Source organism: Lampetra fluviatilis, chromosome 57 (assembly GCF_964198595.1).
Source record: "Lampetra fluviatilis chromosome 57, kcLamFluv1.1, whole genome shotgun sequence".
In the NCBI taxonomy this organism is placed as follows: domain Eukaryota; kingdom Metazoa; phylum Chordata; class Hyperoartia; order Petromyzontiformes; family Petromyzontidae; genus Lampetra; species Lampetra fluviatilis.
Window position 1 is genome coordinate 8,049,181 of NC_136331.1, and position 72,089 is coordinate 8,121,269.

Sequence of the window (72,089 nt, forward strand, 5' to 3'; positions counted from 1 at the left end):
TTTTTTATTTTCACCTACATGACTTTACCGAACGAACCAAAGAGTATCGGACTCAAGCCTTTTAGTTTCACACACGGGGCACAAACATGCGTGTAACATGTTGTGTAAAGCGCACGCGGCCTCTGTGCGTTTTGCAACAACAAAAAACCACATCAGCATTTCCTGAACAAGTGAATTGTGACCTTCTTGCGACGTCTAAGCTCGCCGCTCTTGTGACCACACCGGCGGATTGTGAGCCACACGACGACACAGCCAGGATCGTCCCATGGCATTGTCCAAGCGCGCACAGCGGCACGTGGCCGACTACCACGGGCCGAGGAGAGGTCACGAATTGAAGGCGTGCGCACCGCGTTACGATAACGGTGACCCCCCCCCCCCACAACCACAACTCCCCCCCATGTGCGCGTGCGTGGACTTCCCAATTAGCGTGCACGGTATCCGCTCGCAATCCGTATCTCTGTAATTAATGAGTCTCCTGCAGTGGGGACGGCCCTGAGGGCCGAGCTTAGTCCAAGGGTCGGAGCAGAATTGATACTGTTAAAAAAATATATATATATTTAGCTATTTTTTTTGTTTAACACGTAGGCTTTCGCGACCAATATCAACAAAAATATAGGGTTTTATTTTTTGGGGGGGTTAGATCGCGTAAATATAAATGTGTCATTAAACCCGCCACCACCCGACACAGCCAATTAGTAAACCGGCACACCGGTGTGCTGTACTAGTAATTACAGAGTACGGTGTTGCTGTACTCGTAACGAATTGGCATGTTGTGTTTACGTGACAAACGTTATTAATTTTGGATTTGCTCTCCAACACACCGGTGTGCTGTACTAGTGCAGTGGGTGCCAAGGAGGCATACACTTGAACTTGGAGGTAACACGTTTATTGTCACACCCCAACAGGATAACTACGTAAACGTAACACTGGTTAACTAGACCACAACGGGGTAACTACATATCCGGGTCAGTCAGTAACATACTGCCTGACCCACGATGCCAAGCTTAAGACTGAAGACCGAGGACCGATGTAGCCCCGACGGGTTGATTCCAGAAGACAGCCGCGATTGCTCTCGGGACCTCCCTTTTATGCTCCCGAGCGTGGCCTCGCTCCGGCCACGCCCCCTTCTGGATGTCACCAGAAGGTTCTCGACCGAGCACCACGTGTCCCTCAAGCCACCCTTTGGGCCCCCTCGCTACCCTGTCCCGGTCACGTGCCCTCTCGGGTTCAAACAGACTGTCACGTCCTTGCATCCCACTGGGATTTTGGCACACAGTTGGTGTACGGTGTTTTTTCTGCAATAGTTTGCTGTCTTTTCTTGGATTTTCTGTTTGCACTTAGTCACATAGTCACTTTAAGATGTTTTCTTGTTCATGTTTTTGTTTTTTGTTTGTTGCGGTTGCACCCGATTCAAGAGCCGAATGGCTCACAGGGCCCTATACCTAATAAATGAACTTGAACTTGCCCTCTCTCTGACCGTCACCAGAACCATGCCGCCTATGGCTGCTTCCATGCCATAGCTACTCTGGTGCCAGGGAGAGCCTCAAGACGCGCAGTTCCACTGCCGTGAGAGTAGCTGGCGCTAAACGCCATAGTGACTCCATTTACGTCACTGCACTCGTAACGAATTGGCACGTTCTGTTTACGTGACAAACCGTACTAATTGGCTGTGTCGGGTGGTGGCGGGTTTAATGACACATTTATATTTACGCTATGAAATCCCCAAAATATATATATTATGGATAACTATTTTTTTATAGCATCAAGTAAGCCCCACTGAGCTGTCTAGCTCTTTTTCAGAAGCGAGCTGGCCATCAACAATGATAACTCAACAAAGTGGCCTATCATCACGTGGCAATGTATAGCAGCCAAAATACTCTCAATGCGTGACATTGAATCTAAATGTTGAGGGAAAATCCGGAGGACCCAGAAAAAATAAATCCACACGACCACGGGGAGAGACAGAGAGAGACGCAAACTCCAAATATACTGCAGGCGTCAGAGTCGGGATCGAATCCCCACCTCCCTGTATACCAGGCGAGGTAGTTAACATCTAGCCACCGTGGCGCCGATGGGTGATTATGCCTCATGAACAACATCCAATGCGGCTGCACTACCTTTAGTTGGAACTAATCGTCCCAACTCAAATAAAAGATTCTAGATTTCAAGCTTTCATGACTGCAAGGATTAATACGCTGGTATTTTCGGTAAAGTCACGTAGGTTAAAAAAATATTTAAATAAAATAAATTAAAACTAAATTAAATCACGACGTTTCGGGCGCAACACAAGCGTCCTTCTTCAGGTGGGGACAACGTAGCGAAAGCACAACCGCTTAAGTGTGTCTAAGAGATGGCTGTGACGAGGAGTTATATAGTCGCGGGGGATGGAGGGAGGGGAGGGGCCATGGTGAGTGTGTGCAGACTGTGGACTGGCAGGCGACGTTGTGAGGCACGGGGGGAGGGGGGAGCGCTGGGAGGCAACGCATGGAGTTCAAACTGAAGCTTTGTGATGCAGTGGGTGGAAATAGATAAGAAAGCTAAGATTAAGCAGCCTTTAGTTATGCTCCAATAAAAGACTTCGGGTTTTGAGTTAAGCACTCCAACTAACCACATACACTATGAAAAAGACCCATCGCCTGAAACGTCACCGATTGTACATTTATGTTTTTATTTTAAGGCCACAACAGTGCTGTCGATGAACGCATTGAGGTTTTTAGTTGGGGCAGTGTTCGTCACACCGATGGACCAGCTCCTGTCACTGCAACATGCAATTCCTTCTACATCACGTGCCCTTCGACTCACAACATGTAAGCATCCAGTGCTCAAGTTAAGCGGTGGAGGATACCTTGACTTTTCAGACTTTTTAGTCAACCAACGCACGTTTGTTGTTGACCTCCTTCGATCATTCAGACGTGGAAAGCAGCCGAATGCGGCCACACGTAAAATATCCGAGCGTAATGAATTACTCAAGAGTGAGCAGCCATCTCAAGAATAAGAAATGTTGCGGGTCGTTAGGCACGGTTTGCAGGAAACGCAACAAAACGATCTAATTATAAATGCATTTTTCGGGGTGTATTTGATTTTTTTCAAATATGATTTTGGTTTTATTCAAGTAGGTCGTGCGTCTCCGCAATGCCACACTTCGGGGACACGCTGCGAATTCCAATGAGGCCGGAGTCGGTGTATGGACACGTCACGCGCTGCCTTACGGCCACCCCGCTGAACATCCGCGACCACGTGACAAGCCTCCCTCGTTATCCACGGTGATACTCCCCCCTTGCCCTTGCCATCCAACGACCCTCCTCACCAGCCGCAGGATGTCAGCGGCGCGTCGTCTCCTAAACGGGACTGACTTCGCGCGAGCTAGCGTCCAGCCCCCACGAAAGGTTAAGTCATCGGTTGAATGTCCTGGGTCACCTCTGGTCGGCTCACACGCCACCACACGGGTCTCAGGATGCAGGCATTCTTCTGCTGTTCGGCTGGGGGGCTCGCTGGTTGGGTGAGGAGCAGGACGAGGGGAGGAGGTCCCTATACCTCTGCCCTCAAAGCTCCCTGCAGACTCGTAGCGAAGGGGTTTAGGGACTTTACACCCACCCTGGTGTTATTCGTATCTGACCACGTGGAAATGCGGTTAGAGCGATCGACTCGCAATCGGAATGTGGAGTAGAACTGGGATGATTTGAAGTCAATTGATCAATAGTAAATTGTAATTGCCTACTTAAAAACAAAAATCAATTCATCAGCCTCCATTAAAAACGATGGCCGCCCTGCCTCGCGAAGGCAGGAAACTCCCTACACACCGAACCCAGCGTGACGTGGATGATGACGTCACAAAGCCTCACCCGCCACCTCCCATCCAGCAGTAATGCGTGGGGACAGAAGCGAGACGTTCGCCCCCATTTCTTGGTTGTGAGTTTAAATCACCTTTTGGAAGGGAGGCAAAGGTAAGGCAGTGCTATTGAAGAAGGTGGTGAGATGTTTTTGTTACGCATCGTTACCCGGCAAAGAATCGAAGTGCAAATTGCTTTAAAAACGTGGGGCAGATGCTTCGCTGCGCTTTTAGAAACGGGGGGAATGCACGCGAATGTGAAGACGACCGTACGTTTTAATACATGGAGAAAAAAATATATATTTTAAACTCATGTATAGAGAAGGGTTAGGGAACGCTTAAAGTAACCACCACCGGTACTTCTCACTGCAACGCTCACTTCCTGTTTGGAATGTCACGCACAACCACAAACGTTTGTGACAGGTCATGTATTCACGGGGTGGATTTCTTTTTTACTGTAGCCAGTCATAACATAAACATGACGGCACAAATTCTTCGCAGAAATCGATGCTTATACGTCCACAAAATGCAAGAGCAGTCGATACATTTACATTTACAAAAAAATGTTAATCCCTCCCAATCAACACGATCTTCCTCTAACATTGCATGCGGCGAGAAATGTTCTTCTGACTTCGTTCCAGGGCCTCGGGTTTAAACGTTTGCCAAATTACTAACGCACAGATAATTTTCAATCTCCCGCATTGAGATGAAGCCATTCCGAAGATGCCATCAGTTTCATTGTATAACTACAGTGGTGAATTCTGTCCCAGAGTCAAAACACGCATGACAGTCTGCAGAGGTGTGGACTCGAGTCATGTGACTTGGACTCGAGTCAGACTCAAGTCATGAATTTGATGACTTGCGACTCGACTTGGACTTGCATAACAATGACTTTGTCCCACCTATGAGATGTGGACTCGAGTCATGTGACTTGGACTCGAGTCAGACTCGAGTCATGAATTTGATGACTTGCGACTCGACTTGGACTTGCATAACAATGACTTTGTCCCACCTCTGACAGTCTGTGCGAACAGAATTGATTAGTGAGGTGCAGCGACTTTTGGCTGGCCATCGAACAAAGATGGTCACCGCATCACGTGGCGCTTTCAGATGCGCTTCTGTGGACGTCTGGAATGCTCTTCCTTCCGATATTAGAAGCTACTAAAGCTATGCACTTTTTAATACTCTAGATTGAAAACTAATTTCTTTAGAAATTGCTTTTTGTGTTTTGTTTGTTGTCCTTCCCTCACACTTTTGATTTTGCCCTACCACCGCACCTCAAGATTAACGCGGTTGACAATGTACGGTTCAACGTACATACAAAATGTCATGGGTCCTGGTTCAAATGGACGCAATGGGCCTGCCCCCTCTCTCCATGTTTCCACTCTTCTTAGAAGCTTCGGCACCTGTGCACCCCCCCCCCCCCCCCTTCAGCTCATGGGTCCCCAGTGCAGTTGCACCGCCTGCACACCAGACAGCTACGTCACTGCGTGTACACGAGTCCCACGTGATGCAGAGTGCCGATTCTAAATGAAGGGCTCTCTTGCATCAAATGGCTCATGTATGCGCACCGCCTGGTGTGTTGTTGGGTATATCATTGGTGGCATAATTAGAAAACTGACACATCCGTGTGTACATCACAGCCACTCCTCGTTGTGAGAACATTGGTCTGGATTATTTCGTGTTTGTTCAGAGCCAAGTTGATAACACGAGAAGACGTCCGCCTGCGATAGACGCACAGATGCCCATGCTATGAATGACACCGCCTGCCAACTGGCCATACGCCACTGGAGCGACGCAGACACAAGTGTCAGTCCAACGGGATGGATTGCGAAGTCTCCTTAAAAGGATGAATTGAAATGTCCTGCAAGAGAAGGCTGAGCCCAATGTTACGCAGACGCGCCGGTCAGTGCACATGAGACTCCCTACCAAGCAGTATGCTCCACTCACGCTGGCTATAGTCCAAGTGAATTTTGAAAGTTAACGTAAACCCACAACGTGTTAAACTTAAAATGTAAACGAAAACTGTCATGTCCACGGTGTCCGAGCGCAAATAAAAACGATCACATTTCTGCTCATGTTTACCGCCTTGAAAACAAAACAGAGGGGTCCGGTGTTTGGGGCGATAACCCAAACTCAGCAACAAAAACAAATTAAGAACAAAAATTAAAAAAAACATCGACTGACTTCTCGCTGGAGAGTGCACTCTTAAATGCCTTTAAAACACCAGGGTCCATTTCGCCTCGTTAAGTAAATCGCAAAGCCGTTTCATACTTCCATCCTGTTAATCCTCTGGAAGATGAGGACCCCCCTCCAAGTCCATGCCTGATGGTGGGTGTTATATTACCATACTTCCCCACGCTGGTCTGTTGCACGTTCAAGGTGGGAAGGATAGAATGGGGAGGAGGGGGGGGGGCATTGATGTACTGCATTCTGGATAACCGACCATCTAACCCCCGACAGCAGCCGGTGACAACAATGCATTGTGGTCACCCATCCAGGCACGACGATCCAGGCTCAAAAAGCCTGCTGAGCTTCTGGGAGCTACTAGGAAACGGGTGCAATCCGGGGTGATTTGCCCATAAAGGATTTTGTTTTACCTTACCAATGCCGCCGTTAAATTGAAATTTATATTTTTTTGTCAGACATTTGCTTTTACTGGCACCACAGAGTCCATTTCCTCAACTCGGGAGAGCGGTGTGTGAGAGAGAGGGGGGAGGGGGGGTGAGAGAGTCTGCGACCCACGCGTTCGGGTCTCTGTTAACAGATATATTTAGGCTCCCCGCCTGAACAGGATTATTTAACACGAAAATCTTCTTTTCATCAGCACGACGAGCCCCACAGGGCATGCCACCCTCCTGGTTGCTGCCCGGCAGTGCTCCCTCGGAACGAAAACGCCGTGGGGCAATCCGAGCCGCTAATCTCGGCACGCGACGAAAGCCAACGGGCGCCGGTGGTTGTCATTTTCAATCCGATTATAAAGTGGAGCCTCACTCGGCCACAAGCTTTACCTGCACAATCAGGCCTTCGAGAACTCGGCGTGCCAAGCCCTCGCCAAGAGTTCACATCTCGTCACACGCGCTCGCCCAGTCTTATTCCTTCGAATAGAAGCCATGCCCCGCGCATTACGCGCGCGCACCCACGTGATGGCCGGTGGCAGAACAGCGCAGCGGTGACACAAGTGGGTCTCTCACAGGCAAGAAGCCACTGGGTTCGATTCCCGGCCTGGGCGCGCCTTTTCTGTATGAAGTTTGAATGCCATCCCCCCTGTTCTGAGTGGGCTTTCTCCGGGTTCCGCAACGTAATACAAGCTAAAAAAACTAATATACGTCTAATGTATTTGCTATTGTCGAAAGATCCCAATGATACAAATTCGATGCAAGAAACTCAACTGGTATTAGATTGACTCAGTGAATATTTTCCTGGGTAAACATGCACAATAATAACCCAAACTACCCTAAACTATTTAAACTATTTTTGATTTACCAGCATCAGCGACCTGGCCACTAATGACAGCTCAACGCAGCGACTCATGACGTGGAAATGTATATCCGCCAAATACTCCAAACGCACGTTTCGAAATGTGGAGGAAAAACCTGGAGGACCCGGAGAAAACAATCCACGCGACCATAGAGAGAGAGAGAACACGCAAACTCCAAATATACAGCAGCAGGCATCAGGGTCGGGATCGAACCCATGACACTCCTACATACCAGGCGAGTGAGTTAATATCTCATAGCCACCGTGATGATGATGAGAGAGAGAACACGCAAACTCCAAATATACAACAGGCGTCAAGGGTCGAGATCGAACCCATGACACTCCTACATACCAGGCGAGTGAGTTAACATCTCCTCGCCACCGTGGCATGCCGTAAAGCTGATTAAACATGCCAAACTTGCAGCCATTAAACCAGCACCAATCAGAAAGACACATTAACGCAAGCCAAATCATTCGTCATCAAGTGTGCGCATGTTCCTGCTGCGGTTGTTTCTTGCAGTTGTGCTGCGGTTCGGGGATGTAGAGAACCTGGCATTGTTCGACGCGATATGTCCGACGTTACGCTCCAACACGCTTCGAGCTTTGGAATTGGAAATCCAGGAAGCGAGTTGAAGCACAACGCCAGGCAATGTGCAGAGCAGCACGCGGTTACAACAAGAACACACGAGCGGAGAGTCCCGTGAATTAATATGTTACCACTTCAGAGTTGGCGATGTATGCATAGATGTTGAACTTCTTCGCGCCGTCGTAGCCAACCCTGCGAAGCGGCAGGTGCCATCACCGGAAGACAAGTTCATCATCTCATAAAAATGTGTTTGTTTAATGGGAATGATTTTAATTACGGAGCACGCTTGCTTAACAACTCCGGGGACTGCAATCAAAGCAGTGCGCAATCGCTCCTTAAATCGCACTCGGGGACGCGCACACACGCACACACACACGCGTGTATGCACGCGCACGCGCACACACACACACGTGTATGCACGCGCATGCACACACACACGTGTATGCACGCGCACGACAGTGCGCCCACCACACTGTGTGACGCAGTCAACTTATCCTCGGTGATTTGGGGGGGGGGGGGCAGATAAAACTAAAACACGAGTGTGATACAAAATGTGTACAGATTAAGCTATTAGAATAAAACCCCATTCAATGTTAACCTTCGTAGAGTGTGGGGTGGTGAAGCTGCAGAATGTGTCGGCTGTTTTTTTACCGCTTATTGGACCCGATCACTGACTCACGAGTGAGATTTCAGTAAAAAAACAATGTTTTTAAACCAGGTGAGAACTACTCGAGACGCTAAGAATATCGTCATTTGTGAGAGTGATCTTGGGGGAGGGAGGTGTATTAAGTCGAGCCGATGTATGTGGGAGGGGGGGATGACTGCTGCCGCCCGCCTAATCCCCACCGGGAAGATTGGCAGGTACATTCAAATTAATATGCTTGGTTCTTTCGGTAAAGTCACGTAGAAGGGAAATAATAATAAAATTAAAACAATAAAATTCTCACGACGTTTCGATTGCAACGCAAGCGATCATCATCAGGTGTGATGATTGCTATTTTATTATTTCCCTTCTACTTGACTTTACCAAAAGAACCAAGAATATGAATCCCTGCAGTCACGAAAGCTTTAAATCGAAAAATACTTTCAAATTATTTAAGACCGCAACGGGAGGAAGATTTCTCCACATAATCTGAACGTTTTGCCTGATGAGGCCGGTTGCTGTAATTACCGGCGAAACGTCACGGTACTCGAATCGTAAATATCGTGGTGGTGGGTTCACTCTCCAACACACACACACAGCGGTGTGCTGAACTAGTAACAATTTGGCACGTTTCGTCTATGTGACAAACCTCACTAATTGGCCGTGTCGGGCGGTGGCGGGTTTAACGATATATTTACGTGATCTAAACAATTTATCGAATTTGGACCCCCGACGCAGGCACGCGATGACCTACTCTTGCGAATAACGTGAGATGATCTTTAGCGTCCGATGTGAGCTTAGCAAACTGTGAGGCGTATCATTAAGATTACAGCATTAATCAAGGCGGCCGCCAGATTTGAACCGTGAACCTCCGAAGCAGGCGGCGAGCGCTCTGTCGATCGCTGGGCCGCGTCACCGCACCACAGAGACGGCTAATAATAGAACGAGCGCCTGCCTTGACTGGCGCACAACACCAGATATTAAATTTTTTTTCTTCGCAAAGCGCAGTTAATCCGCAATCTGGATTATCCACCCGCAGGATAATCGAGAGTTTGCAGCAGTTCTCGTGAAAACACAAACTTATTTTTAAGGATAAATTAGCTAAACGGATAGCGCTGCATTCCGCATACAGGCCTATTCAAAGCCTAATAAATGTACCTATAGAGATATAAATAAATTAGTACATGAACACAGAGCAGATATCTCACTTGTCGGTACCCCCCCGAGGTGGAATAACTTTAGCAGCTCCAATTTCTTTATGTTGCCAATATCGATTAATCATGTGATGACCATTTGACATGAACGGGAGTTTTAAGTAATCTCCCCTCTCATTTGCCGTGTAAATATACGGTTAATATCTTTAGTGTAAATATATGGTAAATATTTTTAGCGTACACGTGTGGTTATTATCTCTGTGTAAATATATGGTTAAAACGAAAGGCTTTGCTCCCATTGATGGTACCGATTTCGGCTCTGGATAATGGACCAATTCTGTCCTCACGATTTATAGCCATAAAACAAATGGTTAAAAAGCCTGAAAGTTTCAGATTAATACCGCATTGGCCAATTTATTCAAATCACTCTTTTAATATTTAATGCTGCGGAGTGCATACGTCTTGCGGGCCTAAATTGTTTAAGTTTGTATGAATTATAACTATCACTTTGGAGAAGACTGCCCCGGTGCAAAACAGCTTAAACAAAAAGTTTACACGTATGTCGAATTGCATTTTCTCACGAGGCATTATTTACATTGTAATTTTAGATATTGTCTCTAGTTTTATTTTTAGCAGCCAGTGGAGGAAGTTCTGAGTCAAGGCAATAATGAAGTCTAAACTCTCATAAACAAAGACCGAAGTAAACATAATTAACCTTTTCCCGTTCCGAGACGTCTGCAAGGTGCAGGGTGGGTCCCGTTCACCGCTGAAGCTCCGAATGTGCAAGCGGTTCGTTGTTATTTTATATAAAAAGGCGTAGCGCCGTTGTTTTTCAAGACACGACCGCCGCACTGTATGATAGCTGGCACCAAACTGTGCCACGCACCCTCCCGCATGGCATTGTGGGAGCCCTCGGTAGCGATAAAGTTATTTTATTAAAGTTTTTCTCCCGATTCCGTTACGATGACGTACACATATATCATCGGAACAGAATTCTGGAAAAAAACGACGTCGTACGTCATCAGAATGGGAAAGGATTAAACACAGTTAATGAAACCAATTGTCTAAAATCTAATTGCAGCACTGAGATTTCACACCCAAGTAGCAAATGAAATACGAGAATGTGGAGCCAGACGAGGAGACACGCTTTCGCTACATTTTATTCACAGCGACGTTTGACGATGTTTTCAGGAATGGGAGAAAACAAGGACATTATATGGAGGCCGTAACATTGCCAAACTGCATTCCCCGCTCCTCACCGTCACAAACATTTGACCGAAGGGGGGGGGGGGGGGTGATTCGCGTCGACCTGTGCGTGGAGGGGGCGGTGCCCCACTAAATCTTTCTGAACCCGTGCCCCTTATCAGACACATCTGTGAAAAAGAGCTTAATAAGCTCATCGGATTTGTCCAGTATGAATAAATATTCTGATTCCGATTCTGAATAGGGGTACCGCGGGCGGGAGGGCGATCGTAACATGGGTGTGAACCCTGCAGCGATGGCCCGCTGGTTTTTGCAGCGAGCACCCCCCCCCTCCTCCTTTCCCCCCCGGCCACATCTCGTGCCGCCGAGTCCCACCGAAGCACGGCCGCTCGTCCTCTGCTCCGCACCCCGCTCGCCCCGCGGTGGAGAGCCCGTCGCCGCTCCTCAGTCGTACATATCCTGAAACATCTCCTGGCCCGTCCGGATGTACGCCTCCTTCTCCTCGGCCGTCATTTGGGCCACCAGCTGCGGGTTCTGGCTCACCTCGCTGTAGGGGTACGGCCGCCCGGCCACCATCACCGTCACGGTGGTCACCTCCTCAAACTCGTCATCGTCGTCGTCATCGTCATCTTCGTAGTCCACCTGCCCGTCACGCCGCCGCTGCTGCTGCTGCTGCTGCGAGTGCTGGGGCAAGTGCCGCTGGTGCTGATGATGCTGCTTCTGCTGGTGCCGGTGCTGCAGAGCCGCGTGCGCCGACGAGGCCTGGGGCCGCCGCTTTGCCGGCGGGGAGTCGTCGCCCGACTCGCTCGTGTCGCTCTCCGAGTCGCTGGCCCCGCCGGCGCCTCCCCCAACCCCTCCGCCCCCCCCGCCGCCGCCCCCCCCGACGGTGGCGATGGCGGCGGCGGCGGCGCGGGTATCGGCCAGCGAGGAGGAGGAGGAGGAGGCGGCGGCGGTGGCGCCCGTCGCTAGGCTGCTCTTCTTCTCGTGCACCAGCAGCGCCCGCATCACCTCCTCGCTGTCCAGCTTGTGGCCGCCCGCACCGCCGCCGCGCTGGTCGGAGCCGTCCGGGCCCGTCTCGGAGCCCACGCCTGCGAAACGCACGCAGTGTCAAGAGTGCACGCGGTGTGCATTGTCGCACGCGTGTCGCACGCATGTCGCAAGCATGTCACACGCATGTCACATGCATGTCACACGCATGTCGCAAGCAGTGTCAATAATCACGGTAATTATTTGTTTTCGATCGAGCGCCCTTCTTTTACACCTGGGCCATCTCAGAGCGCTGTTACACACGACAAACGACTTGCACCACATCTCATCTCAACACATTTAAAAGGGGCTCCCCCAGCGGCAGCTGTCCCTCTTGTGGCAGAAGGTGACCTACTCGGCACCGGGCCTGCAAGCGGGTGGCACTCGCCCGCCAGTAGTGGGCAACGATTGCCTACGTCTAACTCCCAATTCAGTAATTTATGGGTACTTTTATTTTTAATTCCTCAAATTTGAACAATGATCATCAATATTATTACTACGAGTCTCGCGACTCTTTTTCAGGGGTGGGGGGGGGGGGCCTGAATTTTTGTCGTGCAAGCGTGCCAACGCAGCGTCACACGCGGAGCATACCAACGTCGGCCTCGCGAGCCAAACGCCCCCCCCCCCCACTCCCTCCCTCCCCTCCCCTTGCACCAGTCTTTTGAACAAAAAACCCCGTGTTCCACCCCCCCCCCCCCACCTGGACTCTGTTATTTAACGCATTTGCATATTTTGCATCAACCTTTTACCATTTCTTTTTACAAAGAGAACCGCTGACAAAAGCTGACGAGAAGGGTCAAAGAGAATCGGGGTCCAGAGAAGCCAAACGGTAACCTCCCCCCCCCCTCCCTTTATCACCGCCTATAACCGCGTGTGCCGTGCGTGTGCCGCGCGCGTGCCGTGCGTGTGCCCTGCGTGTGCCGTGCGTGTGCCGTGCGTGTGCCGTGCGTGTGCCGTGCGTGTGCCCTGCGTGTGCTCGCGTGCGCCCGTGCAGCCGCGCGCGTACATTCAATTAATGGGGCGGAAACGGCATGGAGAAGGGACTGCATTTTCCTTCCTTTGACATTGCAATGGCCAGATCAACTGGAATCACGTCCGCTATCGTAACATCTTGGAAGCCAAGCAGGTCGGAGCCTGGATAGCGGGAGTAGGCAGCAGCCGGTGCTGCTACTGCGAGGCTACGTTGCCAGCAGAGGGCTGGGTAGGAAAATGTGTAGTTGCACTGTACTACGCAGCAACTACTACACTCCCCGCCTTCACGAACCAGCACTGCGTGGGAGACCCTAGCCTTTTCGCGGCCCACATTTCCATTGTTACCTTGAACACAACAAATACGGTTGTCTGGAAATGGACGTCGTTCATTTTAATACAGATACGATGAGGAGAGATGAATGTTGAACAAAAGGCCCTTTTGAATGTAGCTGATGCTGACGATGGTTTAGCAGATGGTGAAGATGGTGGTAGTGGTGGTAGCGAAGCCGGTGATGGAAGTCAAGGGCGGCGGTGGTGGTGCTGGTGGTGATGGAGAAACCGATCGAACGAGGTCTTTGAGTGTAACCAGCTAAAAATATAGAAGGACTCGCAAAGCCTGAAGCCCTCTTGTCGTCACTAGCAGACCTCGACATGGGAATTTAGCTCCTGAAAACATTGCCATCATCGTGCGCACGAACAGAAAGAAACCAACCCACACCGACCGGCGTGGTGAAGTACAATCAAGCAAATCCCACCCCAATCCAAATGTCACGTCCACGCGACATTTAAACACGCGTCAAAAAGAGCACTGCAGGCCAACTCCAGATGTCCGTTATCCTCAAGAGATATTCCCGAAAAGCAGGTGACACATTAATTCGCAAAGTTTAAGAGTCCTCGCAGAAGCAGCAGATGTGTGAAATCCATACAATCGCCGCACGGGCGCCGAGGACACACAACGGCTCCAGGAAGCACGCCAAGGTTTTACTGCTGTGCTATTTCTGGGCAGTGCGATGGTATTCACAACGGCGCTTTTTTGGCTTGTTGTTTTAACTTATCATCTTCACAGTGAGCAGCTTCCATATGCTGCGGAATTGATAGAAGGCTCCAGCTGTATTTATTTATTTATTTCCCAACCCCGCCCCCCCCCGTGTAGTGATTTCGACACGGACGCTAGCAATCCCATTAGGGGTTAAAAGCTGTTTTGTTTAACAAGATAAAAATCTCATTGGGTTTTTTCATTCAACTTATTCGTCCGCTGGTGCATCCATTAAACTTGACCGCGTACGCACGCCTTACAAGGCAGCACCATGAAGCGTGATTTATTACAGGTGGATATTTCATCCCACTGCCATGTAACCCACAGCCTTACAATGGCCTAATCTCACTCACATCTGTCAGAGGACACTTATTTTCCGCTGTACAACCGAAAGGGGTCAGGAGTATTATTGTCGATTAAAGAACACCATCATTGCACCCCTCCCCCTGAGCTCCCTTGTATGCACGCACGTGCGTTGGACTTCTTTACCACCGTACGTAGCCAACCTCCTCTTGCAAATATGCTACTACTGATCGTTGCCTTTACTGTGGTAGGGCGGTGAGCCCGAGGTGCCTCCAACCGGTCCCTCGTTTGAGGGTTTATCGCCCCGGGTTCGTTACGCGATCATGACCTGCGCTTCAATCTTTAACGTCTGTGTTTTGGGTTCTTGAATTTTTAAAAAACGGCCATAATTTCTTGGCACTGCACGTTGGGCTAATCAGAATCTTGATTTATACTGGAGGAATCCGATGAGCTATAAAGCTCTTTTTCACAGATGAATAAAGAAGAGAGCCCAGAGGGTGCGTCGGCTACCTGCCGACTAGGACAAAAAAACGATTTGGGAGCAGTGGGTTCAGACTCATAAACCCTCCCCCCCCCCTCTCTGGCGTGAATCCCAAATGCCCATTCTCCTGCAATGCGATTTTAAAAATGGCAACAACAAAAAATACACACATGGGCACTGCCGCAGACGGCTCGTATAACTGAACGGCCCCTTCTCTTGGATGCCGCCGGAATGTTTAAGCGGGAGATTTTGCAAGCCCGCTTCTCAATTATATAAAATAGAATACCCTCTCAGACACACACACACACACAACAACAAAAACCCCACAATGACGACGTAAATGAACGCTATTAAATTATGTTTTCCATTGCAGTGCCTTTGAACTGTTTATGTTAACGGACAAGTAAATAATACACTGACTGATGCGTCGATTTCAACACGGGGACATTCAGGCGTGCCACATTTTTCTTTAATTAAAATAATGTGTTGACTTAACATTCTGCCAAAGGCTGGTCAACAATGAATGTCAAAGCCTACGACCATATTTACACATTAGGGGAGACTTTAAGGGGTTAATTAAGGTGCCACAGACCCGTACAGGATTTCAGTTTAATCTCTTATCTGCCGAGCTAAGCCCGATTGCCATTCCAGATACGTTTGCATTTTCTTTAATGCCACACAGGACTCCCTATACTATATTTCCCCCCCCACCCCCGCCAAACACAAACTGTCAGCAGTCAGGAATCCATTCAGGGCAAATATAATTTCGCTCAATATTACTCAATACACTGCAGCATGTCCTTATGCAGTCTAAATTTACACATAAATCCTCGCACCAAATGCCAACGTCATAAGCAGATTTGAAATGAGTGCAACAGTGGTTTTGTCATTCATAGTTAGTATTCAATAACAGCAAAAACTTTTTTTTTACTTTATTATTTAATCTATAAATTAACAGCTTCACGTGCAAATCTGTCAGTCGGTCATGGCATGTATTTGTGGAAGCATCACCATACAGAGTCAAGCGAGACCTATATTTTTTTTTACCACACAACGAAACGGGCACCTTCTATGGTACTGACAATGAGTTACGTGTGGACCCCACCACCTTTGAAATATTGCAAAGAAAACGTGGCCCAGGTGGAGGATGTTGCTGCTGAATGGTACAGAGGGGGCAGGGCGGCGGAGGTCAGCCAGAGGCCCCCAAGGTGGAAGTGACAGGGCCAAAGGTCGACTTAGACTGCAGCCAATAAATGAGCGGGACATTGGTAATCTGAATAAGTTGTGTGCCCCCTGCCTGCTAAAGCGCGCTATTGCACTTTCTGACACTTTCTGACACCGTCCACATACCCGAGGTGCAAGACATTGGCCACGTAGCTTGAGTAAATGATGCCGCCTATTCTGGCCGCCTGCCTGTCCGCTTAAGAACCGCGGGAACCTGCCAACTGGCGTGTCGCGGATGGCACGGTGACGACCCTGGCTGTAAGGAATACAACGATGCCTCCTGTCCAACATCCCCCCGCCCCGCCCCCGAGTCTTCCTCGCCCGGCGCCAGCCAGAGGTCCGTCCTCACTGGCACCGTTTGCGCCGCCTGCACCCTTGCCGCAGAGGTCGCAACCGGGTACCCGATACCCGTACCCTACCCGATACCCGGCTACCTGTACCCGGCCGGGTACGGGTACCCGTTTGCGACCCTGGTGCGGCCGGGTACGGGTATGGGTAGGCCGTGAGTCACTGGTGAGTAACTGTTTGTCACTCATTTCCCAACGTCTTGTCTGTTCTCACAATTCAAATTCCTAGAATAAACCCACACACGCCTGCAATATGGCTTCATCCCAGAGGTCGCAATCGAGTACCCGATACCCGGCCGGGTACGGGTAGCCGGGTATCGGGTAGGGTACGGGTACCCGTTTGCGACCCTGGTGCGGCCGGGTACGGGTACGGGTAAGGAATCAAAACCCGTTTGCGACCTCTGCCTTGCCGGCTCAGACCCCACCGGCGGTCACCTGCGTAGACTGCGGCGGCCGAGTCGCGGTAGGCACCCTGCACGGTGCTCTCCGTCATCCACACGGGCCGCTCCTTTGCCGGGCGGCGGTCTTCGGAGGCGGCGGCGGCCGTGGCGGAGGAGGAGCCGCCGCGTCGCTCCGGGTCGCCCTGCTCCAGGCTGATGGTGACGTTCTGCGTGTAGAGGTCGTCGTACGTGGGGGCCCTCGCCGACCAGGCCTCGCGGGCCGGCACGAGGCCAGCGCCCACCGCCTGCCCGCGCAACCTGCGAGGTTTGGCGAGGAGGGCGGCAACGGTCAGGAGAGGGGAGGGGGGGCGGGGGGGGGCTCAGAGGGCGGAGAGCCGAGCTGGCGCCGTTGAGATTCTTATCTTGACAATGTATGTAGCGCCTTGTTTCAAGGCGCTTTACAAAAATGAACAACGGTACAACGTGTGTGAATGTAATGTTGGAGATGAGTGAAATAGATGAGAGGAAGCTGTGGTTCAGCAACGGCGGTGGAAATGAAGGGGAGATGAAGGGGCTGTGGGGTGAGCTAGGGGAAAAGAAAGTGAGTTTTGAGTGGGTTCGCGAAGGTCAGCAGCACACCTGTGATCAAACCTGGTCTTGGGCCTGGTCACCAAAAAGACCAAAATGCCCATCATTTAATTTGGCTGAAATCCGGCTGTTGAGAATGGAAGATCTGTTCCAACTATCCCCGCTATGAATGTCGCTCGTGTGCAGAGCGGGTGGCCAAGTGTTGTTGTTCGCTATGTACGGTGTGAAATAAGTTCAACACAAACAAACATATACGTGTGTGTGGCCTCGGTGTTACTCGAAGGCATCCCAGAGGTAGCTGTGATAATCGCTTCTGTCGGCCATTATCTAAGGGTTGCACTGCCCAGCTCCACGAGTAAAAGTGCATGCAAGTCCGTTCTCCGTATACAGCAAGTCTGCAGATCTCTACGTAAGGATAGCGGATCTAACGAGAAAGAGGCATGGAATAGAGGCAGGAGGAAAATAATCTTCCGAGGGAGGGAGGGGACCACTGGAGTGTATGTATGTTGAACTTCTTTCCCACCATACGTAGCCAACCGTGCCCATCGGAGGTGCGGGGAAGGACAACAAAACTAAACACAAAAAAAATGTGAGCGTGACCCACAGGTGCTTGAGAGCAGGGATGTCGCTGGGCTCGGGCTCCAGCACCTCGTGGGACAGGTTGATGTCCTCGGTCTCACGCAGCAGGGCGTAGATGGGCTCGATCTGCTCGTTGAAGCGAGCCACCAGCGTGCGCGCGTCCTTCTTGGGCACCGCCGACTCGTCCTCCTCCACCTCCCTCCGGCAGAACGTGCACATGAACAGGCCTGCGGGAAGACGTCGACGTTTGCGGTTTGGACGGGTGGGCACGGGCGACTAACTACATCGCCTGGTATGCAGCAGGAGTCAGGGTCGGGATCGAACTCACAACCTCCTGTATGCCAGGCGAGGTAGTTAACATCTCCTAGCCACCGTGATGATGATGAGAGAGACGCAAACCTCCAAATATACAGCAGGTGTCAGGGACGGGATCGAACCCACGACCTCCTGCATACCAGGCGAGGTAGTTATCATCTCCTAGCCACCGTGATGATGATGATTAGAGAGAGAGACACTTGGTTGACCAATCATTTGTGGTCATGTGACTTCTGAAAAAGAGCTATTTAGCTCAGTGGGCCTTACCTGGTAAAATAACAAATAGTTTAAAATAGTTTTTGGTTTTATTCGGTGCACCGCTCGTGTTAATGTTGTGTTAAATGTAATAGCCATGTCCACTGTCGTCGTCATCATCATCGTCGTCGTCACACAACAAGAACCAGATCACTGGATCCTACGCAAGAACCTCCGGGAGTTGACCTGCCTCAAAAACATTGGCACCCGTTAAATCAAATCTGCACGCTGCGCAGCAGATGGGTCCACAACGTTAACAAGTCGGAATTCCACGAGAGAGATTGGCGGGTACCACTCAACAGCCCATCGACCACATTGTGTTGGACCACTGTGAACTCTGAACATTCAATTGATTCATTATAGAGCAATCCAGCCATAAACAACAAGACAGGCCTGATCAAATACAATGATCCCCCCCCACCCACACAGCCTTGAACAGACTGTTGGGGCAAGTACTGTTAGCATGTAGCACCAATAAAACGCCAGCATGGCATATGATGAGGGGAGTGAGTTGCCAACATCATGCCCGGCCGCCTTTGTCTCCCCACTGCTGATGTTTACACACAGCAGCAGGTCATCATTTCAGGCTCAGTCGACCTAGGTGAGTGCCCAGGATCAGTTCAAATATTCGCCACCATTCTTGGTCGTGAGCGGGCATCGAACTCGGGTCGCCTCGGTTTCACAGCGCAGTGCGCTGACCGCCGCACCGCCGCTACACGCCGGCTGTTAAAGCAGTAACGTACGATTTGTGAAGCTACCAATTAACAGCCATGCTTCCAACACTGGTGCAGCAGCTCACCATTAAATATTTAAAGCTGGGCCACACGTACAGGCCTAAGACCCACACACGCGCGCAGGGGGAGGTCAGGCCACCGCCACGTCCCGACCGATTTGAGACGGACCCGCCGGGGGGGTAATTGGCGTCGAGTTTCAAGGGGCGGGCAAAGCGGATCTTTCGCAACGCGCCGGTCGCCGCCACCTTTTGACGCCGGCCGTAGCCGCGGCGGTAATGCGACGCAAACCCGCAGCGATGGCCTGCGGACTCCAAACGCCGGCCACGCAGACGGACCGCAATCTCTACTCGAGGATGCGTAACCAAGGGGTGGGTGGGGCTGGGGGGGCGGGCGGCTTTACAGACGCGACGTGCCCACGGCGCGGGAACGGACATTGTCGCCTCGTCACGTTTCAATTAGCGGCGGTGGCACAGGAGGGCATTCACGCGGCGGAGCGAGAGGCGATGCGCAAATCATCGATCGCGCCCGCCGCCGGGACGGACCGAGCGGCGCGCGGAGCAGACAAATCCGCTAAATCCCACGGTCGGCCAAGGGCCAGGCTTCAAGGGCCATGTCCGATTCATAAGCCACGGCACAGCCGGCGCACGCGAGATGGGGCGGGGGTGGGTTTTTTTTTTGGTAACGAAGGAAAAATGGGAATGATTGATAGCTGGCGGTGATGATAATGATGGCGATGATAATGCTGACTGTGCAGCCGGTAGGTTTGAGTACGTACACAATGCGAGTCGTTCCCATTAAGAGGAGCGCCAGACCATTTTGTGAAACGGTAAGTTACTCGACAACTACGAATAAATATTGATTTGTAATGAGTTTTCTCCGACTTGTTATTGCAAACCCAGTCCATGTCATATATCTGCATCTGTCTCTCAGTGACTGTGCTCTTCTGACTCATATCTCTCTGCGTTTCCGTCTCCGATTACATATCCCTGTATCCATCCCTGTGTCTTTGTCTCTCGGTGTAGCTCTGTTTCTGTCTCCATGCATCAATGCATCTCCCTCTGTATCTGCATTTGTCATCCATATCAAATCTCCGCTTCTCTACGCATTGACAAAATATCATAAAAAGTTACGATTCGGCTTAAAAATTCTCCTGTGCAGGATCAATAGATGCTGTATTTGGTAATCGGCGGGATAGTCACAATTTTCGCGGGATAATGTTAACGTCGTAAACGTTGCGTTGTATGTAATTTACAAATCCACCAGCTGTAGCTGTGTATGGTTAAACGGAAGTTTAGTGATGTGGGACTTTAAGAGTTGCGTTGAAAGAAGCTGCAGTAGGCCGTCCAGGACCCAAACCAAATCCGGCAAGGACACGAAAACAATCCTTGAAGAAGGAAATTACATTTTGTGGTCTCCTTGCTCAATCGAGCACGGGACGGGCACTAACCAATTCCTTAAACGACCGAAGGCCTATACCAGAAGTTCCACACAACAGAGGGTGTGGGTGACTCCAAAGCCACTGTTTGCCGTGGTGCAATGGGGTTACTCAACTTAACCCCCGCGTGTAGCGTTGAACCCTTATCGCCCGCATCCATTCTCGTCAGATCTCAGAAGCTAAGCAGGCCTGAGACTGGATGAGTGCTTGGAAGTGTGATGCGTAAAGCAGTTTGTGACGGGGGGGGCTGCTGCGGTGCTACGTGGTGGCCAGCAAACAGCAGCGCAGCAAATTCCATTGGCGCACTGCACTACTGCTACCACATGCAAGGCTAAGCCTTCCGCCTTCACACACCTGCACTGACCCGCCACGGGGAAGTATGGCCGGGCAACCCGCACGAAATGCTCGGCACGGGGAGGAGCCCTCGTTCAGTGGTTGATTGACGAGAAGGGGGGCGCGTGCACGTCCCATTTCACACCTACGATTAGCGCGGTTGGCAACGCACGGTGCCAAAGAAGTTCAAAATACATATGTACATGTGAAGGGATGGTGGGCTTAAGTCGACCTTTGAATCGAAACGGGGTGGTGGTGGGCAGGGGGGAGCGGGTGGCACTTAAGGAAACCAAATTGAAAATGCCGGTGCCGAGTAGCGACCGGGAGATGCGGCGCTGGCGTTGTGGTGGAGTGATCTGCCGCGCAGCGCCAATAGTTCCCGATCTTCCCCGAGCAGTAACGGTGGGTGATAAATCACGGCAACCGCCGCCAGGAGAGGTTTAAGCGCCAATTCGGCGTCAATCCTTCAAAAGCCGCTCACTCGTATCGCCGAGACCTTTAAAACAATAATAAATAATACAAATCGATAGGTGCGGTGTTACGGGCTTGTCGTGCTCGCTCTATCACTCCCTTTTTCTCTCTCCTTCTGCGAAACAAAAGTGGTTCCCGCACGCGGAGAGCGAGACGGTCCCCGCTACGGAATTCTACGCTACTCGGCCACAACCGTGAAAAGGGCAATGCGGGCATTGACGCACGTCGACACAGCAAATCCACGGGGCACGATCGCATGCCTTGTGTAAGACATTTTGCCACTGCAAGGTAAGGCGATGGCAAAAAGGTGCTGCTCATCGTAAATGTTACATGAGATCGCCCGTGAGCAAATAGCCCAGAATGCACCAGAATGTCGCCAGACCTAAGAGGCTCAAGCCAGGGCTGAGCCTGGATAGTTGCCTGGATGGGTGACCGACATTCGCAGAAAACGGGTTGTCATAACAACTGGAGGTCACAGGAGCTTCCGTTCAATATTAACCTTCCCTTTTAGGTAACGTGTGGACTAAGATTAAAGGGACACACACGTGTATATATATAACCCTCAAACGAACACCTCTCTCCCTGGATATCAAAGCGAACTCGTGCGTAACTATTCGGTCATCATCATCACCCAGACCACTGCTTAATATCTAAATCAAAACTCAATGAAGTTTGCTAAATTCAAAGAAATCACACCGAAAAATTATTCGATCATCATCCCCGACTGGCAGACCGATGCCCTCTGGTCACATTTGCAAATTAGGCTCCTCCTGGTCTCGTGATGTCTCACCTGGTTAAACACAACACACTAAACACTTCATAATAAACGTTTTTGGGTTAGATCGCGTTCTTTATAAATGTGCCGTAACCCTCCAGCACCCGACACGGCCGATCAGTAAAAAAGTGTCCCGTTAACAAAAGACAAATAGTTCACTGCTTTAGCCCACCGGTGTGTTGAAGAGTGAATCCACAACATTTACAATGTTTGAGTTGTACGACGTTTCGCTGTTAATTACATCCAGCATCATCGGGCAATTTGCCAGAATGGTGAAGCCCTCACTTGCTCCCGGTCTTAAATAAAGCAGCAGGGTGACATCATCATTTAAATTATATTCATATTCTTGGTTCTTTCGGTAAAGTCACGTAGAAGGGAAATAATAAAATAATATAAAACAATACAAATTCTCACGACGTTTCGACTGCAACACAAGCAATCATCATCAGGTGTGAAATCCACAGCAAGAAAATTTGAAAAAAGTGGCGGTTTTTCCTAACGTCATCATTTAACTCATTCAGGTGCAGTGATTTGAGGGGGGGGGATTAGTAATCAGTCAATTGCTTTGATTAGTAATGAGTTGTAGATTAGTAATTAGTTGTAATGTGTATTATTTAATAACTGAACCCAGTTACGATAACCACTCAAGTCCCACAAAAGTGGGACGTCCCGTCAGATCTTGGCTCTAAATGTATCGCTTGTTTCGTTACGTGTGTACACATATATATGAGCACAGCGTATTCCACTTACATAACTTTTGGGGAGGGAATCTAACAATTGAAAAAATACAATTTTTTAAATCAATATCCTAAAGCTCGAAAAGTGTAGAGCGTGCGCAGCGATGCTGATTTCTCATCAGCGGTGTCTCCACGCGTGGTACAGAAACGTCACGCACGTCCAGCGTAGTCCCAGTTCAGTACGCGGCAGGAAACTACTGCAGCATGAGATTACGAGTACCGGAATCGGCTTGCCATTTCTTTTTCCACAGTGCACAGCGGTGGTTGTTCAATCATCTCTTTTGAGATTGCTTTCATAAAATAAAGAAATAACAAATGCTGGATACACAACATTACAAGCCGTATATATACGTAACAAATTGGACATTCGTGACACTTACAGAGTTTGTTAAGAAAACGGATACAGCAGAGCACCCCACTCCTGAATAAGCCGCCCGGGCATGAGTGGGACCACTGTGTACAGACATGCAAAGTCACCGTACACACACGCACAAACCGCATGATCGAATTGTGCTCAAGCAGCCAGAGGTTCCGGACAGCCAAAGGAACCTTCAACATCCTCAGGGTTAAAGGTTCAAGCACAACACTTTAAACGCCAGCTCCCTATATCAAGGGTGGGCCAGTCATAGGAAACGTTGGACTAAAGTAACGAGCGTGAGTAGAAGCAATGGAGCACAACGCCGAATGAGTGAACGGTCGGCGTTTAATGAAGAGTCAAAAAGCAAACATCCGAGAGACCAAAAGTAAACTCTCTCAGCCCTGCCGGCAGTCGGCGGGTGGTGACCAGTGATGAAGCCTCAGAGAACCCTTTCAGTGGCAGCCATCCATCCGGGAAGGTGACGGTGCAATTTTTCATAACCCGTGCGGGCGTACGGGGATGGGGAGAGCAATTTCATGGCGAACGCGAGGCTGAGAAGCAACGCAATTCCTGAACGCCTTGAGAGAAGTGGGGGTGGGGGGGGACATTGATAAGACTTGGCTAGGACATTGCTTTTGAACCCCCTCCCCCACCCGAATTGGGAGTTTGTCAGCGGGCTCGGCGGCATCTCACCCGCCTCTTGAGTTCATAGCACGGCGCGCATTCCGCGTTCTAGCGGCAGCGCGTTCACCGCGTTATAACGGCAGCGCGGTCACCGCGTGATAAGGGAAGCGCATTCCCGCGTTATAACGACAGCGTGTTTCCATGTTATAACGACAGCGCGTTCCCGCGTTATAACGACAGCGCGTTTCCATGTTATAACGACAGCACGTTTCCATGTTATAACAACAGCGCGTTCCGCATTATAATGGCAGCGTGTTTCCACGTTATAACGGCAGCGTGTTCTGCGTTATGACAGCGCGTTTCCATGTTATAACAACAGCGCGTTCTACATTATAACGACAGCGCGTTCCGCATTATAATGACAGCGTGTTTCCACGTTATAACGGCAGCGCGTTCCCACGTCGTGCGAAAATCCTTCCCCAATGGAAGCACCGCGTTATAGCAAAAAACGTGTCGTAGTGTCAAAACGTGTTAAACGAGGGGGTCACCGTATGTTAAATTCGATTAGTTACAAATGAGGGCAAACCACATACTGTATACGACGCAAAAATAATGGACCTGAGTTACTGCATTCACAATCACAGCAGAGGTACCATTTACCATTCACACTCGTAAGGCCTAGAAGAGTTAATGTGCAAAACAAAGATTTTTCTCTGCAGCTTGCCGCAGATGCATAGCTCATGCGGTCCAACGCAGGTTAATTGCTGGGGTCATGCTCCGCAGTCAATTAGATCCTGCACGTGAAAACTACTTTCATGATTAGGAGACCTAGCATGAAAGAATAAAAAAGTTCGTACTTGTACAAAAGCAAAGCAAAAAGAAATGCATTCCAAATGATACTCTTGCAAACTATAAAGGAAACCAAATGCAGTTGCATTTCATTCATGCTGTGCTCCGTTGCAGATCTATTTTGGAATCTGCTCCCATTTATTTGATTTATTTCAAGATATTAGATTTCATCCCGCTGTGTCGATGTGTTGACATTTTGTGCCATCGAAAGCATGATGAAACACACTTCATGATAATCCCTTGCAGCTATTCTCATGCCACAGAGGCAAATTTCATTCTTTCCCCCACACCTCGGTATTTTTATTTCCTCCCTTGGCCTTCCGTTGTTCCCTAACCGCAGCCGGTACAAAGCCAGATGCAAGACAGAAGAAGCAACATCCCCCTGAGAGAAATACAATCAACCGCATGCAACCACGCGGTCGATAAAACGAGCCTTTGCTAAATGTGCACACTCCCACCATGACTGCTTCGATATCCACACAAACCCTGGAACACGGAAACAGCGGGGAGCACCCAGTATCTGGGTGGCACGTTCATGCCGCATGCTTCGGGTGCAGCCGTTTTAAAATGTTTATTTCACGACCGGGGAATTGTTCACCGAAAGCCCAGCAATGATGTAATACCTTTCGGCATTACATCATCACCGGGTCTGCGAAAGAGGCTCGGCTTACGCTTCGTCACGCTCCGAGCACCTGGCTGGCCATCAAGCCTGGCGCGTCATAAACACGCCCACAGCGGAGGCAGGAACGGGCGTCAAGTTGATTTTGTGCAAAACAGGTAGAGAAGTCATAGAAGGAACCAGGATAGTCTCATTCAAAGAATGAGAAACCAAATATGTAAACGTGCAGGCCAAGTGAGCGCGTGGCGGCAGCGCTCAAATTCACAACGTCGCGTTCGTTTACGCGAATTGTGAAAGTATCCCACTGCACCCAATGCACGACAGAGTGTGCCAGCGGTAATGTTCCGAGAGATTATCATCGGCAAACGCTGGCGGAATTCATCATCGTTAACACGGCAGCTAGTAATCACCTCCCGCGCCTCGGCGATGATAATTTATATCCAAGGGAAGAGGGGGGCCTCCGGGATTAAAATTGCGCTCCCCCGAAAATTGTTCCCACGCCAAAGCGTTCTGGCGGAGGAAAGCGCAGAGGGGGGAGGGGGGCTCCATTGTGTGCGCTCGCTCGCTAACTTGCAGTCGAGATCGGAGGGAGCGATTTCATCGGATAATTTAGGCTCTCTTCGCAATAATACGAGATGCCTCGCTGGGGCTGGCGGTGTTGAGGCTGGCGTGGCTGGCCGAGTGATCGAGTGTGTGTGTGTGCGCGAGCACAATGCGTGAAACTCCGAGAAGAACAAAAAAATACATATTTTTCCCACAGCAGCTGCCTCCGAGACCACACTATGGTCACGGCTGGTCGAATCGTGTTTCGTGAAAAGCAAACATCACGCTGTGCACGAAGAGCATTTATTTAGATTTTCATTTGAGAACCAAAACTAGTTGGATAAGGTTTTATTGTTAAAGCATTAACGTGTAATATTCCATCCACGAAAATAAGTTCACTTGAACATATAAACAAACTGGTGAATTTTAACTGATCTCCAACATTTTCGTTGGATGATAAACTTTCTTGAGTAATAACTTTTCACTTCAAAGCATCAACTCTTTCCACTCCAAGAGCTGTCAGATGGCACTGCTCATCAAAGTTGGTGACAGTTTATAAAAATAAGATTATCTTCTTAGATTAAAATGTGTAATATTCCACCCCATATATTCACGTCTGATACTTTGATAATGATTGCCATGTAAGCGCAATACTCCTTCAAAAAGAACCAAATGTCCCAAATCTGAAAGGCAGTCTTGAGACTCAATGAGGCGCTCTCCAGCATACACAATTGCATACATTGGTAGTATTAGGTTTTCACCAACTAACTTTACTTTTCAACAAAATACTTTATCTGGGTATTCTGCAAAAGGTAGCATTTATGTCAAAAAAAATTATTACCCAGAAATCTCCCCATCTCCCAACGTTTATATCGGACTGTGTGTGTGTCTTGCCTTGTGGGGAGCGGTAGTGTAGCGGTAAGCGCGCTGCACTACGAACCCGGCGACCTGAGTTACATTCCCGCTCACGGCCACCAACACCAGTGACGATTATCTGAACCAGACCTGGGCCTCTCCCAGCCTCAAATGATACCTGGTGCGATACGTAAACATAGCCACTGGCGTGACAAAGGGGGGACACAACAGGACATGGTGCTGGCCACCCGACCACTTGCATGCCATGTGGGGCGTTCATAGGTGCTCGCTAACAGCGCTGGCCCCAAGAGTCTGTGAAGGCTATATGGGGGATCTTTGTGTCTTGTCTATCTTCATCTCTGTGCGTACCCCTCTCTCGTGCGTTCAAGGTGGGGTGGGGGGGGGGCTCTGCTCGCTGTCACGGCTCCCATGCCCTACGCTAACCTTCCTCCCCTTCACTGGCCGACTCCGCACTGCGGGCAGTTATAGTTACAAGGCTGCAATAGCCCCGTGGTGTTCAAAACTAATACTTGTAATCAACTTTGCTGGTTTTTGTTTCATTCTCCAGCCTCAACTCTGCCAAATAAAAACATTAAAAAACAGCTGGCGTTCAGCAAGAATTCAGAGGCATAGCAAATATCCAGTGCTCCCCTATAGTTTTTTTTAATAGCAACATCACCGCAAGCACTCTGACATCCCCAGGAATCCCGCGGTCACAATTTTTACACATTCCTTTGCAATATAACCCCATAATAAGCTCGAGAAGGTGCCTGCAGCCCCACTCTCGGGTCCATGACGAATCATGCCCAGGGATTTTTTTAAACCACGGCTCTCGCGGAGATGGAAACTCCGCATGTGGCGATGCGAAGGGTTGCCAAATACGTGCCACGTCACAGACGCCGACTACCGCCAAGCACACCAACAACAGTGATCAGACCATGAGCACACACACACACCACACACACACCACACACACACACCACACACACACACCACCCACCACACACACACCACACACACACACCACACACACACACACACACACACAGCTGCCACCGCACGACGCAGGCCTGTGGAGGCAGTGTACCACCCCCCTGCCGTAATTTCACCGCAGCAGATCGCCATCGTAAACACCGCCGGTCACGATCTATCCACCGCTGCGCACCTCGGATTAGTACAAGTGAGAGCCCCAACAGGATGACAGCCTGTACCAGGTGAGCCACGAGCTGCTGCCTGACGGTGGGGTTGATGGTGACTGGATGCCGTGCGTGTGAAGCAGTGGGACACAGAGTTCTCGACGGCTTCCCGGTGCAGCTATTGAGAAACGCCGCACAGACCGGGCGGCCCTGGTTCTGGGTTGGATGAGCGGATTATACGTGGAACTGTTCCATCCATATGAGATTCCTTTTATAATTTCATTTGGGTTTTGTTTTTATTCACACCTGGACTCATTTTTATCATCAAAAAAGCATGGACTGGCAATTGGAACAAACGTTAAAAGGACCAATTTTATGGAATTAAATTAAACACCTCAATCGTGGCATGATACCTCAATGATTCTTATTTTAATCTTGATTTGAAGCTTTCATGACTGCAGGAATCCCTACTCTTTGGTTCTTTCGGTAAAGTCACAGATGGGAAAGCATGCTTTCCCAGCTGATGACGGACGCTTGTGTTGCGCCCGAAACGTTGCAGACGCAACGGAGAAGGGGGTTATTAAAATGGGACGAGAATTACTCGTCGGTTCGATGCGTAATTCGGGACCCCCCTCCCCCCGTTGCCCTCCAATGTGGGCTGGAAGGCAAAACGTGCGGACATCGTTCAGTCTCCTTCCAAATTAGCGATTGGGACGACGGCCGCTGGCCGCCAAAGAGGATGACCGAGTGCCAGCTTCCAATGCCACTAGGCCACGACGAACGGCAAACTTACCCGAGGCGCCGGCCCGGGAGGGTCAAGCAAGCACACGGGCCAACAAAATCCCACGCTGCGCGTCGCCCACGGCTTTGGCCAAAAATATCCCGCCGGCTCGATTGCCAAGTTTCGTCCATTTCCATCTGCCCCCAAGTCCATCACGCAGTCATTTAACAAAAAAAATGGGCCGAAGCATCGACGGGATGCCGCTGCGCACGCAGCGTTAGACCGAGGTGGGCGGACAGCGGGTGGCTCGGTATAGCGGGAGTGGACTAATCTCACGCGCATCTGGCGGGTTAGGGGGGCGGGGACTTGATTTGCTGTGTTGCAGCTTGTGATGGCGAGTAGTACATCGGGCTCAAAAAAGCAGCCGAGAATTTCCTGCAGGAGCGTTCCGAGCGTTGACATCAACGTTCCGGAGACAAGACCGCCGTGTTAATGCTGTGGTGATTGTGGCATCGCATTGACATCAGAAAAGGTTGCGCACGTCACGCATTGCAATTCGCTCTCAATTATCAGCGGGAATTATATCCGGGTGGGCTGAAGATTAACCGTGAATGGGGGAGGAGGGGGGGGCAATCCCCTAGATTCAAGTATTATTTTTCACGAGCGCTGGTTACTTTATTAATTAGCTGCTACTCACTCACCGAGGGTCAGTAAAGTCACCGCAAACACGTCGCCAATTACACCGATTATTTTGAGAAACAAATTAAAGCAGTTGACGCATGCTCGCTGGACCACGCATTTTAACAAGATAAAAGCATGAAACTTTTCAAATATAATTCACGTATTTGGCATCATCCCCATGATATTGCCTTATCTGGGCGTGACCTACTCCCTCCCGCCTCATTACCCCGGGTAACGGAGAGATGGCTCAAAATTTAATCTCCCTTCATTACCCCGGATAATCAAGAGATGACTCCAAAAATCTCAACTCCCTTCATTACCCTGGGTAGTCGAGAGATGACTCCAAAAATCTCAACTCCCTTCATTACCCCCACAAGCAGACGACCCAGTAAATGAAGTTCACAAAGCAGATATGACCTTCTGCGAGTACATTGCTTAAGCACACACAAGGACCATTGGTCATTTGTCACAATCTACAAATGCCACCACAATGGGCTAGGTGCTGTACTGATAATTAATTAGTAGATCACCCACTGCCGATGTCCTACATGCTGCATTATCGACCACCGGCGTGGAGGGAATCGGCAGTGTTTAGGTTTTGGCAAACCCTACCCATGCCACAGTAATGTGGAATTTCCACCACGAGCTAAGCCACTGGCAGAGATGAGCACGGCCCCGGTGCTTCTTAGAGCAAGGGAGACATTCACATGGGCAGCCCCTTTTCTCAATCCACTGCTGGATGAGGGCTTCCCAACGCCGTGTGGAATCGTGAAGGTTATTTAGCCGTACTTCACCACTACTGTTCAGCGCGGGCTGATGGAGGGGAGCATAGACACTGGATCATTGTGCAGTACAACAACGGATTTTGGCTGGACGGCGCTCTGCTGACGATGTAAAACACGTACATATAAGCGCGTATAACAAAACGTGCGCGTGTGTAACGCACGAGCAGAGGAAGACACCGACTTCATTCACGTGACTTTCCCGTCGGGCGGTCGGTCGGTCTCACAAAGTCGCTTGAACACTGGCCGCCCCATATACTCGTCAGGCTCGTTATATAAGAGAGAATAAAAACGCGGTGTTGTGTCTTCACTTGTTTTGACAGCGTGTCGCGTAATTACTTTCGACAGCTGCGCCGGAAGGTGGCCGGCACGGAGGGTGAGCGCGCGCAGCCTGCACATGAGCTCCCCCCCGGCCGTTGATTTTGCGCTTCTGGGTAATAAGACTGCCGCGGAGCACGGCGCGGACAGCGGCCGCGCGTAATGGGAAGCCGGCAAGTGTCCAAGCGAGCCATCAAGCAACCCCAAAGCATTCAACTGGGCGCAGGTGTGCACAGCCCTGCGCGCCACAGCGACGACGGCTGGATGATGTAAACACCAGCGCCCAGCTGTGGTCAAAATAACTAAAAAATATATTTTACTTGAAGCCTCTGCATGGGTGGATTGTTATAAATCATAAACGCTCTTCATAATAAAGTGAGTAGGCGTAGCCGGATGGGTTCACACTGCGTCCTATGAACTGCACGAGCCAACACGTCACGTGGGTTTGAATCCCAGCCTCTGACCTCTCCAATACGCCGTCGAGTCGCAAGGATGAATGCACGTATGTTGAACTTCTTTCGCACCGTACATAGCCGACCGTGCTAATCGTGTGCTGGATGAAGGCAAGCGGACAAAGCCAGGTGCCGATTCACGCCTGGTGATGGATCGACTGCCCCAGTCCCTTAAATGGGATCACAAAGGGGAGAACGATGGGAGAGATCGGGGTGTCTGCAGCGAGAGGCAGCAAATATCCCGAAAGCACTTGTCACTTTTGATGCAAAGTCGACTGCGGAAACATCTTTCCACGTACAACGGGGGATGAGGCGGTGTGTCGGGTGCGGGAAAATGTACACACGAGCGTACCGCTAAGCACGTGCACGGATTGTAGCATCCATGAAGACTTCGGGGACACGCCAGCCCGCCCTCCTCTTCGTTGGGAGCTCAGCTTTTCCGCATCGGCGCACAAGTCGGCAAAACGGCGTGGCATCGGCGGCGGCTCGAGGCACAAAACGATGATGTCATCGATGGCGACCAGATGAAACAGCATGAGCAGCAGCAGACAGCTTCACTATTGAAATGCATGGAGTTTGTGCGCTCTCTCTCTCTCTCTCCCCCGTGGTCGTGTGGATTTTTTCGTGCGTTTATTGAGTATTTGGCCGCGGCTATAAATTTCCACGTGATAAGCCACTTCGTTATCACTTGTGGCCAGGTCGCCTCTGAAGTAGAGGCTTGATATCTCAGTAGGGGCTTGCTTCGTAACAATACAAAGTTACAAGTTTTTCTTCTCGAAATATCAACATGACGGGGACATTGACGGCCCGGGCTGTTTGAATGACCGAAGGCTGCCGTGCTTGTCATCGCAAAGGGATGGGCTCACGATTTAACAGCAGCCCAGCGCGACGATTTGTCCACACAGGGTTAAGGACAACAGCACTATTCGGTGGGGCTGTTTTCTCCGTTTGCTCTCCACCCACTGCTTTAATTGGGGCATTGGTTATTCTTTGCCGGTTGCGCTGCAGACTCCACACGGAGAGCAGGCTGGCGATATCTGTATATATTTTGGAGAAGCTGTGGACCAAATCACCCGGAATGTGCCTCATCTTGTCAGACCTCAGAAGCTAAGCAGGCTTCCAGCCTGGACAGCGTTTAGATGGGCGAGCACCGTGCATAAGACGGGTATCGTTGGCTGCTGCGAGGCTATGTTTTGTTAGCAGGGGACAGAGCGGACAAATATTGTGTTGTACTGTACTATGCTACAAAAAACATGCTCCCCACCTTTACCAACCCCCCCTCTGACCAGAGGTGTGGTTTAAATCACCCCCACAGCCCTCACGGTACACGTGGCTTGGAAGACAATTACACGCAGGGATCCACCTACAGCAAAGGCAACAAAGAGACTGAACTTTGCTACAACTGCGTGACCTGCAACGTCACGTTATTCATTACACAACAGAATAAGCAAACATCATTTGAGCAGAGACACACACGCACACCAATGAGGTGGATGTAGGCAGGCTACAAAGAAATCACAATTTGCAGGCTACAAAGAAATCACAATTTACAGGCTTTGCGGGTCTGAAGGTATTTTCGTCTGGCAAGGTAATTGACGGTTCATTACGGTTCGAAGCAGCAGCAGCAGCAGCTGCAGTTGCCGTGCTCGCGGGGACAAAAAAAATAATGAGACGTGGCATTTGCACTGTGCCGTTTAAATAGCTTTATCAGGTCGCACGTTGGACCAGCGCCGACAGTCGCCACCGTGAGACCAAGCGCAACAGCCGAGTGGGCAAGCGAGCGAGCGAGCGGTCACACGGACACGTGCGAACCCACTCCCCCCCCCCCGTCACCGGTGTTCATTTTGTCAACTACACACGTGACGAATATATATTCCTCAACGAAGTAATTTTTTTATGCCGCACGCACGCGTATATATATACACACACACACACACGAGTTAACGATGCCTGCAAGCGAATGATAATCATCACGCATTACGACGTAAACAATTGCCGCCCACCGAAGACCTGAGCAATAATGACCCGCCATACGAGACAACGCAATCTGGTCAATGAAGACGCAGGCGAAAGAGGAAAACCAAAATTCTAATTGGCTACTTATACGGAAAATATTTTAACCGAGCTCGCCGATTGTATGATCTAATAATACTTGGGAAATAGGGGGGGAATGCACGCCCGTTACACCAACATTTATTAACTAAGATTGGACAACATTTTGTTTTTATCACTCTAGTCAACTAGGCTAACGATGTTTATGTTACCAAGTAAGGCTCACTGAGCTATGTAGCTCTTTTTCAGAAGCGACATGGCCACAAATGATGGCTCAACGAAGTGGCTGATCACGTGGAAAGAAAAACCGGAGAACCCGGAGAAAACAAATCCACACGACCACGGGGAGAGAGAGACACGCAAACTCCAAATATACAGCAGGCGTCAGGGTCAAATTTCCTGTACACCAGGAGAGGGAATTAACATCTCGCCACCGCAATAACTAAGATAATTACTTCAATGAATTCCACACTTGGCTAAAATGGCACGGGCATGTCATCGAGAAACGACTAAGGCCGTGAATAAAAAAGAGAAAAAGGCTGACTACGCTACCACAGCTCGTCCTATAAGCGTGCTTGAGCCGCACGGAACCTCACAATGGCTCCTCCCACCCTCAACCAGTATATATACAAGGACTGTTTTCTTGGAATTTCTCTTACTTCTTTCGGTAAAGTCACGTAGAATGGAAATAATACATTATTTTATTATGGGGTTTTTTTCCATTCTACGTGACTTTACCGAAAGAACCAAGAAGATGAATCCCTGCAGTCACGAAAGCTTTAAATCGAAATTTTCTCTTACTTGATGCAGCAGTCGTGCTGTGACGGTTCCCCCTGAAGACGGAAGCTTGTGTTGCCTCCAAAACGTCGTGATTTTTATTTTACTTTTATTCATTATAATTTTTTACCTACGTGACTTTACCGAAAAAATCTAAGAATATGAATCATTGCAGTCACGAAAGCTTCAAATCTAGAATGAGGCACTCCTATTCGCTACATCCCCTCCCCCCTGCCCTCCACTGCCTCCATGCAAAACCCTCGCGGCCCATCAATCACGCGGGTGGGAGGCTCGCTCTGCTGCTGCCACCACCACGGCAGGGGGACGTTAAGCCAGCAGGATGTAATCAGGGCCTGGACAACACACAGATGACATTTGTCTTTGTCCACCCTTCCGTCAGCGTGTACTGTTTTTTTTATTGGCAGCGGAGGAAAGGGTTTTTTTGTTGGGTTTTAGTTTTTTTGGCGCAAATTTAATGGGATGCAAATAACCCCCGTTGGAAAATGCGTACGCGTAAATCGACCTTTCTTCTTCGTATGGCCGGAGAAGCAGTTATAGTTTGATGTTGAGGTTAGCAATCCCTTCGATGGCTTCAGGTGAGACAGAGGGTGGTAATTCGACTGAATGCCGATGTAAAAAAATTACAAATAATCATCATTGCGACGACTGCATTTCGTTTTGAAAATAACAAAAGGTTTTAAAAGGCTACTACACTTTGGTTTTTGAATGAAAATCAACATCGTTAATTATTAGGGGTAGAAAAAGTGTACGCAATAACTGTGTATGTACGCAAACACTTTGGGAATTAAAACACTTTGTTTAAATTGATGAATCGTCAAATGGAGGCACACTGAAACGATGCTTGTCAACTCACGGGGAAATGAAAAATGACACAAAACCGCAGCGGGGGAAACAACGATCTCATTCGTCAGACCGAGATCTTAAATTATTCATGGGTACAGAGAAAGACAAAAAGAAACCTACAAACAGGTGTTTCAATGGTGAAAAAATTAGTCTGTACATTTTTAAGAGGGTCCTCGGTCTGTGCCATTCCCCGCAGGGCGACTGCGATCAATTAAGGAGTGATGAGGCCGGGTGGGATTTTAATGCACAAATACTTTGAGCAGTGGCTCAGTGCAGTGACGACAGACGAGCGGCCTACCCCCTGCTCGTCAGAAAAGGTGACATTCCCTACATGCAGATAGCCACACAGTAGTCATTGGAGGGAGAAATAAAATTCCCAGTTACGGGGTATGTGCCGAGAATATTTTAAAAAGTAATTAAATATTGTTGAAATAAGACCAACAATAATACATTTGTATTCATATGTACAGTAAAAACCTTGGATTGCGAGTAACTTGGTCTGCGAGTGTTTTGCAAGATGAGCAAAATAAATAAATAAACATTAATTTGATAAACGAGCGAGGTCTTGCAATACGAGTAGTACGTGTAGACGCTTTGTCTGCCGAGCGCTTTGGATTACAAACACGTTTCCGGAACGAATAATGCTCGCAATCCAAGGTTTTACTGTAATTAGAAACTAATACATTTAATTCACACCTGATGACAATAACATGAACGTTTACAATTTTAAAAACACAAACACTACCTACTGTATAGCTTCACGTAAGTCGCATAGCATAACCATGACGCCGCAGCCAAAGGTGGACGAGGTTCAATGAGCGTGTGGAAAGAAAGGCTGCAGAGATATTGCCACGGCTTCAAACTGCTATTTTATTACTTTGCAGGACAAACGTAAATTGAATGTAAAATAAAACACACGAAAATGGAGATCACCTACAGATCGTCCGAGTATGTGCGGTGTCCAAGGGCACGGCTGCGCCGATATCCATACAACAGACGGACAAATATCTTTACAATCGCTAGTGCACATAGGTACGCCGTTTCCAGCCGCGGGCAACCTACTTGGCGTTGCGGCGTTTCTGGTCGTTTTTCAATTTTTTTTCCCGCGTTCCTTGTTTTTTCCTTTCGGCCAATCTCACGGTTTACTCGAAGTCACCGCGGGGAGGTATGGTCAAAGAACCCCCACGACCAGACAGGGCATGGGGGAGGCCCTCATCCGCCGGCAGTGGATTGACAAAATGGGCCGTACGTGTTGTTGTTGTGGAGCAACAACGATAACACTGGTCACACTTTTTCTGGCATAAGGTATTCCAACGGTTTTAAGGTCATTTTGGGGTGCTGATTCCAAATCTGGCATCAGTTTTTGTCTATCACATCAGGAGATATCAAGTATTGCATTTTCAATCAAAACTGCAGAAGAAAAATATTAAATAAATGTGGATATCTACATAAAATGATATTATAAACACACTATCCTAAAAATACAGCACCATATTTTAACACTAAAGCAGTCACTGACTAGCAACAACTTGCAATCATAAGTGACAGAGTTAATTTCGGGTAAAATCAATGAAAATGGGGTATGTCGATAGCATAACAATTAACCCGTAAAAACAAAGTTTTTCACTAGAAATCCTTTATATGGGTGGCGGCTAGAGTCCTCTCCTCTGGCTTGAGATGGCTGCCACCTATGGGTCAGATGATTGCCTGCCACAATCAAGCAATTGGTAATTAAATATTTAATTTATTTTCCCTAAACCGTGTAAAATTTTGGATTTTTTTTTCACAAAAATAAATTGTCAAGCACAATGAGTCTGTGTGCTAAATGTCAGCTCGATTGGATCACGGGAAGTGGGTTAAAAAACGATCGAAAGATTTGCACGGTCCTAAGCAAGCAAGCACGCAAGCAAGTGAACTTAATATAAAGGATTTAAAAATGAGATGTGATAGAGCAAATCTGAGATCAGATTTGGAATCGGCACCCTGAAATTAGTCTAAAACAGCTGCAAAAGTCCAGGCCAAAAAAAAAGGTTTTTTTTTGTTGTTGACCAGTGTAATTTTACACCGAGGTGGTTACGCCTAGATGGCACGTGTCAGCAGCAGCGGTGAATCGCGCTTACCGACGGTGCGTGCCTCGTGCCCGGGAAATCGGGCGTCGAGTTGTCTTCGCGCGTGTCCCGTGGCTCCGCTCAGAGCGGCCGCGGTTGCCGCACGCCCGGCTAGGTTTTAAATTTTCCATTTGTGCGTCAAATAAATGGGCACTCTTTCACGGGTGTGCGGGGGGAGTCCGTTTTTAATAATAAAAATGATTATTCAAATGTATAAAGTGCCCCAAACATCATCAGGGTTAAGACGCCGATTTTATTCTTTTCAACACGATGATGTACATCGGTTTTCATTCCGATTCCGCAATTATTACTTTATCGCTATCGAGGCTCCCACAAGGTCATATGGGAAGGCGTGCGGCACAATTTGGCGCCAGCTATGGTAGAGTGTGCGGTCGTGTCTCAACAGTTCTCTGCGGTGAGTACAATGTTTGTAAAAGCAGCGGTGCTATACCTCTCTAATTAAAATTATTGCCGAACCGCTTGCGCGTTCCGAGATTCGGCGGTGAACGGCACCCACACCCTGCAACTTGCATAAGTCTCAGAACGGGAAATGGTTAAGGTGACTAAATCAAGCAGGATTGGAGGATTTAAAGTAGTAGGCACGTTATTGTCCCCATCGATGCGACAGGCCCCGGCCTTCAGTAAGGGGCGGACCGCATTCCAAGGCCAAGAGCCGCCTTTTTATCACACAGCGCTCTCGCTTTCCGCGCTCTATTACCGGATAACAAGAACGGCCCGATTGGCAACAGCTTTCAGGCTGAGGGATAAATACAAAAAGGCAGCAGCACTTTCATTTGAATCACGTCTGTCACTCTCTATACACACACACACAAAGTAAATACCTGCCTACAAATGTGGGTTAGGTAGCAACTTGTGGGCGGTGGTGGCTATGCACGTGGTCTGTATTGCAGCACTGCGGAGACAGCACAAGGGTCAGTGGATCGCGCACAGATGTTGTGGAACTACTATTCCCGTGGGTAGATAGTACAGCAAGCTGGACCAATCATCATCGGTTTCCATCTGTGTTGGCCCCTCTCACGTTTGGATTTTTCACTGGGTTCCTTCCGTATGTGTAATGAACACACAGTTTATAATACAGCTTTTTGGGTTAGATCGCATAAATATATAAATGTGTCATTAAACCCGCCACCACCCGACACAGCCAATTAGTAAGGTTTGTCACGTAATCAGAACGTGCTAATTCGTTACTAGTACAGCACACCGGTGTGTTGGAGAGCCAAGGCACAACATTTACAATCAGAATACGACATTTAGCCAGTAATTACAACTTGCTTCATCAGCCAGATTTGTGGAGAAGTCCTCCTTTTTCGTTCCTTAAATGGAGGGGTAGATGTGATGGCATCACTTGTGTGCTCTTCGTGCGCGAAGTGGGGGGGGGGATTCATGAATGCGCATGAATGACTATGCGTATCCATTTCCATTTGGGTTATTTATATGGTGATCAACGTACATTTGTGCAAGACCATTGTTCTTGTAATTCCTGTCGATTGTGTGTATTAAAATAGCCATACCAACGGTAATCCCTATTGAAGTATGGTGCCTTAATAATAGGGTTTTCCCCCTTTTTTCTGGCAACAAAACTGAAACCTTTTTACAAGGAATCATGTGTGCATTAACCACAATACTTGTGGTCAAAATGCAAAAAAAACACTCTAATAATATATGCATTGTCCTTTCAAAGAAACCCGTCTCTGGTGTGGGCCAATCAGTTTCAAGGACAATGCATATATTATCAGTGTTTTTTTGTTTGCATTTTGGCCACAAGTATTGTGGTTAATGCAGACATGATTTCTTGTAAAAAAAATGTTTCAGTTTTATTGCCATAAAAAAGGGGAAAAACCCGATTATTTTATTTTGGTACTGGCAAAAGAGGTCTAATGATGTATGGTGCCTTGTATAGGCACGCATTTAAAGAGAAGTATTATTTGATTATTCGCTTCCTGCTATCGCTACCACACTGGTGGGATGTGACAACTCTGCTTGGAAGCGAATCATCCAATAAATGAATACTTCCTTATTTACGTGACAAACCTTACTAATTGGCTGTGTCAGGTGGTGGCAGGTTTAACGACACGTATATTTACCCAAAAAAACTGTATTATGGATATTGGTCGCGAAAGCCTACGTGTTAAACTCATTAGTTTATTGATATAAATGCATATGCTTTCACAACCGATATTATGAATCGTAATTGGTTTAATTTGGGTGAGGTCGTGTACAAATGTATCGTACACATTCCCCTCCACCAAACATGGCCCATTAATAAAAGTGTCACGTGAATTAAACGTGCCAAATGCATGAAATGTGTCGGCACACTGCAGGTGTGTTGCAGAGTCATCTCACAACATTTGAGGAAGAAACGCTGGAGGAAATATCGTTCCCGCATGGGTGACATGTGACAACTCTGCAGGTCTTTAAAGGAAAACCGCCAATGCGATTTGTACAATTAATTGCCTGAAAAAAATCATGAAATAAAAACCCAATGCAGAACCTCCCCCCTGCAAATTATTTTCTACGACTCCGTGTGGCTCTTCCAGTAGAAATAATAAAAAAAATAGATTTGAAAAAAATGCCTTCAATACCAAATTAACTTGCAGCGCCAGCAAACTGCATGCACTCCGCAGCACAAACATTGGCAGGGAACCGTGGTGTATTCCATGCGCGAGGGTTGTGCCTGCAATCAGGAAGCTAATTTGCCATAACGAGAGGTCAGACAGAGACCGCCTAATGGTGAAATCCACAGACAATAGCAGTGCACTTAACCGATACACAAACAACATGAGTGCTTTTAATTGAGAGGGCTTGGAATCCGAAAACGGCTACATCATGGGGTGTGTACTACTAATTCAACAAAAATGCACAGCTGTTATAAAAATTTTTTATCTCTGTTCGACCAAATAGGAGAAAGAATATAAACGTGAAGCGGAATGTTTATTTTCTTCGTCCTCCACTGCTCACGACGTTGTAACCGCCGCAGTGAGAGACGTGGCAGGGAGTCGTCCCAAGACCGCCGAGACACCTTTACCAAGTAGTGCCGACACTGCGTCACCGACAGTGGTGCGCGGCGCGTGACAGCCGGGGGCCACGCAGAGCAGAGGCGGAGATGAGAGACGCTCCAAACAGGAAACAGGAAGAAGCACACTGACAAAAAGAGATGCGTGAACAGAGCGAGCGCAGATGGGAGTGAGATGGGACACGGCTCCCTGAGAGAGGGGAGGGGATCCGTGTCCCTCTCTTTCTAAGGGGGGGGGCAGGAAGGCCCTCACTTCTGTTACGGGGCCATCCAGACACGCGATCATCCTCGTAGTCCAGGAGCAACCCGGAGCGCACCGTTCCGGGCTGAGCTACCAAGGAGGCGTCGCGTGCTCGCCAACTTCAATCTCGATAGTTGGGGTGCAGCTCATAACGAGATCTGGCTTGCTAGAGACACCTCTACACGGGGGTCCTTTGCCATGTCGCGACCACCATCACCGCCGCCGCCACCACCACGCACCATCGCTACCACCACGCACCTCCAATAAGCACAGTTGGCTACATACGGTGCAAAAGAAGTTCAACGTACAGACATGCATACACCGGTGGGGTGAAAGGAGCGGAAGGGACGCAGCGCAGATGGTCACCGAGCGAGAGGAACAGGGCATACTAATGACTCGTAACCGAGGCATTTTCCATTCTGCAGAAATGTCAAAAGTGACATCCGGTGCATCCACTGTGCAAATAGAATCCAAGCACAGCATTGGGCCAACTTATTTTTTTCCCCGCTTGTCGCAGGCCGAGTCACATTATTAAATCATAATATTTTAATCAATAGAATTGTGCGCGTGAATTATGCGCCAAATACAAATGTGTAAAGCACGATTGCAGAGCATTACGCTTTGCGAACATCAATGTAGCACAGGAAGTCAGGTATGCAGGTGCGTGTTCCTTCATTAACTTTCTGGGTGCACATTCATAAAATCGACGAGGTTAATTTTTTTTCCCGTATTTATGGAACATTGTGACCTGCTACTTCCCATCCTCCTGGGCTGCTGTCGTGGAGAAATCCGTTCACGATTTCATACACCCAACGCGTCAACCATTTGCAGCGCCTCGCTTTACGGAGCCTCCAATCAGGTACTCTGTTGACTCCAGCACGTTCGGAATGCAGCTGCTAGGGTCCCGACCCAACTCCTCATTCGGAACGTATCGCCACCCTTTCCCTGCAACACTCCATTGGTTGCAAGATAAATTCCACATTGAATTCACGGTCCTGAACGGCCTCGAAGCCCCCCTACGTACAAAAGCTGCTGCGCCGCTGCGTGCGAACAGCAACCCTTGCGCTCAGGCGGACAGGGACCTCTCCTCTGCATCTCCGGGATGAAGCTCCGAGTCCAAAGGCGATCGGGACTTCCGTGCCACCTGGACTGTGGAACTCTCTGACAAAGGCTGTCTGGGGAGTCTGGTTCGTTTGGGATATTCCATGTTCCTGCTGAAATCATTCCTCTTTCAGAAAGCATTTCCTGTTTTAACTTAGCCACTTCTTACCCCCCACTCCACCACCCGCCCTACCCGCATTGTCACTGATGTAAAGCGCCTTGAGATCGTATCATGAAAGGCGCTATACAAGCCGCAATCATTATTATTATCATCGACGTCTACTCAAGAAAAACACTGGATAGAATATCTCTCCCGCCTGGCAGGATTTGCAACAACTCTGCAGGCCCTTTAAAAGAAGACCACCGAAACAATTAGTATCGCTGTGTTTTTCTCTAGCCACAGCGGGGGAAAAAAACAAGGTCTTTGGGAAACCCATGGGGCAGCCTTTGGGTATTCGGCAGTCAATTGCAAGCCTACAGCGCCAACCAATGGACCTCGACTGCCATGACGCGGCACGCCACGGTCGCAAAGCCTCCTGGGTGCGGCGCCTCCCTCTTAACGGGTGGTCGTCATCAGCGTTAATTTTGTGATGGTAATTCGCGACGACTATACTTCATTCGTCAATTTGGTGCAATTTTGTTTTATTTTTAGGCACAGCAGAAAAATCGGAAAGCCTGGCGATGACTACGACTGCCCACCAAAGGCTTCAACCTGACTCACGGTGACCAGATGACGTTAACCGCAGCAGCCTGAATGAAGAGGCAGATCAAGATCAGTTAGTAAGCTATTAGAGACCTCAGTGCAGAGGGATACCAAAAAAATGCTAATTGGCTGTATGTGTACATGAAAAGATATGCCGACTAAAAGACTAAAAGACCACACGTTTGTTGTCAACTAGACCGAATACAATTCTGAGTCGTTCAACGCTGGTCGTAATGTGACGGCCGATTAAAGGTGGTTTCCCAGCCACACGAGTTTTGGGAAAGCACTCGTGTCTGGTTTGCACAACTGAGCAAGTGGCGGAAACTCCTCAATCCTTATTGCAGAGGCAAGTTATTCCATAGGACCACCACTGTGGGCTTTCTGAAAAAAGTGGCAGTGTTTTAAGTTAGGCTTGTGGGTTCGAAAAGCTGAGTCAACCTACCAACCTGATCCAGGATTTTAACTCACAAGCCCTACAATGCAACCAGCGCACACCACTTGAGCCACCGAATTATGTGGCAGTGTGAACCCAATTAGTGGGAGGAATATATAATCAGACGTGTATCTTGTTTCGCCACATCGCTCAATGCTTTCTCAAGTCTGTACGACGTGGTGCATTTAGACACTATATAAATCCAAACTCTACTCTGTTGTCTTCGAGGGGCAAATACTACAAACTATGTATACTGCGTAGGTGTACTCGCATGTAATATGCGTAATAGTGTTCAATTATATAATAAGTGCCATCTCCATTTTACGGGTCATGTTTAGCAATTGACAATTACATGCTGTGACCATTAAGTAGATTACTGGGTATATCATTGGGCTTATTATTTGTGGAACAAATAGTAATTGGCACGTTTGTATTTTCAACCAATATCCAATGGGGCCAATTGGCCTGGTTCATTTAAGGCTTAGCAAAGAACAAAGTTTATAAAACATAAGACGTATTAAAAAACACACTAAAGTGTGTAAGAAGCACACGTCATTGCATAAATGCAAAAAAAATCCCCATCAATTCCTGATCCGTGTTGTTGTTGTGGTCAAAATACATTTTAAGCAAATTTCATCAACAGCGGAATGTATACAGCGACAAATAAATGTGGACAGTTATTTGTCGCTTAAGTAGTTCTCATCAACACAGAATAATACCACTGCTTGTTTGAAACTTCGCAGATTTTACACAAGACATCTGGATTTTATAGTGGCATATTCAAAGGGGGCACCTCTGAAAATGCCACCATGAGTGTTGGTCAATGAACCTAGTGGCAGCCTGCCTTCACGGGATGCAAAGCAAACCTAATTTAAGAGCGTGCAAATAAGGTGAGTTATTTCAGTTAAATGCACAGAAACCATGTGCTATAGGATGCACAGGCTATCTAAAAACGTATCAGTAAATATTACACATTTTTTTATTCGACAACAGTTTGTGACTAACATGCCTATCAATCAGGACACAATATTGTTCGTATGACGCCAAAGAAAATGAATAGCGCATGAAAGCGGATGAATAGCTGGTTCTCTCGACAATACAAGTTTGCTTTATGTTATTTGCGTGACTGGAAATGGAAATTTGCAATGTTTTCTATAGCAAAACTGAACTGACATGCAGAGGAAAATAATTTATCAGAAACAATGTGTGACGCGAGCTGAAATTCCGGTGTGACGCAACTCACTTTTGCGCAACTTACGTTACGATTTTTCTCACTTGCAGGAGGTGCCAATTTAAGCGGACCATAAAACAAAGACCTAAAACACTATGAGTGACACCGAAGTGGGAGAGCTAACGGTGAGTGGGGAATATTAATGAAGTGCTTTTATAACATGAAAGCAAGAAGAGCAAATAACATCAGAGCTTCCCCCGAGGGCCGAGAAGAATAGAATACCACCCATATCCTTAGAGCACCCGCAGCAACAAAAGCCACAAACGTCGATAACAGGATGCAAAATGCGGCATACTTCACTGTAAAATTTACCCTATAAGCCCCGCAGAGATGCACACTTTACGTATAATCCGCGCAAATGCTTATCGCGCTTCAACACAACAATTATAAATCGTGAAACTACGCCAGGTTTGACTTGAAACACAAGACGTGACCACAAACAATAATATGAACTAAATTCATAAAACAGCCCTACTCTGCTTTCGATCGGTGACTGGCTTTTTTCCCGTGCAGCTCCTTAGACTATGGATTTATCTCCCACCATAAATTCTATCCAACAAGTCTCTCGGCTTATTCAAATCCCAACCTTAGGATACATCTATTCTTAAAAGCCTTTTCACTTCCTGAACATTTTTAGTTCATCTTGCCTTAAAGCTTTCGTGATTGCAGGAATTCATATTCTTTGAGTCTTTCGGTAAAGCTTTACCGAAAGACCAAAAGAATATTTTTAAATTGTATTTGAAAAAGTGGTCTTATCACTCACCTTTGTGCTTTTATTAGGTTCTGACTGGGTTTTTTTTTCTTCAAATGTTATTTTCAGTTTTTAGCTCTCTACATCTTCTTCCGACATCTGGGTTAAAGGTGCTTTAGAAGTGTAAATTATGTTTAAAATATGATTTATTCATGGGCCCCTGTGAAATCAAAGGCTTGGCTTCTTCCAGTCATACGATCTGGAGAGCATTGTTAATCCTCTTCAATATCAACACGTTCTTTTAAATCAGCACAACCGAGAAACTAGATTACAGAACCTTTTCCTACACTCGCTTCAAGGAATTTGCAGTGCCTGTGTTTGTACACAAAAGCAAGTGCTCAAAGCGAGTATTTGCGAAGCTCAAAATCGCAATGTGTTTACCAACCCAGCTCAGCACAAATACCCACCATAGATATAAACACATTGATTAGTTAACAACCGACCGCTCACAATTTAAAGTATACTCATGGCTAAATGTTTCCAATGCAATTACTTCATACGAGGTGGGTAATGATTTTCACCTCTTCCCGATGGGGTGAATTGTTAAGAATTTGCGGTCACAATTCGAGTCGAGAACTGAATATTTGTATTTCATTAATTATTACTCTACACTTGTGCCCCACACTTGTATTGTCCATCTCGTTGGGTGTATTCGCCGAAGCATCACATTTTCAGATGTCCAGTAGGAATAATCCTTCTTTACGAAAACCATTGGAGCATTTATACCGAGCACAAGAATAGATTTTAATAAATAAATTCATGGCTCTAAACATCTACTACTATAATGAGCCAATAATGTCTGTGTGTCCCGCGCGTGACGTCACTCCACGTCGGCCAGCCCCCCTCATTAATAACCATGAGCAGGTGACGTCACTCCACATTATAAATCATGAACAGGTGACATCTTCCAAATGGACACCCACCTCTCCATTAATATTAATTAGCCAGTGACGTCACTCCACATGGGGGGGCAAGGCACCTCCTCCCCCCTCCTCAGCGTCAACTGACAACCCTCACTACAAAGGCAGAACCCTCACGTCACGCGATCTCCGTAACGCTGTTGAGACATAGAAGTAAAAAGGATGTCATGATGAACAAGAGATTATAACCTTTAAGTGAAATAAGTCTGTGTCACTGCGGCCTTACAAATTGCACACGAACTGATGCAATGAATATCACGTCGCGGTCTGCTTTTCGCTTGCAAGTTTCCAATTTATTGAAATACACCCATCCTTGGATGGGGAAAGGCTAGTTCCTAATATTTTCCTTTTGTAACCATGGGTTTCACACGCTGTCTTGCATTTAGAGATGTCCCCCCCCAGGCAAGTCTTAACAAGGCACAGACCATCTTAATCAGGTATTACCAAGTTATAAGGGTTACTCAATTGGCAACAAAACAGGTGTTAAGATGTTAAAACACCAAACTGAAACCTTTTACAAGGAATCATGTCTGCATTAACCACAATGCTTGTGGTCAGAATGCAAACAAAAAACATACTCTGATAATATATGCATTGTCTTTGAAACTGATTGGTCCACACCAGAGACAGCTTTCTTTTGAGCCTCGTCTCAAACGGTGTTAGACCAGAGGATGCCAAAAGGCGGTTTCAGTTTGGTGTTTTAACATCTTAACACCTGTTTTGTTGCTAGATAAAAATGGGAAAAACCTATTACCATATTTTGGTACTGGCAAGAGGTCCCATGATGGTTACTCAATTGTTTACTTTTAGTATGTGTTCACATCAATGTTTTTTTTCTGCTATTCACTGCACTGTAAAAAGAGTAAATAAATGTGCTTTTAGTTGTATTTCTTTACAATAGGAACACTTCCGTTACATCGCTTTTGTTTATACGTGTCATGTGCCAATGTCCAGTGAGTGGCAAGAAGCCAGCATTTACTCCTGGGGAAATTTATACTCGTCACGAACCCAGGTCAACACAACTCACTTGTACTCGTATTTGGGTTTTTTCGTCACAATAAGGACACAACAAAATCGTACGCACCACAAAAAGCCAGGTGTGTGGGTGTTAGGGAGCCATCGCATTTGTACGTGTTATAAACCCTGTTTATAAGCAAGCCTGAAATGAACCAGGGCAATCACCTACCAATGCAGATGGTGGGAAAACACAAACCATCAATTACCAATTATGCCACCAATAATTTGTGTTACATGTTTACAGGTTTTTTTGGAAACTCTTAATGGTACTATAGTTAAAGGCCTTGACTCACAACCTTAATGTGGCGAGTTCAAACTCCCAACTAACATTTGTCCTGGGAATAACATAAACATCAGTAGCACTTGGTGGGAAGTCATCATGCACGAACTTCCTGCTCTCCAAATTGTGTTATTTTGCTCGTAATGTTCTTCATGTCTTAACTTGATTGGCCTAACGTAAACATTCACATATAACCTTCATACATTGCGAATAATCCGAGCATCATAATGCAACGTGGTACTGTTACCGTGCACATCCAACATTTCTCCTGCACGGTATCCACGCCGCAGCCTGTGCCCCTCCTAATGAGGCTTTTGCACCCCCACAGATTCAGAACCACTGGTGTACATTGCGTTCGAAATAGTTGCACGGCCTGCACACACTCGACAGCTACGCCGCCACGTTCCGACGCCGGGTTTTTTGTCCAGACAGGATCGGCAAACGACACCATAGTAGAGAATATGGGGAGAATATGGGGAAAACAAGGTGAAAGTGCAAGGTGGAGGGGGGGATGGTGATGGCACACGTACCACTAGCGATGTCATACAGCTGGTTGGCCTCCAAGTCGGTGAAGGTCTTGCTGCAGTCGGGGCATCGGAAGGAGGCCCGGTTTGTGGAGTCTCGCTCGTCGGTCTCGAGCTTACGCCGCATGTGGTCGAGCTTGTACTTGACGACGTTGACGAGCAGGCGGTAGTTAATGAAGTAGTAGTTGTGGCGCGTCGACTTGCCATCGGGCGCCGTCTCCATGCACATGCGGCACTTGATGAACTTGTCGGCCTTGAGCGTGTTGAGCACGGAGCGCAACTGCTTGCGGTCAAACTTGAGCAGCTCCTGGATGTCCTCCTCGCGCACGCACGGGTTGCGGATGAGCACGTCGAGCGCCAGCGCATACTCCGAGCCGTAGAAGCCGCGCACGATGAACTTGGCGAGGCGCTTCAGCGAGGCCGGCACCTCCGTCAGGACCTCCGGCTCTGTCATGGCTGGAGATGCGGGCAAAGGCAAAGAATCCCCCGTATAGCCTTAACAGACTGTTAGGGCAAGTGCACGCAAGCGCGCACACACACACACAAAGGTATTTGCATACAAAGGCAAGCACAAGATTTCAGAGCAGCCTAAATTAAATCCTGTTTGTAATTGCGGGCCACAGCCAACTTCAGTGGCGAGTGATATTCAAATCAGTCGTCTTGTTTGCAGTGCTGGGCAACCCCTTAAGCAGAGCCGCACCAATGAGTGTGGCAACAATACGGTCAAACAACCCCTGTGACTGACAAGAGCGGGGAAGCCTACGTCCAGAAATGCATTGACGAAAGGCTGTACATTAAACAGAATACTCTTTGGTTCTTTCGGTAAAGTCACATAGGTATAAAGAATAAAAAATAATATGTCACGATGATTCGATCGCAACACAAGTGGTCGTCCTCAGGCGGAAAAAATAATCCAGCAGTGGAACTGCTGAACAAGGAAGAAACACAGCGAGACAGCTGTTAAGACGTCATATATGTGGCAAAGGGCAAGCAGGCCGGGTCCGAGCTGAAAAGAAATTCCATTCCCGCACGCAAGCACGTCAGTTGTGTTAATGTTATCATTCCCAGGACAAATGTTAGTCGTATCGCTATCGCCATCGTAAGATCTAATTATCGTAAGTCGGGCCATCGTAACTCGGGGACTACCTGTATATGTTTGTGTTTCTCCCTTGTGATGGAAATGAAGAACGTTGGCATTTTTAAGGGCACGGGGTGACCAATAAGGTCTGAATTGGTCTGTAACACTGGTCTAGAGCCAAAATGCTTCCGAAATAAATGTAGTCCAACTTTACTAATTCTGGGTCACTGAGAATGAAAATAATGTTCAAAATTGTTGATTGGCTCCAGTTTGCAAGATATGCTACTGGGTCAGTATATACGACCCTTGACTTATTATTATAAGGCAGGCACTGATAAGGGGTTGCTGACAGGTCTGCATTTACTTCCGTTATTTGGAGGTGGCCTTGGCTGACCCTGTGAGAGTTCACCATGTGCTGTGGTACAATGTCCAACGCTGTGCCGGAAGTCAGCATATGCTCGTTCAGCCAATATTCTGCTGACCTGCGTGGCGTGACGGTGGCGATGTTAACTACCTCGCACGGTATACAGGAGGTCGTGGGTTCAATACCGACACTGACGCCTGCTGTATATTTGGGGTTTGCGTGTCTCTCTCTCATCATCATCACGGTGGCTAGATGTTAACTCCCTCGCCTGGTATGCAGAAGATCGTGGGTTCAATACCGACACTGACGCCTGCTGTATATTTGGAGTTTGCATGTCTCTCCCACTCCCCCGTGATAGCGTGGATTTTTCTCCGGGTCCTCCGGTTTTTCCCCTCCACATTTAGATTCAACATGACGCGTTTAGACTCTTTGGTCACGATTACATTTGCACGTGATGATGATAAGCCACTTCCTTGAGCTATCACTTGTGATAACCAGGTCGCTTCTGACAACAACAACAACAACAAAATATCTTTATTTCAGTGGGCTTTTACCTGGTATAATATAAAATAGTTTAATCGTTTGGTCGACTTGATGAGGTCTGGGTGCATCCGCCGTTGCAAATGCAAATCTCCACCACGCCTGGCAAACGCATCTCTCCCCCTCCACAGCACGTCGCGGGGAGAAGCGGCGAGAAACATTCCGCAGACACGTGTCGTGGCGCTGCGTGGAGTGTACAACATCGGCGGTTTCAACAACAACAAAAGAAACCGCGTGAAATGAAACCTCTCAAACGCGACAACTTAAACCACGCACGGGCCAAGCGATACCCATTGAGGCCTAGACAAAGCACCACAACCAGTCGAGCCAAAACCGACGGGTGCATTAAGCGCACACTCCCACCCCTCCCCTCACTCTCCCGCATTCGATTGAACGGTCGACCTCGCCGAGGCGTTAAGCACAACCACACGCACAAAATGAGACTTACCGCGATGATAGAGGGCGCTTTGAAGACAACTCCCTCGGCTAGGTGATAGCGACGACACCCGTTTGGCTTGGACCGTAACCAGCGCCTGCGGTTCCTGGGGGAGGGGGCGGGGCCTTCGTGCGGACGGGGGGAGGGGAGGTGGTGGGGGGAGGGGAGGTGGTGGGGGGACCGCGGCGATTTGACGCTGTTTCTGCAGAACAAGACGCACGTGCTCTTTTGGTTATTTCGGTAGTCACGTGGGTATAAAATGAAATAAAGCACGACGTTTCGGGCGCAACACAAGCATCCGTCATCAGATGGGGGTGTTGCGCCCGAAACGTCGTGATTTATTTTATTTTTCTATACCGACGGGACTTTACCGAAAGAACCACAAAGAGTATGGATTCCTGCAGTCACGAAAGCTTCAAATCAAGATTAAAAACGCTCGTGCCGATTCCAGCTGACTTGTGAGCCCGCGATTTATAGCTGAATTATCCCCGCTACGATAGAGATATAGATATGATGTTATCGCACACACACAGATGAAATATGGGTTTATTTACCCAAAGAAACCAATGTGTATCCGTGTGTGTCTTACCTGTATCCCACCTGTATGTGTTTGAGTGATATGTTAAACTTTAGATTTGAAGCTTTCGTGACTGCAAGGATTCATATTCTTAGGTTTTTTCGGTGCTGTGACGGTCCCACCTGAAGACGGAAGCTTGTGTTGCCTCTGAAACGTCGTGATTTTTATTTTACTTTTATTCATTTAAATTTTTTACCTACGTGACTTTACCGAAAAAACCTAAGAATATGATATGTTAAACCTTTCTTGTACATTGCAGTACTGTCGTGTGTGTGTATTTTGTTGCGTGACTGTTGTTTGTAACGTTCCAAACCCCGTTCTTCGACTGGACCATCTGTGAAAAAGAGCTTCATAGCTCATCGGATTCCTCCTGCAGTATCAATGAAGATTACGGATCTGCATCTCTCTTCTTTCAGCTCACTGGCAACCTCTCGTTCCCTAAATGTAATGATTCACTGCATAAACTGATATATATTTGTTATGTGTGTATATATATGGCATGCGTTGTGTTGGCTTATATAGACGTGTGTCAAACGACAACCTCGGATGTTCGGTGAAGTAATGTAAACAATTTAAAATATAATGGCATAACATCGCAAAGAGTTAAGTATACTGTGTGTATGTGGCACGTAGCTATTTGTTAATGTTTGGTAACTATGGTCTGGACACGGCTGCCATACTTTGTAGTCATGCACTCAAGAGACACTAGGAGCAGGAGGCAATCTATTAATACTGGTAGGAACCTGGTTACACCAGCCCACAGGGGATTATTGTGTCCGTCGTGCAGGGAGGGGCTGGGTGGGGAGGGGAGGGTGGTGAGGGGCTGGGTGGGGAGGGTGGGGAGGGGCTGGGTAGGGAGGGTGGGGGGTGGGGCTGGGTGGGGAGGGGCTGGTCACCCCGTGGTGCCCTTATAAAACTCAACGTTTAACCTACTCGCGCTGGCTTGTGCCCGCCCTCACAGTCGGCCATATTTGCGGAATACACCACGCCGCCGTTGACCCTGGCAACTCAACGTTCCTACCAGCTCCCTACGCAGGAATGTATTTACTCGCCGTTTGCCCGTCCAATGCCGGGTGTATTGCAGTAAATCTGAAACTTGCAAGCGAAAAACAGACCGCGACGTGGTTTTCATTGCATTGATGCGTGTGCAATTTGTAAGGGCGTGGTGACACAGACCTATTTCATTTTGCCAGTACCAAAATATGAAAATGGGTTTTCCACCTTTTTTCTGGCAACAACGCAGGAATCATGTCTGCATTACCCACAATACTTGTGGTCAGAATGCAAACAAAAAAAACACGCATTGTCTTTGAAACTGATTGGTCCACACCAGAGACAGCTTTCTTTTGAGCCTCGACTCAAATGGTGTTAGACCAGAGGAAGCCAAGTCTCAAAGCTGTCTCTGGTGTGGACCAATCAGTTTCAAAGACAATGCATATATTATCAAAGTTTTTTTTTATTATAGTAGGTATAGCCTTCACAGGTTACAAGAGGTAACCACAACTCTCAGTCAGGACAGCTGGCAGACTGCCTGACTGACGACGCCGAGATGGTGAAGACGCAGACGGTGACGAAGATTCCAGCAGAACGACGATGGGATCCCACTCCAGGCAACAGCCCCGAAACTTCGCTCGGAGTCGCCTTTTATCCTCCCAGCGTGGCCTGGCTCTGCCCTGGCCACGCCCTCTTTCTAGAACCTACTCACGTGCCCCCTCTATCACCTTTCCCCTACATCCCTCTCTCTGACGTATCACGTGACCTGCTGACAGTCAGGGCTGCTGCAACTGCAGATCCCCTTCTCTGCCAGCAACCAGCGCTATGCTACATAGTGACCCATTCCATGTCACTACACATGTTCCACTCATTGGCTTCCACATTCAGATAACCCCCTCCCCCTTCCCTCCCCCCTTAAACTTGTATTTAAGAGCTTGACTCTTGGAATTTTACCTCACTTGAGACAGTAAATCTAGCTGTGACGGTCCCACGTGATGACGGAGACTTGTGTTGCCTCCGAAACGTCGTGATTTATTATTTTATTTCTATTATTTCTATTTTTTATTTTTTACCTACATGACTTTACCGAAAAAACCTAAGAGTATACATTTTTTACGGTTTACTTTGTGACAGCCTACTTGCATCGTGATAAGTCTACAATCTCCCAGCTGAGAATTCCCATTACAAAGGTGCTGATAATGCTATGATGATGGTGATGTGAACTTATCTCTGGGCAATGATTTAAGCCTGGGGTTTTTTTGTTTCCCCCTTTAGCTTGTATGGTTTGAAGTTGAACGTGGCTACCAAAACGGACTGACTAAAAATATTTGGCAACTCGGAGGAAAAAAATCCACAATGTTACGCTTTTTGAACACCAGAAGGCAACAAACAACAAACAAATCCCAACATCGCATTATTGAGCACGTCTGGAATTGTTGCAATACTTGACAGAAACAAAAAACACAATTCTTGTGAAATGACCGCATGACAATCCAATTTTTATATGGTATCCTTATAGCATGTGGAACATAATGAACTCGTCATATCACAGATTGCTTTTATGTTCAGACATAGCAAGCTTAAATATGGCAGATGTATACTGCAGTCGGGATTTTAATCATTAAAACTACAGCTTATATAGTGCATTTCATAACACCTCAAGGAACTTGATATCACTATATGTACTGTATGTGTGTTGCCCTACATAGCCAGCCGTGCTAATGGGAGGTGCGGGGGAAGGACAACAAACTAAAAACAAAACACAGTTCTAAAGAAATGCGATTTTTTTTTTTACGCGGCGATTTAAAAGTGCGATCCGGTGGCTTCCTAACATCTGACGGAAGAGCGTTCCAGACGGCCGCAGGAGCGTATCTGAAAGCGGTGACCGCCTTTATTCGATGGTCAGCCAAAAGATCGCTGCGTGGGTGGGTTAAGAAGTGTCTAAGTACAAAATTATCAAATACCTCCTGAATGAGAAATGGTTTTTTTTTAAGTGGGACTTGAAGATCCCAACTGAACCTGTCTCCCTGACGGAGAGTTCCACTTCCAGATGCCAAATCATCGAAGGCCCAGAAATCGCCCATGGCCTTGAGCTTGGTTCTGGGGTTGCAGTAGAGATCCAAGTAAAACACCTAAGAGTATAGATATCCAAGTCCACCGAACTCGCCGTTCTTGTTTGACGTCGCATGATCTCGAGTGATGATGGTGGCAGTCGTGGCTTTTCCTACGGCCGATGATGAGGACCATAACTCGGCAAATCTGAAAAAAAAAATGTTTAAACCGTTTCGAATGTAGTCCTCCAGAAATTACCACCCCGATGTTGATTGCTTTGTATTCATCGTGCAGATTTGGCCGAAACCTCTACTTCTTGCTGCGAGTCTTGTGCTAAACGTACAAACACATACGTCCCTCATCACCACCACCCTTTGCACCGAGTAATTCGACTCCTGCCCAGCAGTGTTGACGGTCGGCAACAGAAGAGAAAGGCAGGTTTGCATCAGAGAGGGAGCTGCAGGTTAAACTCTCTCCATTCACCAATGGGCGGAACGTACACTTAACTGTAATTGCGACAGAATTATACTTTTATAATGTCCTTAAACATCTTGTAATTTGGATAGGGCGCCAGGCTCAAAATGTCGAGCGGCCAGCGACAAACAGCTCTCTCAATGCTATATAGACAGTCGTAAGGTTATATCGGGAGCTCGGGGAAAAGAGATGATGATGATCATGATGAAGAAGCAAATTCCCAAGGTGGAACAATTGTCTGGGCTCATCCTCGCATCCACCTATGGACTCACAGGGGTGGGCAACTTGCGGTCCAGGAGCCGCACGCGGCTATTTAAGTGGCTCCTTCGTGTACGTCTCGACTCCACCACGTGGCATTGCGCCTTTCGCAATATTCAGGGGTGGTTTCATTAGTTTGTTTTATATATATCTTCTAGATGTGAAGCTTTCGTGACTGCAAGGATTCATACTCTTAGGTTATTTCGGTAAAGTCACGTAGGTAAAAATAAGTAATAAAAATAAAAAAATAATAGAAATAATAATAGAAATACAATTATAAATCACGACGTTTCGTAGGCAACACAAGTCTCCGTCATCAGGTGGGACCGTCACAGCTAGATTTGCTGTATCTATATATATCTACCCCGATTTCAAAACAAAATGTCTCTTTCCTCGTGATTTTTAGTTTGCCGAGCCGCGTACCTGTGCCACGATACTTGTTCATCACCCACGGTTCGGTGTCGCTACGTACGATGCGAAGGAAGTTCGACATGTATACCCTATACGTAACACATACGAGCCTTCTTTCGAGCAACATCACTCATGCGATCTGCGTGCATCTCACAACGCTGCACCATCAGCAAGAGGCACGGAGGCACGTGCATAAGTAAGATGCTTTAAGCCAATCACACGTGTGGTCGGAAACCAAAGCACCCGGAGGAGAAGGAAAAGCCCCACGCGAGCGTGGGAGTGATGGAAACGCTGATACGCGTGTGTAAGTTGAACTTATTTCACACAGAACGTCAGGAAACGCAGTGACAACCATAATTAAATCTGTACTTTTTGGTTCTTTCGGTAAAGTCACGTAGGTAGAAATAAAATACAATTAGGTGACTTTACCGAAAGAACCAAAGAGTATGGATTCCTGCAGTCACGAAAGCTTCAAATTAAGATTAATTAAATCTGGGCAAATCTATGGATTTCCTCACACACCACCCCTCAAACCAGCCACCCACACACCCACTGCGGATGTGGTGCATCACTCCAAGAGAATGCCATCCTCCATCCCTTTGAGCGAACAACGACCATAGGAAAAGCATTGCCAGCGGTGACAGTTGCAGGATATTACAAGATGGGAATGAATGTACAAACACAGAGCTATGTTTTTCTATACAGTACACATGGATCTCCATATATATAAAAGGCAAAGTTGTGATTATGTGTGTCTGTTCAAAATGTTTAGCGTACTTCCCGACATGCAACAAAAATATTTTCCAGACTGTACACCATGCACAAATTATAGAAAAAAAAACACTTTTGGGGGAGGGGTGGGGGGGAGCTCAATAATGCATAGATTTTTTGCACGGCAAGTGAGCTGTAACTGGTGTGGTGTGTGAACATCGCCATTGGGGAGACAAAGGCGGCCGGGCGTGGTGAATCCAAGTCCCGGGCGAAGCCGGGTAGTTAAGCTAGTACACAATAAATAGGGACACGTAGAAGGGAAGTAATGAAATAATAAAAATAAAACATAATAAAACAATTCTCACGACGTTTCGGCCACAACGCAAGCAGCCGTCCTCAGGCGAAGAATGAGACATTATCAAGCTAGGAGCTTATATAGGTGTAGCGAGGAGGAGCGCCTTAACAAAAGAATGTGCATATGAAGAGGAATTTAGCATACCACAGGGCAATGCGTAGGAGGTGGGCGGAGGGGTTTTAAAGTCCCATTATGCCAGTGACACATTTCCAGTGAACTCAAACACGTACGCCAAGCTCTTAAGGCTAATGGTTACTCCGACTACACAATCCGCAAAGCCATCACTCCAACCATCAAGAAGGATCCTGTTGAGGAGCCTTTCAAGACCATCACCTTACCCTACATTGCTGGGGTCACAAAAAAGATCTCCAAAATCCTGATTAAACACAAGATCCAGGTCCGATTCAACACAGTACATAAAATCCGTGATCTGGTACCGTCTGTAAAAGATGTGATTCCAGACATACAGTACCCTGGCGTCTACAAACTAAGTTGCCTCTGTGGTAGCAGTTACATTGGGGAAACCAAACGACACGTCTCAGACCGCATTCGTGAACATAAAGCTGATCTAAAACACGGTAGGACAAACACCTCAGCCGTGGCAGACCACTGTTACAACTCAGTGGGCTCACATGACATTGACTTCTCCAAGACGGAGGTTCTCTGCAAGCCATCTGGCTATCATGAGAGATTCGTTCATGAGGCGATCCACATATACAAACACAGAGACAATTTTAACCGAGAAGATGGATTCAGGCTTAGCAATCATTGGAAGGACGTAATAAACCATTTCGATACACATTAGGGTGAGTTGAATAATACGTAGTGTTATATTAAAATGTATAAAGTATAGGGTGGTTTACAGCAATACAGTATATAATTTAATGTTGGGTTTATCTATGGCAGTATATAGTACTGTATATGCTAAGAGAATAAAGTTTAAATGGAAGTATATTATATACTTCTTACGACGTAGAATTGTAATTTATTATTTGTTGTTAGTAACTCAGCTTATTGTAGAGTATAGTAAGTATCAGTTTATATTTTAGTTTTTTATGTCGTTTTTTACTTTGGTTTTCTACATGGTGGTTTGGTAAATGCAGCTACATATCATTAACATTCCTTTCCTTTATTAACGCTGTTCCTTGCGCCCCCCCGTGGTGCTGTTGATCCTGCATAATGCATGGGCATAATGGGACTTTGAAACCCCTCCGCCCACCTCCTACGCATTGCCCAGTGGTATGCTAAATTCCTCTTCATATGCACATTCTTTTGTTAAGGCGCTCCTCCTCGCTACACCTATATAAGCTCCTAGCTTGATAATGTCTCATTCTTCGCCTGAGGACGGCTGCTTGCGTTGTGGCCGAAACGTCGTGAGAATTGTTTTATTATGTTTTATTTTTATAATTTTATTACTTCCCTTCTACGTGACTTTACCGAAAGAACCAAGAAGATGAATCCCTGCAGTCACGAAAGCTTTAAATCGAAAAATAAATAGGGATTAAAAACAAGTCAAACACGCTGTCAATACATCTTGTGACAGACGCAAGTCAATAAAGCGTGCATACAGCCTCCGACATAATGGAGCTCAGTTATCGCATTTATAGCATTTGTGGCAGATGCAATTCGAAAGCATTGCCTTAGCACACACATTTGAAAACTGATTACTTTAGAACTATACTCTTTGGTTCTTTCGGTAAAGTCACGTAGGTGAAAAATTAATATAAAATAAAAATTATGATGGGCACTTGTGTTGCGCCCGAAACGTCGTGAGTTAAATTTTTTATTTTAAATTCACCTACGTGATTTTACCGAAAGAACCAAAGAGTATGGATTCTTGCAGTCACGAAAACTTCAATTTTTTTAGAACTGTCTTATTTTTGTTTAGTTTCTATTCTACCCCCCCCCCCCCCCCCCCATACATCCGATTACCACGGTTAGCTATGCACTGTGCACGAGAAGTTCAACATGCATACGAACATGCACGGCTCGAGAAGGTAAGGATGGCCTATTACGATTGCGTTACGTGGAAAGGGCAAAATGTTCGTGCTTTGGAAGAGAAGTAACGTTCCCAACCGAACAATGGGCCGTGCCCGTGCAAATAACAGCCAAACTGATCTCATAACCAGGGGCAGATTAACGGAGGGGGGCTTTAAGAGGCAAGCAGCTTGAGGCGTCAGATTTCGAGCGCTTTCATGAATATGTACTGCTTCGTAATGTGTGTGGGTGGGGGAGGGGCAGCTCCTTCGACGCTTGTTAAGAGATGTTCACGGTTCTAAATCCAGTGGCCGCCCTGATTATCACCGCGGGTGCAAGGACCGCAATAAATACCGCACCGACTCACCGCCAACTTTATGGTGAACGTTTACCATCCCCCCCTGGCATTCGCATGATGTCGGCACTGGTCTGTTTTGGCGTCAGGGTCCGAGTTTGCACCGCAAATTACGGAATGAAGCTTGCACAAGGCAATCTTCGCCCTGCTCCTGGCAGACTAATGCGCCAGGTCACTTGCAATTGAGACTCTCTGCTCGTTTATTTTTTCTAAGTTCTCACCTGCTTAAACAGACTCAACGTCACAAAGATAAACTTAACTTAGTCGTGTTTCAAACGCAACCGCTGCAGCACTATGATAATAGCCATCGCTGTGCAGTGCCGGATTATCCTTACTATGCAAGTAAAAGAAAATGTGTTTTAATATTTACGTGGGTTTTTTTTTAGTTTAGGGCTCCTTTACAACATACTAGCTTTACTACCCGGCTTCGTCCGGGACTTGGATTCACCACGCCTTTGTCCCCCCAGTGGCGATGTTCACACACCACACCAGTTACTCGTTTGAGGCTGAGTCGACCTAGGGGTGGCCGTGAGCGGGAATCGAACTCGGGTCGCCGGCTTCGTAGCGCAGCGTTTGAATCGCTCCGCAGTCGCCCACTCAGGTGTCAAGCTTAGCTCAAACCTGTTCATGGGCAAGTCGTGCGCATCGGGGCGAAACGAGCTATTTTTACACTGGACGTTGATGTTTTTGGTGGAACAAAATAACATATTTTGTTAAGAAGTCGCAGTTATCCATAATAGAGGTTTTTGGGTTAGATCGCGGATTCATATATTTATTTATACGTATGCGATCTTCCCCAAAAAAACCTCTATTATATGGATGATATTGGTTGCGAAAGCCAACGTGTTGAGTCGCAGTTATTTAATTTATTTACTTAAAAAGGGACTTTTTTCAGCTTAACCCGGAGCATATCACCCCTCTTTAATCGTTACATGTGCTGATGTGGTTGTTTCATCATTTACACCATCGGTGAATGTGTTTTGGCTTTCTCCACACCTTTCCCCGGCTGCAGTTGACTGTGTGGCTGATGAGACGTGTTTTTTTCTTTTCAAAACGTCACTCTTTCTGTCAAAAACAAAACGACGAAAATAGAGAGAGAAAAAAATTCCGAAACGTCAACAAATTTATTTATTTCCTTACCGACCTGTGGTTTCACAGATTCCCTTATCACGTCATTGCCATATATTTCCCCATATTTACAGCATCAACAACGGTCAGTATTCAAGAGCTCATGTTTCAGATGTGGTTCCCAAAGCAAAACAAGATATTCTTCACTTACCCTTTCGTCAAAACATACACAGCCCTTTTGTCAATCCACTGCTGGATAAGGGCCTCCACACAACACGCGATACACGGTGGTGGTGGTGGTGGGGGGGAGGTTAATTCACCATACTTCACCGCGCAGGTCTGTGCGGGTTGGTGACGGTGGGTAGCGTAGCGGTGGGAGCATTATAATGAGATCGGGGCACGTTGCAGGTGATGTTGGAATTGTGTGTTAGGTGGCCAACGATGTGTTCATTATCCTTCACCGTCGCTACCTGCGGTGCGAAAGAAGTTCAACACACGCACGTGCGCACAAGGAAACAAGTCAACATGTCTGGAACCAGCGTTCCTTCCCTTAAATCCATGTCCTCTCCATGTCTGTAGTTCTTCGCCGCGTGGCTGACGTCGACGTAAAGGAAGTTGCCGTGGTTGAGCCAGATGATTGTATCAGGAGCAGCGGAGTTGGATCGCCCTGACGTTGCCACCCGCTTTCCCTTCGTGTTTGTGAATCGCGCAGCATTGAGTCGTTAGCCGCGTCCACGACCCCGTTCTGGGTGACCGCGAGCGGAGAGTTCCTCATTTTTGAAGAATCACGAAATCCTCACCGAGACTGGAGGAATGCGATGAGCGGAGAAGCTCTTCTTTCCACAGATGTCCGGCATGGGCACGGACTCAAGTTTCCGCGTCTGCCATCGTTTTGTGACTGTCAAGAAAAGCGAGTGTGGCTTTGGGCGGGCCGTGTCGCCAAGAAAGGGGGGAGGGGGGGGTGATAATCCGGTGGTCGAGACCGACAACGGAGTGACGGGCAATGGATGGAACACGGCGCACAGCAGGCATCTGCGAGCCATCCCAGTCAGTGTTGGGTCATTTCGATTTAAAGCTTTCGTGACTGCAGGGATTCATCTTCTTGGTTCTTTCGGTAAAGTCACGTAGAAGGGAAATAATAAAATAATAAAAATAAAACATATTTTATTATGTTTTATTTTATAAACATATTTTAATAAAAAAATAAACATATTTTATTATGTTTTTTTTATTGTATTATTTCCATTCTACGTGACTTTACCGAAAGAACCAAGAAGATATTTTGTTATGTTTAATTTGTATTATTTTATTAATTCCCTTCTACGTGACTTTACCGAAAGAACCAAGAAGATGTTGGGTCATTATTACACAACATGGAGGCGAAGTGATTACGACAGCTTTCGGAGGCCTCTGTCATCCCCGCGCTGGACTGATCCCAATGGTAACGACTGTTGGTGCAAGTGCTGGTAGCGAGCACCTTTGAAGGCCGGATCGGCACACGAGGCTGTTGGCGGGCAGCACTGTTAACGCGTATTGCTTGACGCAGTCTCACGCGTGACAACTTCGATCATGAGTCACACGTCATTAACGCGGGTATGGTGTCGCCACAGGAAACACGAACACCCTGCCTAGCTCCAGCTGTGCTTGACCACTGTTATGTTATTTTTTTCGCTTTGAAAAGCAGTGCATATCTCATTGCATCGTACAAGGCCACCAGTTATGTAATGGAAATTCCTGCCAAAAACGTATGCCCCAGTCAGGCTTATCAGCATCGCCCATCTGCCCAGCTACTGCAGCAGATTTAAGGGACTTTTGTTTGTGTATCGCGGTGGTGATTAATCCATGTTTCTGTTATATACAGCTTTCCATCGTTTGTTTTTTCTGAGGTGGGGAGATTTGTGGAGGTAAAGGTGCAGCCCTGCAATTTCTTGGGCGCCACGGTGGCGAGGTGTTAACTACCTCGCCTGATATACAGGAGGTCGTGGGTTCGATCCCGACTCGGATGCCTGCTGCTGTATATTGGGAGTCTGCGTGTCGCTTTCTCCCCGTGGTCGCGTGGATTTTTCTCCGGGTCCCCCGGGTTTTCCCTCCACATTTAGAATCAACGTCACGCGTTTAGAGCATTTGACTGCTGTACATTTCCACGTGACAAGCCACTTCGTTGAGCTATCATTTGTGGCCAGGTCGCTCCTGAAAAAAGAGGGGGCCTTACCTGGTAAAATAAAAAATATTTATAGTTTCGTTTTGTTTCTCGTGCCGCTGCTAGCAGACGAACGTTCAACTGGAGGGAATTCAAGAATGTATCCAGATGGTCTTGTATCCTAACCCTTCCACATTCGCCCCACGTCTTGGAAGATGCGGGACTACTCACACTTTACCCCACCATTCGCAACCCGACCGATTGATCTGTGGTCTAAACACATTCCTGCGGAGGGAGCTGGTAGGAACGTTGGATTGCTCGGTCAATGGCCAGGGTCAACGGCGGCGTGGTATATTCCGCAAATATGCCCGACTGTGAGGGCCGGCACAAGCCGGCGTGAGTAGGATAATCGTTGAGTTTTATAAGGGCACCACGGGGTGACCAGCCCCTCCCCACTCAGCCCCACTCCTCCCACCCCCCACCCAGCCCCACCCTCCCCACCCAGCCCCTCCCCACCCTCCACACCCAGCCCGTCCCTGCACGACGGACGGGCGGACACAATAATCCCCTGTGGGCTGGTGTAACCAGGAGGTTCCTACCAGTACCAGTTTATACTGCTGGGTAGTCAGAGGCGGGAGCTTTTAAGAGTCTTGACCCAATTATTTGAACTGCCGCGCCTGCAGATCAAATGAAACAGGCGACTCCCATGAGCTATACAGCTCTCTTTCACGGATGTCCCGCAGGATGTCTATGGTCAATCCACTGCTGGAAAAGGGACCTCCACCGCCCAGTGCTGGTCGTGCGGGCTATTGGACCCCTCGACCCCATCTGATCGGTGCAAGTTGGCAGAAGCCTGAGAGCAATAAATGCGTCAGTAGCTGGTTTTGGTGCACTCTGCTGTCAACTGCGCGCTCGCTAGCCGACTCGCAATCATGCGGTTCGTTGGAGGGGTTAATTGCTGACATTTATTGAACACTTAAATAGGAGTGCTTAAATTTAAAAAAAGATATAAAGTGCTTTATACCCAATTCACGAAGACATAAAGGGGTGAATGGAAGGCGATGATAAAAAAAAGCTGGAACCCAACGTTGTGTTAACGTTGGTTTACGATGTAAAACAAACGCTCGTCCAACGTTGCACGTTTACTAAGAAGGGACGATCGCTGCTGCGCACAGCACGAACGCGATCCACAGGAGACTCTGTCAGTCAAAAGGGAAACCCCATAGACAAAAAAAAACTCCACACATTTGTCAATAACACTGTGGCCTTATTAGGAGACTACAGTTTATAATAGGCGACGTTTCGGACATTGGCCCTTCTTCATAGCACATCAATCGAAATGTCAAATAGACAGAGGAGTCGGAGACGGCACTTGACGCCACGATTCGCTGATGCGAATTACATTTTAACTGTTGAACACAACGAAAAAATGTCCTCCTAAGAATCACAACGTGAGATCATCAAAACGACCGGTTTCAAGCTGTCACATCAGCCCCGTCCGCCACCGCGACGAGCACGTGATCGTCTTTTTGTATTCGACCCCATAAACATTTTGCACCGGAGCAGAATCCATTCGCACACAGCTCAAATCGACCGCGTTAAATATATCTATTTTTTAATTGAAGAAAAATCATGCATGTAGCATGGATTTCCGCAACGCTTTCCAACGCGCCCTGGTGTGCTCGGAGGTATATAACTTATTTAGCGATCACGTGACCTTCCATGCGTTGAGATTTTGCAGATTGTTTTGGTGCTGTGAATGTCAAAACGATGGGCCGCTTTGTTGAGCTGTCATTTGTGATCGTCAGGTCGCTTCTGAAAAATAAGTAATTACCTGTGGACTTTTCCTGGTAGGATGGGGATGGTTTAGTTGTATTTGTATTGTGTATTGTGTTGGGAGATTTGTTTAACGTTCTTGTAATTTGCACGACTATCGTGTGTGTTGTACTGTTTGTTGTCGCGACGTTCTTACCCCGTGCCCCTACTGGACATCTGTGAAAAGGAGCTCTGAAGTTCATCGGATTGCTCCTGGAGCACAAGTAAACATTCAGATTCTTCATGATTAGACCTCCTTTGCCATTACCACAATATAATAATAGGGGTTTTCCCCTTTTTTATGGCAACAAAACAGAAACCTTTTTACAATAAATCATGTGTCATTAACCACAATACCTGCGGTCAAAATACAAACAAAAAACACACTGATACTATATGCATTGTGCTTGAAACTGATTGGTCCACACCAGAGACGGCTTTCTTGTGAGCCTTGTCTCAATTGGTGCTAGACCAGAGGACGCCAAAAGGCGTACAGCTCAAAGACAATGCACTATCAAAGGAGGTCTAGTGATGTAGATGCTTACCCCGAGACCTCATTACTTTGATAGTGCATCGTCTTTGAGCTGTGCGCCTTTTGGCGTCTGCTGGTCTAGCACCAATTGAGACGAGGCTCACAAGAAAGCCGTCTCTGGTGTGGACCAATCAGTTTCAAGCACAATGCATATATTATCAGTGTGTTTTTGTTTGTATTTTGACCACAAGTATTGTGGTTAATGACACATGATTTCTTGTAAAAAGGTTTCAGTTTTGTTGCCAGAAAAAAGGGGAAAACCCCTATTATTATATTCAGATTCTGTAAGGCGTGAGTGGCGTTATTGGTTTAATCGGGTGCCTTAACGTGCATTGCGCATTTACTGCACGTGAATAAGATCGTGATCGATCTGCACGGGCGCGCAAGGCGTTTGGGGAGTGAGCGCGTGACCGACCCGTTCGGTTCGCCTGCTCTCAGGGCAGCTTCAAGCAGATGAGCGGAGTTCCCGCACCGCCGTGACCCAAAGCCGCCTCTCGGCTCGGTGGGGAGGGGGGTAGGGGAGCGCATAACGCAAGACAGCGAGGTTAACGTGCTCTTAACTCTCCCGAGTTTTCGTTGCTGACCGACGTCGTGGTCTCGGCGGAGGTCGCGCAATGCGTTGTCCGAAAAGGCTTACGACCAATCATTATCGCTCGTTTAGTCGCCAAGACGTGGGCAACCCATTGATATCGAGAGTAAGTCCCTAACCATGACAACCAACATCCACCGCTCTGTGGTGGTGACGTCAGCACGGCGCTTGTACCAGGCTAGGTGCACTTCGAGGCTGCGTGGAGTGTCGAAGGCTCAGTGGCAGGAGATCACGGCACAGACTCATGTGCCGTGGGTTGACTGACTGAGATGGCTCGCAGATGCACCAACTCTGCTCCCCACTATGCCAAATCTCTGAGTTTTAGCCGTCCGGCAATCCACTGGTTGTTGTGAGCGTCACTCCTTTGCCCTCCGTTTTTGCTGGAGTGCGACTGCTTCCAACTCCCCAAACGCGTTGTTCACGAACCTCCTCCACAGAGGAAGATCTTGACACCGCTGGTACCAGTCCAATCAACTCGACATCCTTCTGTACGACATCAGTCCATCTGTTCTCTAGCCTGTGCCGTGCATATTTAGCTCCATCTATCCGGCCGAATAGAAGCTGTTTTGGGCATGTGGTGGCTGGACATGCGGGCTAAATGACCCAGCCAGTGCAGCCTCCCATGCCGGAGGAGCTCACTGATGGGACTCTGTCCAGATCCTTCAAGGATCAGTGAACTCCTCACACAATCTAGTTCGATTAATCTTTCAAATTGGCGCATATGCTCCTTTAGAGGGCTCCAGGATTCGCAAACATAGAGAAGGGAGGGCATAACTGTATGGAGCGACGGGTCAGGTAGCTTCCACACAGCGTTACGCAGCTGATGAAAAGATAGTGCCACTCGACTGATTCGGCATGAAAACTCGGCTGCCAAACCGGAGCTAGTCATGAGCACTCTGCCCAAGTACAGAAACTTCTCCACTCTCTCCACAACTGCCCCATCGCTCAAGGGGAGTTGAGGGAGGGAAGCTTTTGATGACATAAAATACCCAGGCAGATGCTTTGTTGTTGTGGGGCTGATGGTAAGGCACCATCTCTTAGTAGCATGCTCCAGGTTCAGCAGTGGCATCTGCATTTCAGAGTAGGAGGCAAATACCAGATCATACGCATACATAACATGGTTGACCAATAGAGAACCATCCCTTGACCGCACCCTCCTCGTCTTTGGCGGTGACATATTGGAGTGTAGACGTGGGAGTGGGTCTGCCGCTTGCATTGAACGAACCTGAAAAACCTTGTGTCAGCCGCGGTTCCTGGGGAGGTCTGAATTTCGCACCAACTGGCAGCCATAACGGCTGTCTTGACACTCGGTATCTGGAGCAAATGGGGGACGCTGCCACCCCTACCCCGCCCAACCACAATTCTGACTCGATTACGTAACAAGGGGAAAACCTTGACCGGCGGCAAAAAATGACTTCCCCAGGCACGCCTGGGCATGCCCGACTAATATCACTACATCCGAAGAAAAACGGTAATTTCTCAAACGGGAAAAGCTGCGATTGTTGACCACCTGATTGGTCCGCCAGTTGCGCATATCCAGCAAACGCGCGACGTGGCACCAACGGTCTTCGTCTGGCTGGGTGGCACGTCACGTGACGGGCACCACGCCGTGTGTGCACCAATGCACGCAGCGCTGTTTTAGACCACCGGCTCCAAAGAGTCAATTAACAAAAACCGTGGCCCTATTATTTAAGACCGGCTGGAAAGAAATATTATGCCCCCCGTCTTCCAGACGACATTGTATCAGTCTTTTTGCAATCGCCATCACTCTCAAATGACAAACTATGATTTGATTTTATCAGATAAGGCACACTGAGCTATGAAGCTCATTTTTCAGAAGCTACCTGGCCACAAATGATAGCTCCACGAAGTGGCTTATCATCATCACGTGGGAATTTATAGCAGCCAAATACTCTAAACGCACGATTCGAAATGTGAAGGGAAAAACCGAGGGACCCGGAGAAAAATCAACGCGGCCACAAGGAGAACATGCAAACTCCAAATATACAGCAGCAGGCGTCAGGGTAGTGATCGAACCCACAACGTCCTGTATACCAGGCGAGGTAGTTAACATCTCACCACCGTGACGCCCATCTTCGCCGTGACATTGACGGTGGATTTTCCAAAATAAAAATCGAAGTTACAATGTATCGTGCAAGCAAAGTCGTGTATTTACAGCTACATCATACAATGAGGGCGTATTCGGTTTCACGTTGATACACATACCTAAAGTCGAGTATGAAGCATAACACGAGGAGCATACAATGGGTTACTTAGTGCCCAGGGTTCACTTTCAGCAGGTGACTTCATTCATAAAGCCCGGGGCCACACGAAACTAATGAGCTATAAACGGCGTTTATCCATCACTTCACATCTCAGCTGCCAATATTCAGGTACTGGAGAGGAATACTTTTCACTAGTAGCAACAATTTGCTGCAAATGTTCACGGCACCTTTTCAGTGACTGATGCATCTGCCGATGCGTACAAAGTTATAGGAACCCGGCGGCCAGATTTCGATTCCTGCTCACGGGCTAACACCAGTGACGAATATCTGAACCGGTCATGGGCCTCCTCTAGGTCGACTTAGCCTCAAATGAGTACCTGGTGCGGTGCGTAAAAACATCGCCACGAGGGAGACAAAGGCGGCAGGGGGTTGTGCTGCCAACCAGCCTCCTCGTGTGCCGTGCTGGCCTTCAAAGGTGCTCGCTAACAGCACTTGCCCCAACGGTCTTTCAAGGCTACACGGGGGATCTTTGTCTTCGTAGTTATACCGATGTTTCGATTTAAAGCTTTCGTGACTGCAGGGATTCAACTTCTTGGTTCTTTCGGTAAAGTCACGTTACCGAAAGAACCAAGAAAAGGTTTGTACGTGTCAAATTCAGCCCTCCGAAAGGAAACAGTTCCCCACGCCAGGATAAGAAATATTTGACCTCTGTGTGGTACGAACGTTTGAACGGAGAGACAATTTCAAAGTGTCTCTCGGCTCAGACGGACGATGAAGACGTGCCCGTGCATTTTTGGCTGGCCCTGCGAAAATAGTGGAAATTCCACATTACTATGGTAGGGATCATCAGGCGATGGGCACTGGTTGGTTGCCTCAAAGTGGTACCCCTTTTATCAACTAAAAAAGGATTACAGCAGAGCATAAGTTGCTCCTCAAAATCTTTATTTAGGCCGCTGGAGGAACCCGATGAACTGTGAAGCTCTTGTTCAGTGATGTCCAGTCGGGGCAGATCAGCAAGCATCATGGTCATGAGCCATAATTTCGATTTAAAGCTTTCGTGACTGATGACGCACCCGATATGACCCAACAATGCTGTAGCTATAGAGCAGGTCATCATCAGAACACTCTCATCAGCGAGATGGAGTGTGGCATCACAAGATCGTCGCGGTTGGTGATTGCGTGGGAATGCTTCCATTAAGCAGTGGATCGAACATGGCTCATGATCTTCTTGGTTCTTTCGGTAAAGTCACGTAGAATGGAAATAATACAATAATACAAATAAAACATAATAAAATAATTCTCACGACGTTTCGGCCACAACGCAAGCAGCCGTCCTCAGGTGAAGAACAGGTCTGTCGATAAGACAGTCAGCCGATAAGACAGAGTCAGCCGAAACGTCGTGAGAATTATTTTATTATGTTTTATTTTTATTATTTTATTATTTCCATTCTATGTGACTTTACCGAAAGAACCAAGAAGATCATGAGCCATGTTCGATCCACTGCTTAATGGAAGCATTCCCACGCAATCACCAACCGCGACAATCTTGTGATGCCACACTCCATCTCGCTGATGAGAGTGTTCTGATGATGACCTGCTCTATAGCTACAGCATTGTTGGGTCATATCGGGTGCGTCATCAGTCCCGTGCGTGAACGTGGCAACACCGGGGATGTGATGTGTTCTGCGTAAGCCCCACTCGCTGATATGTTTGTTATTAAATAAACGAGCGGATGTAATGTGTATGTGTAGAAGCATATTAAGGGATTGATGAATACATATAAAAGCACACGGGTTTACTTTGAACTTGGCCTTCTTTAAGTCTTTCTCTTCGTGACAAGTAAACGCCACGATATATATGTGTGCGTGTATATATATAAAATGTACCCATTTGTCAATCGCTTAAGTTCAGCTGATGAAGTACCTTTGTAAAAGTTAATTTAGAATGAATGAGCATATTCACATGTATCCATCGCACGATATACCGGTATCGGCACTACTGTTTATTTTGCCAAGCCGCTGGTGAAACATTTCGCTAACAAGTCTTCGCGTACGAACGCCTTAGAACGACGGGGAATTCCCTCCTCGAAAAATCTGCCCCCCACCTCTCGCCGCGATTCAACGCGCGCGTCTATTGGCTCGCAAGCATCGGCGTGAAGTGTAGTTTTTTTTATATGTATGTAACTTTTTATTTGTTTATATACCGTTTTCGCCACATCGCATTATCGTCGTCGTCATCGCCTTTCGTTGGGTGTTACGTGCGGGCTGCAGCCTCCACCTCGAGGAAAGTCCCTCGGCACAGTCGCAAGAGCAAAGCCCCAATGGCATCTCCTGAAGTCGTCACCACCCCAATGCCCCAGCAGGCCGCCCCACGTGTTGCCCCCTGTATATAAAACGCGCTGCACAGGAGGTGAGCCGTGATTATTTCTGCTCGGCCGAAGACTTAAGATGCGTTTGCTCCTGGCGCTCTGCTTGTTTCTCCAACTTCTCCACGGTGAGTCAATTCATGCCGGTGGCTTTTTTCTTTCTCGTTCTGGTATTCCCCCTCTCCACTCGAGATTTGAAGCTTTCGTGACTGCAAGGATTCATACTCTTAGGTTTTTTTCGGTAAAGTCACGTTGGTAAAAAAAAATAACTCAATTAAATCACGACGTTTCGGAGGCAACACAAGTCTCCGTCTTCAGGTGGGACCGTCACAGCTAAATTTACTGTATCAATAATACAGAAACGCCGTGATTTAATTGAGTTATTTTCATTTATTACTATTTTATTTTATTATGATGGTTTTTTTTACCTACGTGACTTTACCGAAAAAACCTAAGACTATTCCCCTCTCTACTCGTGGGGCCCTCTTTCTTCACTCACTCCTTGTCCATGGACCATCGCCTCCACGTCTTTGCCACTTGCTTGGCCTGTGTCTCGCTCTATTTCCTCTGGGTGGTTGTGTTCATCACATGTATTCTGTCATCAGCAGACCAACATATCTTGCTATGGAAACACACGCGCAACAGATACAATACTCTAGACGTTTTATCGTAGAATAGACATCTTCCTTGTGTACTGTATTGCAACAAATATTAAGTCTACCTTGTGTTTCTGCTGTTCAGGATGGTGATAGGCTCGCTTTGCGCATTTTGTGATCGTTTTAATCGTTGAGTACCTTTGTATTGATTGTGTGCCACCAATTTCCGTGCACTCTCTGGATTTATTTGAACGAGAAGCCGCTCACGTTTGAAATTGCCGAGTAAGAAAGTAAACTCTTTGCGGACCGATGCATGGGTGAGTATTCGTTAAATTCGTTTCTAAAACTGTAGTTGAACAACGTGATGGGGTCCTTTTTTAGATTACTTGCCATACAAAGTATTTTGGTCTACTCTTCCACACTGGTCAAACTACTAGTGAGAGGCAGGGAGTGCCCACACTTATACCCACGCACGCGACCCGTCTATCGGGTGACGGTTCATAAAATCAATGCGCTAACCATTGCACCACCGCTCCGTATGTATACCGATTGTTCAATTATAGAAAGTGCATCAGGCAAACTATACTCTTTGGTTCGTTCGGTAAAGTCGCGTAGTTAGAAATAAAATGAAACAAATCACGACGTTTCGATCGCAACACAAGCGGTCGAAACGTCGTGATTTATTTAATTTAATTTCTAACTACGTGACTTTACCGAAAGAACCAAAGAGTATGGACTCCTGCAGTCACGAAAGCTTCAAATCAAGATTGCATCAGGCAAGTCTCACAGAAGTTCATGCTGTGCACGAATATGTCCGTGAAATAGTGTCGGTAAATTACTGGGCGTGAACAGATTTAGCATAAGGCCTCCGGCGAGAAATACGGGCGGACACGTGCGATCAACATTTTAGTTTTCACAGTTATAAAAAAAAAAACTTTATCGTGAAATGCCTTCCCGTAACCTACCTTGCTCACGTATCGATAGTCACAAATGTAACGTGAGATTGTATTGAGGGACTGCGTATCGTTGTCTTGGTGTGTGCTGACACCGCTATTGCTGTGTTCTGCTTCTGAATTTGTGTACTGATGCAAAGTGAACAAATACTTTTTGAGTATTCATTTTTCCGTGATTTCTTACCTTTCTCATACTTTGCACTCCCATCGTCTTTTCTTGTACCGTTCGTTGTTGCAACCTTATACAGAATCTGTGCGTTCAGCGCACAGGAAATTCAAGTGGAATGTCGTTGCCATTGCCACAATGATGGCTTCATTCATGAATGCGCACGTGGTGAGCGAAGCGACGGTCCAGTGGTTAGCGCGCGACGCGAACGTCAGGAAACGCAGTGATAACCATAATTAAATCTGTACTTTTTGGTTCTTTCGGTAAAGTCACGTAGGTAGAAATAAAATACAATTCGGTGACTTTACCGAAAGAACCAAAGGGTATGGATTCCTGCAGTCACGAAAGCTTCAAATTAAGATTAATTAAATCTGGGCAAATCTATGGATTTCCTCACACACCACCCCTCAAACCAGCCACCCACACACCCACTGCGGTTGTTGTGCATCACTCCAAGGGAATGTCATCCTCCATCCCTTTGAGCGAACAACGACCATAGGAAAAGCATTGCCAGCGGTGACAGTTGCAGGATATTACAAGATGGGAATGTACAAACACAGAGCTATGTTTTTCTATACAGGACACATATGGATCTCCATATATATAAAAGGCAAAGTTGTGATTATGTGTGTCTGTTCAAAATGTTTAGCGTACTTAAACAAATCACGACGTTTCGATCGCAACACAAGCGGTCGAAACGTCGTGATTTATTTAATTTAATTTCTACCTACGTGACTTTACCGAAAGAACCAAAGAGTATGGACTCCTGCAGTCACGAAAGCTTCAAATCAAGATTGCATCAGGCAAGTCTCACAGAAGTTCATGCTGTGCACGAATATGTCCGTGAAATATTGTCGGTAAATTACTGGGCGTGAACAGATTTAGCATGAGGCCTCCGGCGAGAAATACGGGCGGACACGTGCGATCAACATTTTAGTTTTCACAGTTATAAAAAAACACTTTATCGTGAAATGCCTTCCCGCAACCTACCTTGTCCACGTATCGATAGTCACAAATGTAACGTGAGATGTTATTGAGGGACTGCGTATCGTTGTCTTGGTGTGTGCTAGCACCGCTATTGCTGTGTTCTGCTGCCTTTCCCCAAGCTTCGTAATTTGTGTACTGATGCATTTTTTCGTGATTTTCTTACCTTTCTCATACTTTGCACTCCCATCGTCTTTTCTTGTACCGTTCGTTGTTGCAACTTTATAAAGAATCTGTGCGTTCAGCGCACAGGAAATTCAAGTGGAATGTCGTTGCCATTGCCACAATGATGGCTTCATTCATGAATGCGCACGTGGTGAGCGAAGCTACGGTCCAGTGGTTAGCGCGCGACGCGAGGCAACCCAGCGACACCCGAGTTCAATCCCCGGCGCCGGCTTAACGCCAGTAGCGGTCCAATACCGCCCCTGTCACCCTGAGCTTGGATAGGGCTTGGATGTGTGGCCACTACGGGTGTTAAAAACCTAAAAAAAAGTCAGGTGGCTATGGGCTGGCTGCGAGGCTACATTGTCAGTAGGAAAGAATTGCAGCAAAATATTTATAAATGTACTCTTCTGTCCTCAAACCTTCTTCAAAGCGTCACTGACCAGCGTGGTGAAGTATGCTCCACATAAACCGCTCTGACCCACCTGCACGGGGTGTGAAGGCTGTCATCCAGCAGTGGAATTGACAACAACAAAAAGGATCCATAACAGCCATCACAGCCAACTAGTAAGGTTTATCACGTAAACAGACCGTACCAATTCGTCACTAGTACAGCACTAGTGTGTAGTGTAGTGTATAGTAGTGTATAGTGTAGTGTATAGTAGTGTATAGTGTAGTGTACTAGTACGGCACACCGGTGTGTTGGAGAGCCAAGCCACAACATTTACAATCTGAGTACGACGTTTCGCCAGTAATAACAACGAGCATCCCCAGGCGGACAGACAGATTTGGGGGTTTAACGACATATTTATATTTACGCGATCCCCTCCCACCACCCAAAAAAACAAGATTACGGATGAAATTGGCCGCGAAAGTCTACTCCGTGTTACAGTAACAAAAGCGATGCGCACAGGATGTGTACAGGATGTGCCCGTTGAAAGAGATAGGTAAAAAAAAGAGGATTCAATTTTTTAATCAAGCTGTCGCAGATTAACACGCGTGACACCATGACGATGTCGCAACACGTCAGGAAAGGGCTTCAACATTTGTTTT

General features: G+C 47.6%; 1 protein-coding gene across 1 annotated transcript; it reads right to left on the reverse strand.

The window, feature by feature from the left end:
• Positions 1-8,100: 8,100 nt before the first annotated feature.
• On the reverse strand, positions 8,101-49,380 carry GTF2E1 (general transcription factor IIE subunit 1). The gene is made up of 5 exons (XM_078880415.1): positions 49,291-49,380; positions 46,867-47,316; positions 17,857-18,058; positions 16,720-16,982; positions 8,101-11,983 (listed from the first exon to the last, which is right to left on the reverse strand). The coding sequence occupies exons 2-5, from the start codon at positions 47,312-47,314 to the stop codon at positions 11,340-11,342; spliced, it is 1,557 nt and encodes a 518-aa protein (XP_078736541.1). The 5' UTR covers positions 47,315-47,316; positions 49,291-49,380; the 3' UTR covers positions 8,101-11,339.
• Positions 49,381-72,089: the final 22,709 nt, after the last annotated feature.

What these genes read in the sequence shown, in the direction of transcription:
- GTF2E1 (XM_078880415.1), bottom strand. Translation starts at nt 47,314, where the DNA reads ATGACAGAGCCGGAGGTCCTGACGGAGGTGCCGGCCTCGCTGAAGCGC. An exon ending in GCTGTATGACATCGCTAGTG is followed by an intron (nt 18,059 to 46,866) that starts GTACGTGTGCCA and finishes GTCTTCCCGCAG; the next exon opens with GCCTGTTCATGTGCACGTTC. An exon ending in ATCCCTGCTCTCAAGCACCT is followed by an intron (nt 16,983 to 17,856) that starts GTGGGTCACGCT and finishes CAAACCTCGCAG; the next exon opens with GTTGCGCGGGCAGGCGGTGG.